This window comes from Tasmannia lanceolata, unplaced genomic scaffold, assembly GCF_043159265.1.
Source record: "Tasmannia lanceolata isolate RefF3 unplaced genomic scaffold, GAP_Taslan_0.1 ptg000012l, whole genome shotgun sequence".
Lineage (NCBI taxonomy): Eukaryota > Viridiplantae > Streptophyta > Magnoliopsida > Canellales > Winteraceae > Tasmannia > Tasmannia lanceolata.
Window position 1 is genome coordinate 24,599,131 of NW_027518689.1, and position 72,089 is coordinate 24,671,219.

At 38.7% G+C, this 72,089-nt stretch overlaps 4 protein-coding genes, 1 long non-coding RNA gene, 1 other non-coding gene and 1 pseudogene across 7 annotated transcripts; all 7 read right to left on the minus strand.

Moving 5' to 3' along the window:
- Positions 1-3,923: 3,923 nt before the first annotated feature.
- LOC143887747 (uncharacterized) lies at positions 3,924-22,800 on the minus strand. Its single transcript, XR_013254359.1, has 5 exons — positions 22,137-22,800; positions 16,025-16,074; positions 15,245-15,335; positions 5,962-6,033; positions 3,924-4,651 (listed from the first exon to the last, which is right to left on the minus strand). It is a non-coding gene; the product is annotated as an uncharacterized LOC143887747 (long non-coding RNA).
- Positions 6,259-7,497, minus strand: LOC143887132 (protein FAR1-RELATED SEQUENCE 5-like). Its single transcript, XM_077391236.1, has 2 exons — positions 6,449-7,497; positions 6,259-6,353 (listed from the first exon to the last, which is right to left on the minus strand). The coding sequence occupies exons 1-2, from the start codon at positions 7,454-7,456 to the stop codon at positions 6,288-6,290; spliced, it is 1,074 nt and encodes a 357-aa protein (XP_077247351.1). The 5' UTR covers positions 7,457-7,497; the 3' UTR covers positions 6,259-6,287.
- On the minus strand, positions 17,040-19,028 carry LOC143887891 (uncharacterized). Its single transcript, XM_077392132.1, has 3 exons — positions 18,666-19,028; positions 17,551-18,286; positions 17,040-17,430 (listed from the first exon to the last, which is right to left on the minus strand). The coding sequence occupies exons 1-3, from the start codon at positions 18,961-18,963 to the stop codon at positions 17,040-17,042; spliced, it is 1,425 nt and encodes a 474-aa protein (XP_077248247.1). The 5' UTR covers positions 18,964-19,028.
- Positions 22,801-25,436: 2,636 nt separating the features above from the next.
- On the minus strand, positions 25,437-32,034 carry LOC143888655 (uncharacterized). Its single transcript, XM_077393090.1, has 3 exons — positions 31,963-32,034; positions 29,517-29,594; positions 25,437-26,120 (listed from the first exon to the last, which is right to left on the minus strand). Exons 1-3 carry the CDS (start codon positions 32,032-32,034, stop codon positions 25,437-25,439), a joined length of 834 nt encoding a protein of 277 aa, XP_077249205.1.
- Positions 29,025-29,158, minus strand: LOC143889040 (small nucleolar RNA snoR80). Its single transcript, XR_013254665.1, has one exon. It is a non-coding gene; the product is annotated as a small nucleolar RNA snoR80 (small nucleolar RNA).
- LOC143888656 (uncharacterized) lies at positions 29,289-40,475 on the minus strand (annotated as a pseudogene). The gene is made up of 5 exons (XR_013254607.1): positions 40,376-40,475; positions 39,121-39,161; positions 37,482-37,664; positions 33,267-35,467; positions 29,289-29,594 (listed from the first exon to the last, which is right to left on the minus strand). The product of XR_013254607.1 is annotated as an uncharacterized LOC143888656 (transcript).
- A 5,485-nt stretch (positions 40,476-45,960) lies between these two features.
- Positions 45,961-51,823, minus strand: LOC143887746 (uncharacterized). The gene is made up of 2 exons (XM_077391915.1): positions 51,700-51,823; positions 45,961-51,175 (listed from the first exon to the last, which is right to left on the minus strand). Exon 2 carries the CDS (start codon positions 50,853-50,855, stop codon positions 46,356-46,358), a length of 4,500 nt encoding a protein of 1,499 aa, XP_077248030.1. The 5' UTR covers positions 50,856-51,175; positions 51,700-51,823; the 3' UTR covers positions 45,961-46,355.
- Between the last annotated feature and the right edge of the window lie 20,266 nt (positions 51,824-72,089).

A 72,089-nucleotide genomic window follows, 5' to 3' on the forward strand; every position in this document is an offset into this window, starting at 1 on the left:
CTACTGTATTTGGATTAGGGCACTCCTCACTTTATTCAAAGTACAGTATGGCCCACATAAGATGATCCAAACCGTCCATTAGATGGGCCACAGTCTAAATAGGTTGTGCCCCAAAAATTATTTCCATAGGTTGATCCTAACCCTTCGATCTGTAGAGGGTTATGATCAACCTTTGATGGTTAGGATCAACCTATGGAAATGATTTTTGGGGCACAACTTATTTAGGCTGTGGCTCATCTAAAGGATGGTTTGGATCATCCTTTGGTGCGAGCCGTATTGTACTTTTAATAAAGTGAGGAGTGTGTGTATGTGTGTGTGTGTCTATATATATATATATATCTATATATATATATATATATATATATATATATATATATATATATATATATATATATATATATGAGAGAATTGTAGGTGCGCTTAAGCGTTTCAAAAAATGGTGCGCTGAAGGCTGCTTTGAAGTGGGAACCAGTAAGTAACGCGTTTAAGAAAAACAAGGGTTTTGAAAAAATTCCAAAACACAGAACCCATAACGCACTCTCTTTCTCTCTCTCTCTCTGTATCTCTTCTCTGAGTTTTTTGAAAAAAAAACCCAAAACCTTCAGCGCACTCTCTCTCTCTCTCTCTCTCTATATATATATATATATATCTCTTTCTTCTCTCTGGGTTTTGAAAAAAACCCAAAACCTTCAGCGCAGACTCTCTCTCTCTCTCTGTATCTCTTCTCTGGGTTTTGAAAAAAACCCAAAACCCGCAGAGTCTCTCTCTCTCTCTCTCTCTCTCTCTCTCTCTCTCTCTCTCTCTCTCTCTCTTCTCTGGTTTGTTGGGTTTGAAAAAAACCCAAAACGCAGAACCCAAAACGCAGACTCTCTCTCTCTCTCTCTCTCTCTAACAGTATCTCTTGTCTGGTTTGTAGGGTTTGAAAACGAAAGTTGGGTTTGAAGAGAAAGCGAGGTTCGAGGTGAGTTTTGTGATTCTTTCTTATTCTCTACCAATCACAGCAAGAAGAAAAATCCGAGGAGATGTTTTGAAAAAAACCCAAAACGCAGACTCTCTCTCTCTCTCTCTCTAACAGTATCTCCTCGGATTTTCCACAGAAATCTCTCGTTCGAGGTGGGTTTCTACTATTTTTGGTTTTTTTTTTCAATCCTCTGATTTGGGTGCTTCTGTACAAATTTCATACTTTTTTTGAACAAATATGTCTTGGTCCATTTTTAACTAAATAAAGAGTGGCATAAAAGGAGTTCTTCTAATCATACTTTTTCCTCTGAAACATCTCCAACCGAGGGTTTCTCTACCCTTCTTGGTTAATTCTTTTTGTTTACATTTTCGTTTTCTGATCTGTGAAAAAAATGGGATTTTCTGATCTGTGAAAAAAATGGGATTTTCTATGGGTGAAAAAAATAGCTCAATCATGATTTCTGAAATGCCCACAATCTGTTTGATGAAATGCCTAGAAGAAGAGGGAAAAAATCACGGTTTCCTGTCTTTTTTCAGGTTAATTTATTTTGTGTTTTTTGTGTTTTTTTCTTGTTTCGGGAAATTTATTTGTGGAATGCCCACAATCTGTTTGATGAAATGCCTAGAAGAAGAGGGAAAATATATGAGTTTACTGATTTATATGTAGGGAAAAGTATGGGTTTTGTGTGTAAAAAATAATAGGAGGTTACTGTTTTTTTGTGGAAAAATCAGAGGTTTACTGATTCTGTGTATGAGGTTTACTTAGTTTTATGTTGTTTTATGTTGTTTGGGACTATGTGAATTTTTGTAATGCCAATTATCTTGCAGTATGTATTGAAACATAATGGCATCTTCAACCAATAATAGTGGTACGTTATGCGATGGATTGGACTCGAACTTATGTTATTGTAAAAACCCACTAGTTCGAAGAATCACTCGGACCAACAAAAACAATAATCAAGGCCGTCCGTTTTTGGCATGTGCTGATTATCCTGTGAGTAAACTTGCAATACTTGTTATCTATTTTGTTTTTTGAAAAAGTTGTTGGAAAACTTATGGGAATGTAATGTTTAAATAACATGCAGGGCCACAATTGCAAATATTTTCGATGGGATGATGAGGCCGGGTCAGGTAGGGAGGAAAGGGTCAACACCGGACCGGATGCGCAGATGATGGCGAGAAGGGGATAAACGAAGAACATATCAAAGCAGTTGAGAAGGAGATTGCCTTCCTCAAGAATGAGATCGCCTTCGTAACGCATGAGATCGCCTTCCTCAGGAATGAAATTGTCTTCCTGAAGAATGAAAATAGCTTGCTTAAAGTCTTAGCAGCTATAGGGATTTTGTTCTTCTTGTACCTTGTTCATGTTAAAGCATGAAATTGCGATGCTTTAAGTATTAGTCTTGGTAGGTTTTTTTTTCATCTTTTTCTGGAAATGACAGTTGTAAATTGCGATGCTCATGTATGCATAGGCCACTATCATCTCAAATCATGTTGATCACAGCAAGATTTTCACAGTACAAGTTAAAATGCAAAAATAGCCAAGTTTTTAGTAGGGATGCAACTCGGGTTGGGCTCAACCCGAACCCGACAGGTTCAACCTGATTTCGGCTCAGGTTGGGTTGGGAAAAGCCAACCTGATTTAATTTCGGGTTGGGTTAGGGTTAGGGCTGAGTTTTCCATCAATTTCAAAATGGAAAACTCAAGGGTTGAGTTACTTTTTATGGAGATTTAACATAGTATAAGGATTTTTGTAACTAGCCTTCTAAGTGGAGGTGTTCACAATTTTTTGGGTCACCAGAGTAGGTTCGTATTTATATTTCTGTTCCTATCATTCTCCAGATGTTAGTGGAACCTCTCAAGTGTGTTTTTTGTGATCTAATGTGAGGGTGCTTCTCTTTGGTTTTTGTTCTAATTTTTTGGAGTTTCTTTATGATTGTGGGGCTGATTATATCATTTTTGGGGTAAATCAGACAATTTAGAGTTATGGAAAACCCGACCTGCCCGACCCGAGTTGCAACCATAACTGCTATACCAAAAATTTGATTGATTGAAATACAGTGGAAAGTTTATTGAAAATTTGGTTCCATTCCGACGTTGGTCAAATGCTACCAGGTGCCACAAGCGGAATCACGACTAATCCCCTTACTGAATTCCAATGCTTACCCAAACACTAGAATTAGAATAGCCATTTTTTGGTTTGTTTTTATTTGTGTCGGGGGGGGGGGGGTTTGTAAATTTTCACTTGCTTGCTTTCCTCTTCGTACGGATCCGGGAGAAAAAAAGGCTTGCGTTTGGAAAATTTGTCACTCACAATTACTGTGAATATTAAATGACAACCAAACAGCGCTGGAAAAGGAAAATGTGGACATTTTCTACTTCGATTCTCTCAATTTTTTATGCAGTCAAATGTACCCCGAGTGGCCTTATATGAAAGGGGCATCATGGTCTCACCCTTATCATGATAAAATAAACGTCCTTCAAGATGTCTTTAAGCTGCTGATTTTTTTTTCGAGCCTCAATCTGGCGTACGAGATCTCTATTCGGCACCAGACTTTGAACCATTAGGTCGCCCAAGATAGCTCATCTTGGGGACACATTGAGACCATGATGCCCGGATTTTATAATTCAATTGGATTGGCTTTCAATTGAGCCTTGGGAAAGAGACTGCTCATTTTAGGCTGAGATTGCCAAACAGCAAAACCCCAAAAGGGAATTGATCTCATTCACATATATTTCATAAACCCAAAAACCCACATGACCTGTATACTCTGAAACTAAACCCTGTTGTATATATGTGGAAAAAAGTGTACTCCAACAATACATAATCCAAAAAAGTGTACTCTCAAGTTGATGCAAATAAATGGAAGTAGAGATGTTCGGTGCAGAACTAGAATGATGTTCATGTATTATGCAACACTTCAAATCATGATTTTAGTATCCATGCTCAATAAGCACAAGCCACGATTTCAACATGCATGATCTTACAAGTTCCTTTCCAGCCAAAAAATCATATGCAAAAAGTCTTGAGATCCATTAATCCATAAATGCCGTAAGGCCCAAACCTCACGTTCATTTTATATTCTCTACCAAACCGAGATGTCCTAATGGCAGCTTGAATTTGTTCAATTAATTGGCAAAAGCTTTGCACGAACTCTTCTTAGAATAATACTTGGAGGTCTAGAAGCTTTAATAACTTAGAGACATTTACACAAACAGTGTATGTGAAACACTAAACAAATCCCTTTGATTACACAAATTCAAGGTATGCTAACACATTTTCTATAACTGAGTTTGAAATGAAGCATCACCACCCAAGGTTCCATGAAGGTTGATTCCATTCACCAATGCCAATGACTTGTGTTAATGATGACCGAGTGGTTTACTCCTAAAACCCACTCCCATCCATAAGAGTCAAATTCAGTTTCTGATTTCCTTGATCGAATATATGTAATCAATCTCCCTATGAAATGGCATTAAAAGCCCACAAAATCCTCAATGGATGAATATGTTTCTTTACAGGGGTGTAGGCATCTCTGTCCGGGGTCTCTTTGGCAGAGAATTATGCTACTAGAAGTAGAAAAAAAAATCCAGAAACGTTTTTTTTCTCCAATTCTAATTCTCAGTTCTATTACAGACACCCCCAAGCAGAATTCGAGATGATCCATCACAATACATTATTACCCACAACCTGCATGGAGGGAAAAAAAATCACTGATTGATTCATGGCTGAAAAAATAATAATCAAGAACTAGTTGAAAAATCCAGTGATTGATTCAAAGCTGCAAAACAGAGAAAGGAAGGCCCTATAGCTCACACACACGTGCGATGCACGGGCTGAGCAAAAAATAAAATAAAATGAATCATAAAAGTAAGTGTTATAACTTCTTTTGAAAATAGAAATGCATTCTTACAAAAAAAAAAGATAGAGATTAGAAATACAGATAGTGCCAAAGAAAAAAGGATACCTCTTCAACATGTAAACATTTGAAATTTCAATCCTATTTTATTGAATTTCCAATCTTCATATACTACTTTTGGCCCAAGGACATAACACATAATTTCATGTTATAATTTGATGTCAAAAAGTGTTAAAAGTCTATTCACATTACCCTCCCTGTTTACACTAAATCATGTTAAAAGGGTGCGGATAATCCTACAGAGGGTGCGAATTTATCATCTCCCAAAATAAAACAGGATATTACACTTTGTAATGTGTAAGGGATAGAACCCGTACTACTCTGTTATCAGCATCTTCAAATCATGAAGCTGCGGAAGGTCCATCATTTTAGGAGCGAACCAACAAAGGTCAATCCTTTTGCCAAGACAGTACCAGTGAATAGCGTTGGAAAATGCATCTTGAATAGTCTAAAAGGAGGAATCAAAGAGTAAATGAAGAGTATATTTTGTAGTTTAAATGATAGAATGTTTTTAATTATTCTTGCAAAGGGCAATGTTATCCACACTCTCTATCTTTGGTTTAATGATCTGAATGTTATTCAGCTCCAATCTAGTAAAATAATCAGAAATGTTATAAATTGAAATCCCATCTCATTTCACAAACATGGCCCACATAGATTGGGACCCACAGTTCAAACTGACACTCCACCAATATAAAAAAATCAACAATAGCCAACGAAGAATTGACAATCACTCGAAAATTAGCCATGGCCACCAATATTGATCCTTATTTGCAAGTTAAAAAAAAAGAAAAAAAGATTACTTTGATTTAAATCTTATTCGCAAATCAGTGATTAAAAAACTGACACTCCACCCTGAATCATTGATTTTGAGGCCTCTGATCATATGATCGGGTTTTCAACTTTCCTCATATAACACATGCTGAGATATAGATAAAGTCATGATAGATAACTACAAAAATGCATAGATAAAGTCATCACAAGCATAGAGTTTCATAATTATAACTACAAAAATGCAACACAAAATAATTTAAGTTGACAATATGATAGAAATAAATATTCATAAATAGAAAATGCTTACACTAGCATGATATCCTCAACTGTGGCTGCAATGGGTGCAATGACCTCAACAGTTCGACAGTCACATAATGACCTGCAACAGAAGAGTTTGAAGAGTTACAAACTTGTCATCTACGTACAAATCCCTTGAAGTAAAAATACATATATTACTGCCTCAATAAAAACTTGTGGAACATGCAAATCCTCCTAAAGATAAAAAGACATGGAATAGTAACAGACCACAAAACTAGTGCAGAAGTTCATGATACTAATTACACTAACATATTCTCCTTCCTCTGTATGAAAGTAACAAACTAAAAGTGGTTCAAATATATAAACGTACTCCTCCTATGCCTCTTCCTCTTCCTCTTCCTCTACGTCACCTTCCTCTTGCCGCTTTCTTTTAGGCAACTTCTATTAGCATTAACCATAACAGAATCAATATATAAACATTAACAAATATCATTCCATATACACATACAAATGAATAAATACGGAAGAAAACAAACCTCGCCTTTCTTTTTACATGTGGACTTATAATGTCCTTTTTCGCCACATAATTTGCACGTTCGTTTCTTTGGTTGGGATACAGATGTCTCTATGCCAGATTTCAAGCGTGTTGGATTCTTTGGACGGCCCTTGGTCTTCGCAACGGGTGGGTCTCGAATTGTGATTTCAGTTATTTGACTCACGGCAATGTTTGAATATACTTCGCTACCAACGATTGGTAACTCACTACCCTCCAATGTAACTTGCTTTTCTTTCTGCTTTTGTTCTTCTTCAGCGAAAAGACGATCACAAAATTCAGTCATCCTGTTGAAAATGTTGTCATCTCTTCCGGGTCCATCAACCAGTCGTTGCCATCTTGAGATTAGGCACCACCTCTGAAACGGATTCACGCTACTACCTACTTGTGGCCTTGTAGATATCGTACCCTCTACTTGATACATTGCCTGAATAGACCATCTCCTCAACATGTAATGGTCGGGGACCTTCGTCAATTGTTTCGTATCCATAATACGAAGGATATGTTTGCAGAAGATCCCCTCCCTTTCAAACTTAGCACAATCACATTTGACAGTCACACCATCGGAATCATCATAAAATACCCTAACCCATCTACTCTTCACATCATTTATGGGACCTACCAAATATTTTTCCACGGCCCCATCCTTGCTCAAGTGGTCGTACCAACAACCAGTACTGTCCCTCAACTCATCCTGAAAAATGTTAAACATATTCCTTGTATAGAATATCCCCATCTCTTCTTCCAATGGGCTATTCGTTTTCATACTTGCTTTCGAATATTTCGACTTGAAATCTTCTTCGGCTTCCGTTTTACGATGTTGAACCAGTGCCCTATCAGATGCATCTAAGAACTCATGCAAGCTAGTTTTGCTATTCACATATCCATCAAAGAATGCATTCATGCTTTCGCTACGTTGACTTGAAGTCATTCCTGCAGTAAATGTGTTTCGCCAATATGCCGGAACCCAATGCTCTCGGTGCTCCCACATCCTAGATAACCAATCACTGTCCCCGATTTCATATTTACAAACCAAATCTTCCCACAACTGCTCACAATCCTCCATGTTTTTTGAAAAATACCACCGATTATAATTGAGGCAGAAATTACTAGTCGAATCCCTCATCTCTGCAACATGCTCAAGCAAATGCCTGTGTATGTGCCACGAACAAAATCTATGATGGGTGTCTGGAAAAACTCTTCCAATTGCATTTTTCATGGCTGGATCCATATCAGTTATTATTGCATCAGGTGCTTTGCCATGCATGCACGTCAACCACTGTTCAAATAACCAACTGAAGGTTTTCTCTGTCTCATCAGCTAACAGGGCACATCCGAATAGGGTCGACTGTCTATGATGGTTCACTCCCGTAAACGGTGCAAATGGCTGAGATAACCTATTGGTTTTGTAAGTGACATCAAATACAATGACATCGCTGAATGTCATATAAGCATCTCTAGCCCTAGCGTCAGCCCAGAACATAGATCGGAAGGTCCCATCCGTATCTAACTCCATCGAGAAAAAGAAATTCGGGTCTTCTGATCTCTTGTTTTGGAGATGATTGGCCACTAAGACAGCTTCTTGGCCTATATTGTTCACCCTCTTTTTTCTCAAATGGGAAGCAACTTGATCAGGTGTTACCACACCTGATATTCCATCGTTTGTTGAATTAATGGCCTTTGCAATCCTTGCAGCCGGCATCTGAGTCTCATCGAGACAGTCAATCAACGTCTTAACACTTTCACTCTTACTGAATCTATTATGGGAACGGTGCATTTGCCTCTTAAGTGGGGAGGTCAGAATGTGAGAATGAATGTCGTCAAAGGTGGTCACTACCCACTTCCCATCTCTTAGTTTTATGATCATCTTAGCTTTGCAATTCAATCTGACAGCTCGTCGTTCCCTCTTTTCCTTACCATCATCCACTTTCTTTGCCTTATACTTTTTCACCCCCTCTCTATCACACACAAATTTCCTTGAGTTCACATTATTTGTTTTTTTAGAACTATTTGTACTGGATTTCCGTAATCCAAAACCAGTAGCCAGGGCATAAGAATTGTAGAATTCAAACGCAGACATCCAATCATCAAACACTTGGTTCAGAAACGGCTTATTCACACTACTATTCTCACTAGTAGCCTTATTGGGTGTACTACCACCCTCATCTTCGTCATTCATATCAGTATTTGCCCATTCTATATTATCTTCAATCAGATTAACCACATCATCAACCACAATAAGACCATGGGCGTCAACTTCTTCAATACCTAACCTGGAGGCTTGCGAGAAAGCATCATCAACAACAGCAGACTGTGCACGGTCATTATCCTCGATACGTAACCCACACGTTTGCGAAGAGGTTGGTTCCATTTTCCTAGTAATTGAAAGAAGAGAAAAATAAGAATGCACCCACATTATAAATAACCATAAGAAAATCATTTGTATGGTTCCAATATATAGAGGGAGTAAGGATGAGGTCCACCTGCCCGGGTGCATAGTTACTTGTACACTGTGACTATCGTCCAGTGTACGAACTATGCCCGTTTTACACATGAAGTGTCCAGGTGTTGAGTATACTACTGGTGCGGTGGCTCTAGAAGGCGGGTATAGCCCTCAGGGCTCCTACTCATAGTATCTCGAATAGGTCATCTTATATCACATCCACAACAAACCATAGCAAAAGTAACCACAACAAACCATCTTATATGAGTCACCAAGACAAAAAAAATGAGTCACCAAGACAATTGTGATCATTTAACAGATTGTGGTCATTTAACAAATGAGTCACCAAGACAAAAAAAACACAAAATAAACTCACATGAAAGAAAAAATAAAGGCAGTGATATTTTCATGTTGAAAGAGAGTTAAAGCTATGTTCTTTCTCATAGTAAACCCCAATTTTTCCACACATGAACACACCATAAACAATCAAACTGAAACCCTCCATTTTTTTTCTCTGAAAGTTAAAAAATTTCTTCTTATAGGGGGGTTAGATCAATCAATCACCAAGACAAGAAAAAAAGTAAACAAATCAGTCAGAGAGAAACTATTCCTGAAACAAAAAAAAATTTGTAATTTGCAGAGAAATGGATTGAAAAATCAGAGATTATTTTTTTCTATAAGTTATGTGAAGAAGATCAGAAGAAAAAAAAAGGGGGTTTCCCTCTTCGGATTTTACCCTTTTAGAACCAATCGGATTTTCCCCTACACAGAAATCAGTAAACCTCTATTTTTTCCACAAAGAAAAATTTAATTTTTTTCACACAGAAAAACACCATCAACAATCACAGTCAAGGAAGAAAATGAAAAAAGACATAAAACCGTGATTTTTTCCCTCTTCTTCTAGGCATTTCATCAAACAGATTGTGGGCATTTCAGAAATCATGATTGAGCTATTTTTTTCACCCATAGAAAATCCCACACAGATCAGAAAACCCCAATTTTTTCACAAAGAAAAGCCCAAGTTTTTCACACAGGAAAACACCATAAACAATTAAACTGCCCACATAATAAACCAGAAACTATATTTAGAACCCCTTATCTAGGGGTTTTCTGTGGGTAACGAACCCCAAATCAGTAAACCTCTGAGTTTCCCACACAAAACAGAAACCTCCTATTTTTCAAACACAGAAAACCCCTATTTTTTTCCCCTACAAATAAATCAGAAAATCCCACTTTTTTCACAGACCAGAAAACGAAAATGTAAACAAAAAAAATTAACCAAGAAGGGTAGAGAAACCCTCGGTTGGAGATGTTTCAGAGGAAAAAGTATGATTAGAAGAACTTATTTTATGCCACTCTTTATTTAGTTAAAAATGGACCAAGACATTTGTTCAAAAAAAGTATGAAATTTGTACAGAAGCACCCAAATCAGAGGATTGAAAAAAAAAAACCGAAAATAGTAGAAACCCACCTCGAACGAGAGATTTCTGTGGAAAATCCGAGGAGATACTGTTAGAGAGAGAGAGTCTGCGTTTTGGGTTTTTTTCAAAACATCTCCTCGGATTTTTCTTCTTGCTGTGATTGGTAGAGAATAAGAAAGAATCACAAAACTCACCTCGAACCTCGAACCTCGCTTTCTCTTCAAACCCAACTTTCGTTTTCAAACCCTACAAACCAGACAAGAGATACTGTTAGAGAGAGAGAGTCTGCGTTTTGGGTTTTTTTCAAACCCAACAAACCAGAGAAGAGATAGAGAGAGAGAGAGACTCTGCGCGTTTTGGGTTTTTTTCAAAACCCAGAGAAGAGATACAGAGAGAGAGAGTCTGCGCTGAAGGTTTTGGGTTTTTTTCAAAACCCAGAGAGAAGAAAGAGATACAGAGAGAGAGAGAGAGAGTGCGCTGAAGGTTTTGGGTTTTTTTCAAAAAACTCAGAGAAGAGATACAGAGAGAGAGAGAAAGAGAGTGCGTTATGGGTTCTGCGTTTTGGAATATTTTCAAAACCCTCGTTTTTCTTAAACGCGTTACTTACTGGGTCCCACTTCAAAGCAGCCATCAGCGCACCATTTTTTGAAACGCTTAAGCGCACCTACAGTTCTCTCTCTCTCTCTCTCTCTCTCTATATATATATATATATATATATATATATATATGAGGAAAGTGAAGCTACACCGCCGGTGTAGCTAACTTAGCTACACCGCCGGCTTAAAATACAAAGGACCCACATTGTTTTGGTGATCCAAACCATTCATTTGATTGGCCCTCACATAGATAGGGTGTCCACCAAAAATCAGCTCCATAGGATCATCCCAACCCTTCAAACTGTGGAGGCAAAAATGGACAAATTTGTGAAGGTTTTTACACGTTCATTTTTACCTCCACGAATCGTAGGGTTGGGATGATCCTATGGAGCTGATTTTTGGTGGACACCCTATCTATGTGAGGGCCAATCAAATGAATTCTTTGGATCACCAAAACAATGTGGGCCCATTGTATTTTAAGCCGGCGGTGTAGCTTCACTTTCCTCTATATATATATATATGAGAAAAGGGTTGCTGCTAACGTTAGCATAAAACAAGGGTGGGGCCACATTGTTGGGGTGATCCTAAGCATTCATTTGAAAGGCCCCATCATTGATGGGGTGTGTACCAAAAATCAGCTTTATTGGATCATCATAGGATGTCTATTTGTGGTGGTGAAAATGGGCAGATATTGTTTGTCCACTAATCTGCCCATTTTTTACCCTACAAATGGACACCCTAAGATGATCCAATGGAGCTGATTTTTGCTGGACACCCTATCCATGAAAGGGCCTTCCAAATGAATGCTTTGGATTCCCCCAACAATGTGGGCTCACCTTGTTTTATGCTAACGTTAGCTGCTAATGTTAGCAGCAACCCTTTCCTCTTTTTATATATATCTATATACTATATAGCAGAAGAAAAAAGGAGAGAATTATTTGAATTTCTCCCAAAATTCTAATAGAATTACACATCACTTTTTTTGACTTTTTTTAACAAAGGCACCCATTCAACCCACATATTTTCAATCCTACCCCCTCCTTTATGCTTTTTAACAAAGGCACCCATTAAAGCCACATAATTTCAATCCTGCCCCCCTCCTCCGCAGGTTCTCGACCCCGTTAGGATCTACCAGCGTCGATCCCGTCCTCAGCCGTCTCCAGCTCTGCCTGCGCCAATCTCGTCCCAACCAGAGATCACAGCACCTACTTCACAGGTATTGCCGCCTTCTGGCCCTCCACTAGATTCTCCCATTGCATCTCGTACACGCTCACGTACTACTGCTCACCCTCTATCGTCTTATGTCTCTTCTGACCGTTTCTCACCTGCATTTCGTGGCTTTGTAGCTTCGTTGTCTTCTGTCTCCTTGTCTAAGTCTTTGCAGGAAGCACTGGCACACCCTGGCTGGCGGGCTGCTATGGACGATGAGATGAGCGCCCTTCAGGCGAATCAGACTTGGGCTCTTGTTCCCCCTCCTCCTGGAGTTCACCCAGTTGGATGCAGATGGATCTATGCCATCAAATACCTTCCTGACGGCACAGTTGAGCGCCTCAAAGCGCGCTTGGTTGCTAAAGGATACACTCAGACTTATGGGATTGATTACACTAACACCTTTTCCCCTGTTGCCAAAATACCCTCTGTGCGTGTCCTTATCTCATAGGCCGTCAACTATGGGTGGCCTCTTCACCAACTTGATGTCAAAAATGCTTTTCTCCATGGCACTTTGGTTGAGGAGGTGTATATGGAGCAACCTCCAGGGTATGTTGCTCAGGGGGAGTTGACTACCTTTGTCTGCCGTCTTCACAAGTCCCTATATGGCCTCAAACAATCCCCTCGTTCTTGGTTTGGCAAGTTCAGTGATTCTCTCATAGGATATGGTATGAAGCAACGTGAGGTGGACCGGGATCAAACCTGCTAGTACTCCCATGGAACCAAATAAAAAGCTCCTTCCAGAAGAGGGAGACTTATTAGAGGATCTTGGCAGATATAGGAGACTTGTTGGAAAGCTCATATATCTTACTGTCACTCGTCCTGATATTTCCTATGTTGTAGGAGTGGTTAGCCAATTCATGAGTGACCCTCGTACCTCTCACTGGGCAGCTGTAGTGCATATCCTTCCTTACTTGAAAAGTGCTCCAGGGAAAGGGCTACTTTTCAAGAAACATAGTCACATGAAGATAGAGGCCTTTTGTGATGCTGATTGGGCTGGCTCTCTGGCTGACAGACGATCCACTACTGGATATTGCACCTTTGTTGGGGGAAACATTGTGTCATGGCATAGCAAGAAACAAAATGTTGTATCTAAGTCAAGTGTTGAAGCAGAATACAGGGCTATGTCTCACACTTGTAGTGAGCTCATTTGACTACGTTCTCTACTATCTGAGATTGGGTTTCCTCCATCTTCTCCTGCAGAGTTGTATTGTGACAACAAAGCGGCTATCTATATTGCGAACAATCCTGTGTTTCATGAGCGCACCAAGCATATTGAGGTGGATTGCCACTTCATTAGACACAGGATCCAGCAGGGAGTGTTACGTACTATTTTCACTCGATCGGCCGACCAACTAGCGGACACCTTCACCAAATCATTGAGCAAAGCTAAATTTATTGATATTTGTAACAAGCTAGGAATGTGTAATGTATACATTCCAGCTTGAGGGGGAGTGTTGGATATCTATGTGTGTTTCTATGTATGTATGCCATAAGGGCATAGTAGTCTTTTCCTCTTTCCCATCTTATATATACTTGAGTGAAGGGGACAGACCCTACCTCATTCCATTCTCTCATTTTGGTTCTTCTCCAACACACCGGATGACATTAAGTGAATCCCCTTCTACCTCTAAGGCATCAAGAAGGGAGGGATCAACAAAACATATCCCATTAGCGAGAGCTAGCACGAGCACGAACTTTTTCCTCATTGGAGTCAGTCGTAATAGGCTCAAAGAAAGCCCAAAGTCCTGTCATTGCTCCATGAGATCAGGCCTTTCTGCCTGCACCAATTCAGAGAGGGAAACACTGTCGCAGATGCACTAGCCAATTTTGGCTGCTAATCCAAAAGGAACATCATTTACCGAGAGTGGTACGGTATGCCACGTCAAGCTAGAGGAGCCGCAAGGTGTGATGCTCTTGGCTTCCCTAGGCTTCGGAGTAAACAGGCTTTAGGCCGCTTCGCCACTCGCTAATCAATTATGTTTATGCCAACTCATCGCAAGAACTTCTACGGTGGGTGTGTCATCTAGTAATTTTGGCAGATCATCATTAGCAGCAGGGGTGTTGCTTGGTAGCAAAATGCAGAAATGCAGTCCTGGGTTTTGTTTGCTTCTATAATGCAGCAATGGGTGTCCCAGGGAGTTTACCCCTCATGGTTCAGTTTAGGCAATGCTATCTTCTTGTATTAGGCGTTTATTCAGGGATGCTACAGGGGACCTTCTTTCTTAAAGTTATTTTCTAGAGCTTCCTTCATTTCAGCATGGGGTGCTTCAAGGAGTTCTAATGTATGACTAGAACGTAGTAGCTACATCACTGTGTAGTGAGATTAACCACAACACTCAGGAAGGCAGTTAATACTACTGCGTTCACACTAAAAATCTTTTTAGAAATTCTAAGAGTCGATAAGAATTGTAACCAAAAACATTGAAATGGATGACATGTGATCCTTCTCAGTCATAGAAATTAAACTTCAGCAGACCCATAACAATTCTTGGTCTTGAAGCAGAAATCTAACCAAGTTCACCAATAAAAATTCGCAAACTTAAACATAAATATCCATGTAAAAATATCTATAATTGATGCACAATTTTCAAAGAAAATGTGAATAGTGCTTTGCTGTCTAAATTTTTACAACCAACAGAAGCTATTTGAATACTTAAATTGGATTAAAACCTTAACCATGCCAGAGGTGCTGCATGAATAGTGGAAAATGAATAAATAACATCCCAATCAAAATCAACAATCACAAATTGACTAAAAAATTAAAACAAAGATTTTGAAGAAACATTTAAGGCCGAGACTTCAGAGAAGAAAATGAAAAGAAAAGCTGCATATCAGAAACTTATCGGCATCATGCAATCTCACAAAGAACATATGCAACCCATCGGGCAAAATGAAAAAATAAAAATAAAAGGGTGTTAATCTAAAGAAAACAATTATTTTCCCAAAAGGGAAAAAATGCAATAAATCTCCTTCTTCTACATTCAATTAGGAACAGACTTGACTTTGAAACTAAGAATCAATCAACATTATCAAGTACCGTACCCGATTAGTTTTAATATTGATTGTTTCTCTTCAGCTGCTAACAGAAAAAATTTCCCATGTCTTACCCTGAACTTTCACCAAGTAGTAGACAAATCCATCACCCTCATTTCCAAGATCAAACAATTGAATAGCTTCTTGAAGCTTCCAACTTGCAGCCTGCATGCCGATATTGCATACAATTCCATCAATGTCTCCGAAGCTCAAAACATTTCACATATTTGTTTTTTTTTTTTTTTTAATGATATTGTTACTTTTTTCTCTTTTTGAATAATAAGTTAGTATATTATACTGAGATAAGCACTGAACAACTCATAAATCCACTTCAATGTGTTCAAACAGGTGACAAAAAACTAATGTGAAAAACCCCCATAAAGCGTGAAACAAGATTATTGACATAAAAAGGACGAAAATTCTATACAAAATATTATGTCCAGCAAATTTCAGCAAATTAAAAATACAACAGAAAGGAACTTGAGAGAGAAAAGATATGAAATCTTCAAGATGTTACGCCTTTGAGGTAAATGGTATTGTAATCATCAATCCCTTCTTGTAGACTCACCAGACATAAACATAAAAATGCATTACTGATGAGAAGCCAAGTTTATTGAACATTAGAGTTCCAAAGCTATTCCTAATTATTTGCAGTCAAGAAAATAGACATAAAGTCAAACTCCCAACTAGGAAAAGTTAGGGATAGCATACACAATGGCTAACATTATACTCTCCTCGAGCAAGTCAAAAACATTGGCACGCACAAACAAAATAAGTCAATGCATTTCATTTATGAGAGATGGGGAATGGTGTACGGAACCTATATTGACTTATGATAGTGTGCAGGCACGTACCTGGCATATGATGCAGGTTTCGTTCACCAGTGCCATGCCTTCCAATTTGTCTGGAGGGGAAGAAGTAAAAACAACCTTGTAACTAGGGAGTTATGGGATGAGTACAAAAAACCATATATCAGTGACATAACAACATTCAGAGAAAGTACAGAACATTATCACCAATGAAAGAACGACTCTCATGGAAAAGAAATCACATAGATTTCTTTTTCTTTTTTTGCAGTGTTGATTTCTTGAATCACGTAATGCATGCAATGTACATTGTGGTAAATGGTAATTTATTTGCCATGTAAATAGTTTTTTTGGAAACCCAGTCAGATAAATCTGAAATTGTATGATTTGAAGGGAATGGACACTGGGTGGATTGTATGGGTCGTTGATGAATTTAAATTTTCAGTGGGACTTCAAATTTGAAGTTCAATTTATGGAAATAAGCTTTCTCAACTCAACTCAACTCAACTAAGCCTTTGTCCTGAACTAGTTGGGGTCGGGTCGGCTAATGAATCCTTTAGAAAATTTTCATGAAGAAGGTGAAAAGATCTAAACAGCTCAAATTGACTAAGTCTAATCCTGACACTAGTTGGGTTCATCTACGTGGATCATTTTCTTCCATTCTCTCCTATCCAAGGTCATATTCTCTGTTATGCTCCTAGCCATCAAGTCTTTCCCCACTGTTTCTACATGAAATCTAGGAAATTTAGAATAGTAAATCAGGCATATATCATTGACAATAGACTATGTGATGAAAGCATGGCATGGATGTAGCAGAAGTTTGTCTAAGAGATGGATTCTACAGTTAGAAAATGAAGACGACTTTGATGCAGCAACAACATCCATCTTCAAGTGCCAAGATAATATGCATGGGATTTTACACAACTAGTTTTGTACCTCAAAATTTATGGAAAATGGTAATTCTCACTTCGAAAACTTGAGCCTGAGTAGTTTAGGAAAGAGTTGAATTGCATACAAGCACATTGATGCCAAATATCAGGTAACTTCTAGTTTGTTGTGTGCTTTAGAGAATGCCTTTCTCTTTGCCATCTGGTAAGAACTTACAAATCATTTCTAGAATTTGATGGTCTTGTCCATTTGACTTGACCAAGTCCAATAAAATAGATATAGTGTAGTCATGTGCTGCAAAGCCTCTCTCAACCGTTTCACCGAGAAGCTGAAATGCCTTACAGGTTTCATTTTTACGAAGAAGGCCACATGCTATGATATTAAATGTGAAGTCATTTGGAGAGCAACCCGTTTCTTCCATTTGCAAAAACATTTCATTAGCTTCCTGCAACATCCCCTCTTCACAAAGACCATTAATTATATTATTATACGTCCTAACATCAAGCAACAAACCTTTGACCGGAATGCTATAAAAAAGATCCGTTGCATCTTTAAGTTTACCAGATCTACACAACCCATCAGTAAGGATGTTGAAAATTTGGGTATCAGGTTCAAACCCACTTCATTGCATGCTGTGAAAAAGATTCATCGCCTCATCAAGACATTGATTTTTGCATAGTCCAAACAAAAAAATTTTGTATGTGACAATATCTAGGCTCTGACCATAACTTTGCATTTCATTGAAGAGATTTTGTGCAGCCACAACCCTCCCTACCTTGCACAATCCATCTATAAGAGTGTTATAAATAGATATTGTAGGTTTCAATCCCTTCAGATGCATTACTCCAAAGAGCCGCATCGCCTCATCTACCCTAAACCTCTTGCAATAGCCTTTAACCAACAATAAGAAGGTAACAACAGAAGGCTCATAACCATTATTCACCACTAAAACAAAGAGATCCATTGCCTCATTCATTTGGCCCATCAAGCAATACCCATCCATCAATGTCTTGTATGTTATAATGTCAGGGTTCTCACCTCTTTGAATCATCACTTCCAACAGTCTATGTGCCCTTGTGACCATTCCTTGTTTGCAAAGGGCATTCAATAGTATGTTGAAGGTTATCACATCTAGAGAAATATCTTGACCCACCATTTCATTGAACAACACTAAGGCTTCTTTCCACTTGTCCGAATTGCAGAGGCCACTAATCAAGGAACTATAAGAGATAACATCTGGTGAAATGCCCTTCCTAATCATTTCTGAAAAGAGGCTCATTGCCTCATCCAGTTGGCCCACCAAGCAGTATCCATCCACCAATGTACTGTAAGTAATGATGTCGGGCTTCTCACCTCTTTGAATCATCAGTTCCAATAGTCCATGTGCTTTTGCGACCATTCCTTGTTTGCAAAGAGCATTCACTAGTATATCGAAGGTTATCACATTGGGAGAAATATCTCAACCCACCATTTCATTGAAGAACCTCAGGGCATCTTCCCACATGTTCGAATTGCAGAGGCCACGAATCAAGGAACTATAAGAGATAACATTTGGAGAAATTCCCATAATAATCATTTCTCAAAAGAAGCTCATTGCCTCGTCCATTTGGCCTACCAAGCAATATCCATCCACCAATGCACTGTAAGTGATAATATCCGGGTTCTCGCCTCTTTGAATCATCACTTCCAATAGTCCATGTGCTTTTGTGACCATTCCTTGTTTGCAAAGAGCATTCACTAGTATGTTGAAGGTTATCACATTCAGAGAAATATCTCGATCCTCCATTTCATTGAACAACGCCAGGGCACTTCCCACATGTCCGAATTACAAAGGCCATGATCAAGGAACTATAAGTGATAACATTTGGTGAAATGCCCTTCCTAATCATTTCTGAAAAGAGGCTCATTCCCTCGTCCAGTTGGCCCACCAAGTAGTATCCATCCATCAATGTATTGTATGTGATAATATTAGGGTTCTCGCCTCTTTGAATCATCACTTCCAATAGTCCATGTGCTTGTGAGACCATTCCTTGTTTGCAAAGAGCTTTAATTATTACGCTGAAAGTTATCACATTTGGAGAAATTTCTCGACCCACCATTTCATTGAACAGCCCTATGTAGCAAAAGTAGCGAAACCCAAGTCTAGTCTATTCAAACAGCAATAAGAATTAACCAAAATGCTCAGCGTACATATATCGGGAACCGTTCCTACCGAATTCATCTTTCTGTACATAGAAACCACAGTCGAATAATGTTTCATTCTCGCAAGAGCAGCCAACAGGCAATTAAAAGTTAAAATTGATGGGAACAAAAAAAGAGGACAAAAGAAGAAGACATTCAGCTAGAAGAAAAGGCAAAAAAACCTCGACGCCGTTCATCTCACACTATCGAATGCCATCGAAAAGATCTTCACTCCCCGCCATTCGTGCGTCAACGTTCCAATCATTCCAAAAAGACACAACGAAGGAGCTTTGATGAACAATACATGCGAAATGATGACGAATCGCAAGACAAAGAGAAGAAGAAAATGAGGGACAGAAAAAAGACTTTAGAAAAATGAGCAAGATCTGATTTTTCACCAATTGATCCGCGCTTATTCCCCAAACTTGGGGACAAGGTTGATTCCAAGAGGGGAGCAATGTTACGTGCCTCTATGGGTCCCACTTGGGCTGGAATAAATTAGTTTAGATTAATTAGTTGCTAGGATTTGCTTTGTAGTTGTTTGTGATGTGTTGGAGTCTTAAAGATAAGGATTATCTAGATTAGGGATTTTCTACAAATAACTTGCACATAGCCTTTCTTGAGAAATGAAGAAAACTTATTCAGAAATTGTGTTTTGTGCACAAAGGATGATTGATCCTTCCCTCTAAGTGGATCAAGAGGCCGATCTTCCCTCTGAGAAGATCAAATCAGTTGCGAACCGATCTAGGTTCGTAACAAGTGGTATCAAAGCCGTCGATCTTGCGTCATGGCTGCGCTTTCAAAGTTTTGGGAATCCATTTGTAGAGATCTTGAGAAGATCAAAGCACTCGTTTTGGAAATGATGGAAGGACATCGACGGTTTGTGGAAGGCTTGAACAAAATTGGGACAACGATCGAAAAGGCGTGCACAACGAAAAGGAAACGACGAAACAGAAAAAGAGGACAAAAGAACAAGACATTCAGCTAGAAGAAAAGGCAAAAAAGCCTCGACGCCATTCATCTCACACTATCGAACGCCATCGAAAAGATCTTCACTCCCCGCCATTCGTGCGTTAACGTTCCAATCATTCCAAAAAGACCAAAAAGACACAACGAAGGAGCTTTGATGAACAATACATGCGAAATGATAACGAATCGCAAGACAAAGAGAAGAAGAAAAGGAGGGACAGAAAAAAGACTTTCGAAAAATGCGCAAGATCTGATTTTTCACCTATTGATCTGTGCTTATTCCCTAAACTTGGGGACAAGGTTGATTCCAAGAGGGGAGGAATGTTACGTGCCTCTATGGGTCCCACTTGGGCTAGAATAAATTAGTTTAGATTGATTAGTTGCTAGGATTTGCTTTGTAGTTGTTTGTGATGTGTAGGAGTCTTAAAGATAAGGATTATCTAGATTAGGGATTTTCTACAAATAACTTGTATATAGCCTTTCTTGAAAAATGAAGAAAACTTATTCAGAAATTGTGTTTTGTGCACAAAGGAGGATTGATCCTTCCCTCTAAGTGGATCAAGAGGCCGATCTTCCCTCCAAGAAGATCAAATTAGTTGCGAACCGATCTAGGTTCGTAACAGCAATCCAGACCATCCATTTGATAGGCTTCGCTTTGGATCTCTTATTACCCAAAAATCATGGGAATCTGCAATCCTAACCTTAGTTAGCAAAACATGATTAGGCAAAAAAGGGATTGGGAAATTTGAGTTTAATACGGTGTTGGTTAAAAAAAAAGCCATAATAAAAAAAAAATGGTATCACAAAAAAACGTGTATAAAATTTTGTCATTTACAAAACACGGTAATGGTAAAGCTGGAAAGTTGGCCAAAAAACACATTTAATACATCTAGAATGCTTTTTAAACGTGTTTAAAATGTTTTCCACAGAAAAACGGAGATTTTGAGATCAGATAATTGAAGCAGTGTCTTATAAATGATTAAATTATAGGGACGTTTACAGTCCAATAACTCCACAAGATAATTGTGTTTTTATCCTAATTTCCATAGCACACACTTCATTGAAACCAAATTGCTCAGTAGATGTTGTCATGAATTGGCTCAGTGCGGAAAATCTAATCAAATGATAATAACCGTCCAATCAAATTATACAAGCCGTCCGATCACCTCAGGCAAATTAGGAACACATTAACAAGTATATTTAAGCTATGCGAAACAACCAATTTCTCCAAAATCTTAAGCTGTTAAAGTTTGGATTGTTAGAGTTTTTATATGGTTAAGCCCTTATAGTCCCGTATTTTTTAAAAAGTACCATACGGACCACACTAAAGGATGATCCAAACTGTACATGTGATGGGCCACAACGTAAATAGGTTGTGCCCAGAAAATCATTTCCATAGGATGATCCTAGCCCTCCGATCTATAGAGGAAAAGTTTTTATATGGTGTAAGCCCTTATAGTCCCATATTTTTTTAAAAGTACAGTACGGACCACACTATAGGATGATCTAAACTGTACATGTGATGGGCCACAACGATTTTTTGGGCTAGGATCATCCTATGGAAACTATTTTTTGGGCACAACTTATTAGCGTTGTGGCCCATCACATGTACAGTTTGGATCATCCTATAGTGTGGTCCGTACGGTACATTTTAAAAAATACGGGGCTATAAGTGCTTACACCATATAAAATCTTTGGATTTTTAATATTAAAAAGTTGGGTTTTCAACCCAAGACCTGTCGTGAGGCAATAACTCTAGTACCAAGTGAAACAACCAAAGTTGAAGCCATTCTGGTTCATCCAAAGAAAAAAAAGTACATTTATGAAGGATTTTCACAGGAGAAAGCAAAGTTGGAGATGCGGCAAGAATCCCCCACTAGAAATCCAGTTACCGAAAACTACTCAAAACAAACAATAACAAATAGCCTCAGGTAAACCACGGAATTAGCCCAAAAGTGTGTGCGCGCTCATGCAACAATTACAGGGTGGTGAAATAAAGGAAACAAGAAATCGAGAGACAAAAGATATTTACATGGTTCAGGACTTGGCCTACATCCACGGGCAATTCAGCAAGTATAAAAGACTAACAAGGATGGGAAATTACAAGGGTGAAAACCCTTACCTCCCCAACAATGGTGAAAAACTCAGCAATACCCTCTTCTGGCAACCCAAGCAAAAAAGCAATACTCTCTTCACCATGTCTTCACAACCCAGAAAACACCATAAAAGTAACCCAATAACCTTGGATTCAATCTCTTGCAAGAGAAGAAGAAGAAAAACTCTTGCAGAAAGAAACCCCTTTTCTTACAGAGAAAAGCCCTAATTCATTCTTTTAAAACCAAGCTCCAACTAAAGATAAAAGCCCTCTTTAGTGTACTTCAAAAAACACCTTCCAATAATGCCCTTCATTAAGAAGTTAATCCCAAATATTTTATATCACTAATCCAACAGTTGGCACGGTGATTTAAAGTAGGCTTTTTCGTTCTGAAGATTCAATGAACAGCAAGGTCTTAATGTTTAGTTTCATGTAATTCTGCGTAATATAATTGTGTTTCCCTATGTACAGTCTGTTGGGTTTCATTCAATTTGAGAAGAATTCAACACGTCTGCTGCTCACAAATGTTATGTTTCTATAATTGCAAAACCTTTATCTAGATAGAGAAAAGAACCATCTACAGGACTTGATAGTTCTCCAACAGGTTATACAAAAGCTTCTTTCGTTGTGCAAAAATTGCAGACTATGTAAAAGCTTCTTCTGCTGGGCAAAACCTGCAGTTCGTACAACAATCATGGTCTGTCCTATAAGTTTGTGTGCAAGATGACAAAATTGGACACTAACAAGCAAAGAATTTTTTAAGAGTATTGGTGATTCAGAGAAGTTGGACAGAGATAATTATTGGTGGATCAAAAGTAGTGTATAGTTGCAGACAAAGATCCAATAAAAGGTGGCAGTAACATTTTTTGTATGGTGACGCAGGTCCAACAAGCATTGTCAATGAGTGCTTCCAATGGGCCTTTGAAATTTCTGTAAGCAATGTTGATGCCAAGTTTTTGGTGGAGGGAAGTTTGTCAAATACAACGGTCAGTCAACAAATAGTAGTGCAAGGTCTTTGTGGTTAGAACACATCATCGATGTGGTTATGGGTTGTAGAGTGGCATTGACCTTCCATTCTAGCATATTTCAAAGGAAGTTAACTTATTTTGCAGACTCTAGCTAGGGAGGCCGGAGGCTTTGTTAGATTGTTGAGTTCCTTTGCCCTTGGTGAAGTGGCTTCATTTTTCCTACCCCTTTCCCTTTTCAATATAAGTTATTTTTCTTACCACTTTTACTTTTCAATAAAGGCACCATCACTTGCTCAAGAAGGCTTGATTCATCTCCGGCAGCCCCAAGGTTTGTAAACCTCTAACCAATTGACCTACGAATATTTCCTATTATCCTCGTTATCATTCTATAAAATATCCCTTTTGAAGGCATTTAATGCTCTCATGAACACTTGAAAAGTGAGATGAGATAAACTGGAGAGTAGAAAGAGTGGCTTTAATCAACGTGATCCAAACGCCAAGTTTGGATATACACCAAGTTTGGATACCTTCTCTTCCACACCGCTAGCTTCCTTTCCACCACAGGGGCCCATAAAGCATTGCAGTTGTATTAACGGCATTGGTTTCACAAATTGGACAAAAATAACTTGAATCTATCTGATTTTAGAAGAACATTGGTAATTTTTAAGATATTTTCTTGAATAGCAAAGTTTTATTAGTGAAGAGAAGAAACCCCACAGCTAGCGAGATCAGGGCAAAAGACAGGTCGGGAGAAAAGTACAAGGATCCCCCAAGGCAGAAAGTGATAAAAACCCGTTGTAGCATCCCTTGAAACACCACTACGAGCCAGCAATCTGTTACTCCAAGGATTCCTCAAGGCAGAAGATGATAAAAAACCTCTGTAGCATCCCTTGCAACACCACTACAAGCCAGCAATCTGCTTCTCCATTAGTGGACCAAAATATATGGTGAAGTGAGGTAGAATAACAATCAACATCCCCAACGTCCAGACCCTCGCCATAGTAATCCTTTGCCATACTTCATCCACCGGATGCATTAAGCGAATCCCCTTCTACCTCTAAGGCATCAAGAAGGGAGGGATCAACAAAACATATCCCATTAGTGAGAGCTAGCGAGAGCACGAACTTTTTCCTCATTGGAGTCGGTCACCCTAATAGGCTCAAAGAAAGCCCAAGGGACATTGTGGTCTGAATTGCAAAGAATACCCCCAATGCCGAGTAGGCAGGGTTTCCCTAAGCTAGAACCATATGGTAATGATAAATTAGAGCCATAAAAAAGAAGACATAAAAAAATCACAATAAAGTTTAGGAAATACCTGGAAAAAAAACCTTTGGAAGGGAAATAAATCTGGAAAAGAGATGGTAAAATCTCAGTAAAAAAGATATAGAAAAGACTGTTGCTTTGCGTTCCCGGAGTCCTCTTCAATTGGTTTGTCATTACCACACCCCTGCTTGATGGAAACGAACTTGATAATTGGGTTTGTGGGCTGAGGAGGGATTTATAGAGAAGGGACTAGAAGAAGATTGAGTTGAATCCCTGAGACGTCACTTTTTTTATGGATAGAGTGAAGAACGTGAGGATGTTGGAGAGACGGTTGTCAGGAGGTTAGAGAGACGGGAAAACGTGAATTGCCGTCCTGCTAAATCGATCCTTATCTTTTGGAGCGATAAAACTTAGCTCCAAAAAATAATGCCCAAAGATTAGGGCAGTTTCTTTGGATAGGATGTTAAAGTTGCAAAGGAACGGCATTCTCTAAAAAACGTATTCCAACCGAGAGAAAAAATAGAAGAAGAGCTCCTGAAAAGCGTTAAAGAACGCACCCTAAGTGATCATACGGGGCTTCTCGCCTTTTGAATCATCACTTCCAATAGTCCACGTGCTTTTGTGACCATTCCTTGTTTGCTATGTTGAAGGTTATCACATCCGGAGAAATATCTCGACCCACCATTTCATTGAACAAACCTAGGGCATCTTCCCACATGCCCGAATTGCAGAGGCCATGAATCAAGGACCTATAAGTGATAACATCTGGAAAAATACCCTTAGTAATCATTTCTGAAAAGTGGCTCATTGCCAGGGGCGATGCCACATGAGAGGAAAGGGGGACAATTGCCCCCCTTAATTTTTTGGAAAAAAAAATATACCTTTATTTTTTTAATATTTTTTTATACTTACCCCTTTTTTAAAAAAATATGCCCCCCTTTCCAATCATCCCTAAGATAGAAAATAAGTTTAAAATTTTAATTTTACCATTTTTATCTCCCTTTTTTGTGCAAAATTTACTATAATTTTTGCCCCCTTGTGCAAACTTTCAGATAGAAATTTTTTCTATCTTAATTTTAAGATAGATAAAAAATTACTATAATTTTTGCCCCCCTTGTTCAAAATTTCTGGCATTGCCCCTGCTCATTGCCTCATCCATTTGGCCTTCCAAGCAGTATCCATCCACCAATGCATTGTAAGTGATAATATCCGGGTTCTCACCTCTTTGAATCAGCACTTCCAATAGCCCATGTGCTTTTGTGACCATTCCTTGTTTGCAAAGAGCATTCACTAGTATGTTGAAGGTTATCACATTAGGAGAAATATCTCGATCCTCCATTTCATTGAAGAACCCTATGGCTTCTTTCGACCTGCCCAAATTGCAGAAGCCATGAATCAAGGAATTATATGTAACAACATTTGGTTCATGACCGCGTTTCAGGATGCTACCCAAAGTAGCAAAACCCAAGTCTACTCTATTCAAACAGCAATAAGAATTAACCAAAATGCTCAGTGTACATATATTGGGATCCATTCTTACCGAACTCATCTTTCTGTACATAGAAACCACAGTGGAATAATGTTTCATTCTAGCAAGAGCCCCCAACAGGTGATTAAAAGTAAAAATCGATGGGAAGGGTTTGATGGCAACCAAGCGATCAAAGAAACCCAATGCATCCTTCAAACTAATACCAGACCTTGATTTAAGCTGCTTCCTCACGAAATTTTCGAACTGGGTTTGGCTCCAGATATCCGAATTTGATTTCTCATCTGGTATAATCTGAGAATGAGATAGTGTAGAAAGAGAAAATAAGGGTGGAGACAGTGTACCCATTTGATGAATTTGAGTAGCGAAACTTCTCCTTACATTTTTTGAAGGATGTTGCATGAGAGAGCTAAAAAGGGTGAATTAAATGAATAAGACAAAAGGTGAGCCTATGTGGCTGCTCGCACTTGCAACGGCTGGTCCGTGAAATGCCTTATGTGATGGTCCATAGCAAATCCCTACTTTTTATAATGGATGTTAGGAACGGTAAACTATATGACCTTTTAAAATCTAAACTAGATTAATATAAATTGGAGAGAAGAGTGTCGTTATCCAATATGTGTTTGTGAATAATTATTTCATTTATATTCTTCACTGGAAAAGATGGAGATTTACTCTAAAGTATCCAAATGCCAGCTCATCGGTGGATGTAAGCTTTTGTCTCCGTTCACGAGGTGGCTGGTCTGACATGCGATAGACCAGCCGCGAAATGCCTTTTGCGATGGACCATAGCAAATCCCAAGAAACATTATAAAATTTTACTTTTCATTTTACATCCTATTTTACAAAGTGCAAAGAAACAACAATAAATTTTCCAGAAGAAAATTTTACTATGAAAAATCTTACCTTTGCAAATTTTACCCCCTTATATTATAAGTACAAAGTAATGGAGCCTCGGATTAATAGGTGAAAATTGCCTTTTGTGATGCCTAAACCAACCCATTGCTACTCCTATTTTTGAGAGTGTGACTTCAAAACATCAACTTTCAACCACCATCAATTAAATGATGGCAACACTTTATCAAGTCTGTTAACCTGACTGTACATTTCTTTAATTGTTTTTCTTTTTAAGATTGTTGTAGAGTTGTACTTCTTTTATTTCATCCCAAGTCCTAGCTCCCAACCCTAATAAGCCCTATAAAGATCATATTTCGGAGCACCATTTTTATGATCCAAAACAAAAAAGGATCTGCAAATGGGATCATGCAATCCAGAACATCCATTTGGTAGGCTTTGCTTTGGTCTCTTATTACCCAAAAATCATGGGAATTTGCAATCCTAACCATAGTTAGCAAAACCTGATTAAGCAAAAAAGGGATTGGGAAATTTGAGTTTAATACGGTGTTAGTTAAAAAAAAAAAAAAGACCTAGTCAAAAAAATGTGTAAAATTTTTCCATTTACAAAACAGGGTAATGCTAAAGCTAGAAAGCTTGCAAAAAAAAAAACGCATTTAATACTTCTAAAATGCTTTTTAAAAGTGTTTAAAATGTTTTCCACAAAAAAACGGAGATTTTGAGATTAGATAATTGAAAAAGTGGCTTATAAATGTTTGCAGTCCAATAACTCCACAAGATAATTGTGTTTTTATCCTAATTTCAATAGCACACACTTCATTGAAACCAAATTGCTCAGTAGATGCTGTCATGAATTGGCCCAATGCGGAAAATCTAATCAAATGATAATAACCGTCCAATCAAATGATACAAGCCGTCCGATCACCTCAGGCAAATTAGGAACACATTAACAATTATATTTAAGCTATGTGAAACAACCAACTCAACTCAACTCAACTCAACAAAGCCTTTGTCTCAAACTAGTTGGGGTCGGCTGAATGAATCCGTTATAAAAAAAATTCATGAAGAAGGTAAAAGGAATCTACCCAGCTCTAATTCTAGTTCGAGTTGGGTTTTGCTACGTGGATCATTGTCTTCCATTCTATCATATCCAAGATCATGTTCTCTGTTATGTTCCAAGCTATCAAGTCTTTCCTCACTGTTTCTACTCAAGTTGTTTTCGGTTTGCCCCTTCCTCTTTTTACTCCATCAATTTGGCACGAGTCGCCTCTTCTCATCGGAGTATCCAAAGGCCTACGTTGGATATGTTCAAACCATCTTAAGCGGTGCTCTCTCATCTTCTCCTGAATTGGAGCCACTCCCACCTTTTTACGAATGTCTTCATTTTTAATTCTATCTAGCCTTGTGTGGCCGCACATCCATCTAAGCATTCGCATCTCCGCTACACTCATCTTATGCACATGCTGCTTCTTGGTGGCCCAACATTCTGAGCCGTACAACATGGCTAGCCTCACGTCTGTTTTATAAAACTTTCCCTTTAACTTGGTAGGGTTTTACAGTCGCACAGAACTCCTGAGGCAAGCTTCCACTTCTACCAACCTGGTCTTATTCTATGGTTAACATCCTCTTCAATCTCTTCTTATGTAGAATTGAACTAAGATAGCAAAAGATATCCCTCTTAGGTACCTCTTGTCCAGTCATATTTACTACATCCTTGTCTCGCCTCCTTACATTACTAAAGTTGCATTCCATATATTCTATCTTAGTCCTATTCAGCCTAAAACCTTTAGATTCCAAAGTAATTCTCCATAACTCTAATTTAGCATTTACTCCTGCTTTGGTTTCGTCGATTAATACTATGTCATCTGCAAATAACATACACCACAGCACCTCATCCTGTTACCATGTGAAACAACCAATTACTCCAAAATCTTAAGCTGTTAGAGTTTGGATTTTTAGAGTTTTTATATGGTGTAAGCCCTTATAGTCCCATATTTTTCAAAAAGTATTGTACAGACCACACTACAGGATGATCCAAATGGCACATGTGATGGGCCACAACTTAAATAGGTTGTGCCAAAAAAATACTTTTTAAAGTATGATCCCAACCCTCCGATCAATGAGGAACTGCATATTATGGAAACCTCTATAGATCGGAGGGCTAGGATCATCCTATGGAAATGATTTTTAGGGAACGACCTATTTATGTTGTGGCCCATCACATGGACAGTTTGGATCATCCTATAGTGTGGTCCATACAACTCCTTTTAAAAAATACGGGACTATAAGGGCTTACACCATATAATTTTTTTTTTTTTTTTGAAAGATGACTTACCTAGGCAAGAATGTCTGTGGTGTTTCCCGGATATCGATAACATGAGAAAAAAAAAGCCATGAATCAAGATAGCCACATAAAGGATTTGGTATAGCGCCTTAGCCATTATACCAAGAGGAACAGAAAGTCCCCCAGGATTGGTAATGGGCGCAGCTTACACCATATAAAATCTCTGGATTTTTAATATTAAGGAGTTGGGTTTTCAACCCAAGACCTGTCGTGAGGCAATAACTCTAGTACCACGTGAAACAACCAATTACTCTAGAGTTTATACTTCAACAAAATAGATTGATAATCTTAATTTATATTCAGTGTATTACATATTGATGTTGAAATCAGACATTCATCTAATGAAATCCTACTGTTACAACACGAAAACTCGAATGAAGGTACATTACAATCTAAAGGTCTGAACCCCACTGGAGAATTAGACCTCTTGCATCTCATAAGCTCTCTTTAGCCTTAGAGGCTTCCAGGTTTTGTTTTGTACCTTCACTAACGGTGGTGGGTTTCCCTGCAGGGGACTCAATTGCATCTTTAGAATCCCTTTTCAACTCCGTCTCGAACTCTTTGGCAGCCTGGAAAATGCAAGATAAAGAGATTGGTAATGTTGGCAAGAAACACAGTTTGAGTCAACCAATCGCTAAACTATCCACACACATACATGACACCATAAAAACATAGATATTAAAGGCAAGTCAAATATCAAAGCGTAGTTAGAATGAGATGCAATGGACAAGTTCCACAAACATACATGACACAATAGAAACATAGATACTAAGGGCAAGTTAAGTATCAAAGCGGAGTTAGAATGACATGCAATGGACAGGTTCCACAAACATATATGACGCCATAGATACATAGATACTAAGGGCAAGTTAAATATCAAAGCAGAGTTAGACTGACATGCAATGGAGAAGTTCAGGATTTTCCAATCAAAGTATGATACAGAAATCCCCATGTTCCGTAGGGTGAGGTCGTAGGGGACAGAACTTGCTTGCAGTTTTTACTTGAAGAATTCTCAATAGAAACAAGAAAAGGTTGAAAATTGAAAAAAATTTAGAGAAACTACGGGAGCAAGACAAGAATATTTGGTTCATCCAAAGAAAAAAAGTACATTTATGAAGGATTTTCACGGGAGAAAGCAAAGTTGGTGTTGCGGCAAGAATCCCCCACTAGAAATCCGGTTACCAAAAACTACTCAAATCAAACAATAACAAATAGCCTCCGGTGACCCACGGGATTAGCCCAAATGTGTGTGTGTGCAACAATTCAAGGGTGATGAAATAAAGGAAACAAGAAATCGAGAGATGAAAGATATTTACGTGGTTCAGTACTTGGCCTACATCCACTGGCAATTCAGCAACTATATAACACTAACAAGGATGGGAAATTAAAAACAAGGGTGAAAACCCTTACCTCCCCAACAATGGTAAAAAACTCACCAATACCCTCTTCTTGCAACCCAAGCAAAAAAGCAATACTCCCTTCACCATGTCTTCACAACCCAGAAAACACCAAAAAAGAAACCCAATAACCTTGGATTCAATCTCTTGCAAGAGAAGAAGAAGAAAAATTCTTGCAGAAAGAAACCCCTTTTCTTATAGAGAAAAGCCCTAATTCATTCTTTTAAAATCAAGCTCCAACTAAAGATAAAAGCCCTCTTTAGTGTACTTCAAAAAACACCTTCCAATAATGCCCTTCATAAAGAAGTTAATCCCAAATAATTTATATCACTAATCCAACAGTTGGCAAGCTGATTTAAAATAGGCTCTTTCGTTCTGAGGATTCACTGAACAACAAGGTCTTAATGTTTGGTTTCATGTAATTCTGTGTAATACAATTGTGTTTCCCTATGTGCAGTCTGTTGGGTTTCATTCAATTTGAGAAGAATTCAACACGTCTGCTGCTCACAAATGTTATGTTTCTATAATTGCAGAACCTTTATCTAGATAGAGAAAAGAACCATCTACAGGACTTGATATTTCTCCAAGAGGTTATACAAAAGCTTCTTTCGTTGTGCAAAATGTGCAGACTATATAAAAGCTTCTTTTGCTGTGCAAAAAGTGCAGTTCGTAGAACAATCATGGTCTGTCCGACAAGTTTGTGTTCCAAATGACAAAATTGGACACTAACAAGCAAAGAAGTTTTTAAGGGTATTGGTGATTCAGAGAAGTTGGACAGAGATAATTATTTGTGGATCAAAAGTAGCGTATAGTTGCAGACAAAGATCCAATAAAAGGTGGCAGTAACATTTTTTGTATGGCGACGAAGGTCCAACAAGCACTGTCAATGTCTGTAGGAATAAAAGGGAAGGGGGAAAAAAAAATTCTCTGGGTCCTACAATACTAAATTACTCAAACTAAGCAATCTGAGTGCTTCCAATGGGTTTTTGAAATTTCTGTAAGCAATGTTGATGCCAAGTTTTTGGTGGAGGGAAGTTTGTCAAATACAACGCTCAGTCAACAAATAGTAGCGCAAGGTCTTCGTGGTTAGAACACATCATCGATGTGGTTTTGGGTTGTAGAGTGGTGTTGACCTTCCATGCTAACAAATTTCAAAGGAAGTTAACTTATTTTGCAGACTCTAGCTAGGGAGGCCGGAGGCGTTGTTAGATTGTTGAGTTTTTCAACATTAAAGTGGCTTCATTTTTCCTACCGCTTTCCCTTTTCAATATAAGTTATTTTTCTTACCACTTTTACTTTTCGATAAATGCACCATCACTTGCCCAATAAGGCTTGATTCATCTCCAACAGCCCCAAGGTTTGCAAACCTCTTACCAATTGACCTAGGGATATTTCCTATTATCCTCGATATCATTCTATAAAATATCCCTTTTGAAGGCATTTAATGCCCCCATGAACACTTGAAAAGTGAGATGAAATAAATTAGAATAGTAGAAAGAATGGCTTTAATCAACATTATCCAAACGCCAAGTTTGGATACCTTCTCTTCCACACCGCTAGCTTCCTTTCCACCACAGGGCCCCATAAAGCATTGCAGTTGTATTAACGACATTGGTTTCACAAATTGGACAAAAATATCTTGAATCTATCTGATTTTAGAAGAACATTGGTAATTTTTAAGATATTTTCTTGAATAGCAAAGTTTTATTAGTGAAGAGAAGAACGCCCACGGCTAGCGAGATCAGGGCAAACGACAAGGCGGCAGAAAATTACAAGGATCCCCCAAGGCAGAAAGTGATAACAAAAACCGTTGTAGCATCCCTTGCAACACCACTACGAGCCAGCAATCTGCTACTCCAAGGATTCCTCAAGGCAGAAGATGATACGCTGTAGCATCCCTTACAACACCACTACAAGCCAGCAATCTGCTTCTCCATTAGTGGACCAAAATATATGTTGAAGTGAGGTAGAATAACAATCAACATCCACAACGTCCAGACCCTCGCCACAGTAATCCTTTGCCATACTTCATCCACCGGACGCATTAAGCGAATCCCCTTCTACCTCGAAGGCATCAAGAAGGGAGGGATCAACAAAACATATCCCATTAGTGAGAGCTAGCGAGAGCGCAAACTTTTTCCTCAGTCGGTCACCCTAATAGGCTCAAAGAAAGCCCAAGGGACATTGTGGTCTGAATTGCAAAGAATACCCCCAATGCCGTGTAGGCAGGGTTACCGTAAGCTAGAACAATCAAATTTAAGCTTAAATTGGATGGTAATGATAAATTAGAGCCATAACAAAGAAAACATAAAAAAATCACAATATCGTTTAGGAAATACCTGGAAAAAAAACCTCTGGAAGGGGAATAAATCTGGAAAAGAGATGGAAAAATCTCAGAAAAAAGATATAGGAAAGACTGTTGCTTTGCGTTCCCGGAGTCCTCTTCAATTGGTTTGTCATTACCACAGCCCTGCTTGATGGAAACGAACTTGATACTTGGGTTTGTGGGCTGAGGAGGGATTTATAGAGAAGGGTGTTGAAGAAGACAGAGTTGAATCCCTGAGACGTCGCTTTTTTGATGGATAGAGTGAAGAACGTGAGGATGTTGGAGAGACGGTTGTCAGCAGGTTAGAGAGACGGGAAAACGTGAATTGCCGTCCCGCTAAATCGATCCTTATCTTTTGGAGCGATAAAACTTAGCACCAAAAAATAATGCCCAAAGATTATGGCAGTTTCTTTGGATAGGATGTTAAAGTTGTAAAGGAACGGCATTCTCGAAAAAACGTATTCCAACAGAGAGAAAAAAATAGAAGAAGAGCTCCCGAAAAGCGTTAAAGAACGCACCCTAAGTGATCATATCGGGCTTCTCGCCTCTTTGAATCATCACTTCCCATAGTCCACGTGCTTTTGTGACCATTCCTTGTTTGCAAAGAGCATTCACTAGTACGTCGAAGGTTATCACATCCGGAGAAATATCTCGACCCACCATTTCATTGAACAAACCTAGGGCATCTTCCCACATGCCCGAATTGCAGAGGCCATGAATAAAGGATCTATAAGTGACAACATCTGGAGAAATGCCCTTAGTAATCATTTCTGAAAAGAGGCTCATTGCCTCATCCATTTGGCCTACCAAGCAGTATCCATCCACCAATGCATTGTAAGTGATAATATCTGGGTTCTCACCTCTTTGAATCATCACTTCCAATAGTCCACGTGCTTTTGTGACCATTCCTTGTTTGCAAAGAGCATTCACTAGTATGTTGAAGGTTATCACATTCGGAGAAATTTCTCGCCCTACCATTTCATTGAACATTCCTACGGCTTCTTCCAACCTGTCCGAATTGCAGAGGCCATGAATCAAGGAACTATAAGTGATAGCATTTGGTGAAATGCCCTTCCAAATCGTTTCTGAAAAGAGGGTCATTGCCTCATCCATTTGGCCCACCAAGCAGTATCCATCCATCAATGTACTGTATGTGATAATGTCAGGGTTCTCACCTCTTTGAATCATCACTTCCAATAGTCCAAGTGCTTTTGTGACCATTCCTTCTTTGCAAAGAGCATTCACTAGTATTGTGAAGGTTATCACATTCGGAGAAATTTCTCGACCCACCATTTCATTGAACAATCCTACAGCTTCTTCCCACCTGTCCGAATTGCAAAGGCCATGAATCAAGGAACTATAAGTGATAACATTTGGGGAAATGTCCTTCCTAAGCATTTCTGAAAAGATGCTCATTGCCTCGTCCATTTGGCCCACCAAGCAGTATCCATCCACCAATGTATTGTAAATGATAATCTCGGGCTCCTCGCCTCTTTGAATCATCACTTCCAATAGTCCACGTGCTTTTGTGACCATTCCTTGTTTGCAAAGAGCATTCACTAGGATGTTGAAGGTTATCACATTCGGAGAAATCTCTTGCCCTACCATTTCATTGAACAATCCTACGGCTTCTTCCCACCTGTCCGAATTGCAGAGGCCATGAATCAAGGAAGTATAAGTGATAACATTTGGTGAAATGCCCTTCCTAATTGTTTCTGAAAAGAGGGTCATTGCCTCATCAATTTGGCCCACCAAGCAGTATCCATCCATCAATGTATTGTATGTGATAATGTTAGGGTTCTCGCCTCTTTGAATCATCACTTCCAATAGTCCACGTGCTTTTGTGACCATTCCTTGTTTGCAAAGAGCATTCACTAGTATGGTGAAGGTTATCACATTCGGAGAAATCTCTCGCCCTACCATTTCATTGGACAAACCTAGGGCATCTTGAATTGCAGAGGCAATGAATCAAGGAACTATAAGTGATAACATCTGGAGAAATGCCCTTAATAATCATTTCTGAAAAGAGGCTCATTGCCTCATCCATTTGGCCCACCAAGCAGTATCCATACATCAATGTATTGTATGTGATAATGTTAGGGTTCTCGCCTCTTTGAATCATCACTTCCAATAGTCCACGTGCTTTTGTGACCATTCCTTGTTTGCAAAGAGCATTCACTAGTATGTTGAAGGTTATCACATTCGGAGAAATCTCTCGCCCCACCATTTCATTGAACGACCCTATGGCGTCATTCCACCTGCCCGAATTACAGAGGCCATCAATCAAGGAACTATATGTAACAACATTTGGTTCATGACCGCGTTTCAGGATGCCACCAATGGTAGCAAAACCCAAGTCCAGTCTATTCAAACAGCAATAAGAATTAACCAAAATGCTCAGCGTACATATATCGGGATCCATTCCTACCGAATTCATCTTTCTGTACATAGAAACCACAGGCGAATAATGTTTCATTCTAGCAAGAGCCCCCAAGAGGTGATTAAAAGTGAAAATCGATGGGAAGGGTTTGATGGCAACCAAACGATCAAAGAAACCCAAGGCATTCTTCAAACTAATACCAGACCTTGATCTACACTGCTTCTTCACGAAATTTTCGAACTGGGTTTGGCTCCAGTTATCCGAATTTGATTTCTCATAGTGTATAATCTGAGAATGAGATACTGTAGAAAGAGAAAATAAGGGTGGAGAAAGTGTACCCTTTTGATGAATTTGAGCAGCCAAACTTCACCTTACATATTTTGAAGCAGCTCCCATCCCCATTAGAAGTAATTTGAACTGGGAAGATGAAGGTAAATGTTTACATAGTAAACCCTCAGAGAGAGAGAGAGAGAGAGAGAGTTCATGAAAATTGCGTTGTTTCCCTAAAACGCTCTGTTTTTTGGTACTATGAGAACTGCAATTGCCAAAATGCTCCCGAAAGCCAGATTTGAGAAGTGCTGAGTCGTTCCATTATCAAATCCAAGTTCTAGTGATATCTGCACTCCCATATGTGGATAATGGCATTCTCCCCTTGGTAGCCACCCCTGTACTTATTAGGGATTTGCTAGGGACCTTTGCATTTTGAGAACCCGCTGATGCATGAGATCTAAAAAGGGTGAATTAAATGAATAAGACAAAACGTGAGCCTATGTGGCTGCTCCCACTTGCAACGGTTGGTCCACAAACGGCCTTATGTGATGGTCCATAGCAAATCCCTACTATTTATAATGGATGTTACTTATAGGGTGTGTCCAAAAACTCAGCTACATTGGATCATCTAACCCTTCAATCTATGGACGAACCGTCAACTGTGGGGGCGTACCTTTTGCATATTGAAACCATAGGGGGCCTACTTGTAACTTTTAAACATTAGGGGTTAAGTTGAATGTGTCAGAAACCACAGGGGGTCTAAGTGTCATTTTCCCTATATTTTTCACTGGAAAAGATGGAGATTTACTCTAAAGCATGGTTTTAAATTTTGGCCAATTTCGGATTTCGGTGAAGACCGAAACCGAAATTTGGTGAAATCCGGAATTTCGTGGTTTACAAAATTTCGGTCAGAAATTTCTGAATTTCGAGAATTTCGGCCGAAATTTCGAGAAAATGTATTTTTTTCCTTAAAAAAAGGAAATAATACGAAATTTCGGTCCAAAATTTCGGAATGAATTAAATAATATTTTTTAATTGTTACGGGATTTCGGCCTGAAATTTTGGATTTAGGCCTAGACCGAAATTCGGCCTGAAACCGAAATTTAAAACCTTGCTCTAAAGTGTATCCAAATGTCAGCTCATCAGGGGATGTAAGCTTTTGTCTCTATTCACGAGGTGGCTGGTCTGACATGCGACAGACCAGCCGCAAAATGCCTTTGCGATGAACCCTAGCAAATCCCAAGAAACATTATAAATTTTACTTTTCATTTTACATCCTATTTTACAGAGTGCAGAGAAATAACAATAAATTTTCTTGAATAAAAAATTTACTATGAAAAATCTTGCCTTTGCAAATTTTACCCTCTTAAATTTTGGGAAATGATTCAAGTGCTCCAGTGTTTTGATAAACATGCGCTCCACTTGTTTGTCGTGTAGCAGATATAACGGTAGATGATGTCATGAATTGGCTCAGTGCAGAAAATCTAATCAAATGATAATAGCCGTCCAATCAAATGATACAAGCTGTCCGATCACCTCAGGCAAATTAGGAACACATTAACAATTATATTTAAGCTATGTGAAACAACCAATTACTCCAAAATCTTAGCTGTTATAGTCTCTTATTTTTCAAAAAGTTCTGTACGGACCACACGATAGGATGATCCAACCGGTACATGTGATGGGCCACAACTTAAATAGGTTGTGCCCAAAAAATAATTCCTATAGTATGATCCCAACCCTCCGATCTATGAGGACGACATATTATGGATTCCTCTATAGATCGGAGGGCTAGGATCATCCTATGGAAATAATTTTTAGGGAACAACCTATTTATGTTGGGCCCATCACATGGACAGTTTGGATCATCCTATAATGTGGTGCATACAGTACTTTAAAAAAAATAGGGGACCACGTGAAACAACCAATTACTCTAGAGTTTGGTGTTATTTAATCATTTATACTTCAACAAAATAGATTGATAACCTTAACTTATATTCAGTGTATTACATATCGATGTTGAAATCAGACATTCATTTGATGAAATCCTACTATTACAACACCAAAACTCGAATGAAGATACATTACAATCTAAAGGTCTGAACCTCACTGGAGAATTAGCCTCTTGCATCTCATAAGCTCTCTTTAGCCTTAGATGCTTCCAGTCTTGTTTTGTACCTTCACTAATGGCGGTGGGTTTCCCTGCAGGGGGCTCAATTGCTTCTTTAGAATACCTTTTCAACTCTGTCTCGAACTCTTTGGCGGCCTGTAAAATGCAAGATAAAGAGATTGGTAATGTTGGCAAGAAACTCAGTTTGAGTCAACCAATCGCTAAACTATCCAACACATACATGACTCCATAAAGACATAGATATTAAGGGCAAGTCAAATATCAAAGTGTAGTTAGAATGAGATGCAATGGACAAGTTCCACAAACATACATGGCACAATAGAAACATAGATACTAAGGGCAAGTTAAATATTGAAGCGGAGTTAGAATTACATGCAATGGAAAAGTTCAAGATTTTCCAATCAAAGTATGTTTCGCTTCAGCTTTGAAATTGGGGTTAGACTTTTATTGCTAATCCTCAAGCAAATTTAAAAGAGGGGGTAATATTTGATGAGAGCCAGGATAAGACATCCGTTATTTGCTTGATCTAGTTGAGGAGTTAGAATCATTTACCTTTAAAATTTGAGATAAAATGCAATTGGAATTGTTGAGAAGATCTGTGTGTTTCATTTTCTTCATTAATGCGAACTTGCCAGAAAAATAATTTGATAATATCAGTTAAAAACCCATAGTTAAATGAAAAGTTGCATTTTCTTTTGCTCATCACATTACATCACATGTTACACCCTTTTTTCTTTTATGGAAAATTTGATTTCAAAGTAAACGTTTGTTTAAGATGTTGTCACTTACGATAAAATGCTTTAATATGTGTGTGATTCTTTCATGCTTTGAAGGAGGCAACCAGAGTCTATTGTTTGTGAAGATTATGTTTGTGGGTCTCCCAGCAAGATCTTTTCCTTAATACTTATATAGAGATTCTTAGCAGTACAATCATGCTTGATTATTCACAGACGTTGTCGAATCATTATCCTTTGTGAATTCCATTGTTTCAACATGACATCTCTTGGATGCAATTAGGGTGCCCGAGATCGTATAGGCTCTTAATTCTTAGAATTCCAGGTTTGAATACATTTGAAGGGTTGCTGTCATTTTGAACTCCAATTTGAGCATGAATATAATCCGATTCTTGACTGCATTTGCCTAGCGAATGAGTATGTTTGAATGTGCCCTTACCATCGAGTCAGGGCTATGATGAGGCTAGTCGGAGCCCTACCTTGTTTTCCTCCCCTTTGTTCTCTTTAGGGTTTTAGTCTAGGTTTAGACTTTCTCTCCAAGTGCTAGGATTAGCTACTATTTGCAGGATTCTCTTCAATCCTAGGAGGCTGTCTAGGGTTTTGCCCATTAGTCTAGGATTCTGTCCATGAGTCTAGGATTTTGACCACTGATTCTGAGATCATCATCGAGGGCGATGATGAGGATACTTGGAGCCTACGACCACTGTCTCTCCCCTTCTTTAGATACTTAGTCTTATTAGAATTCTGTTATATTCACTTCTTGGGATCATTCTTTAGAATTACTCTGGGACTTAGTCATTTGTTTTCAGGATTTTCCTTAGCTTTCGGGATTCTGTCATTCAGTATCGACATTTCACCAGACTGTGGAGTACGGATGTCTCTTGTATGTTCCCTTTAGCTGAAAGGGTGAAAACACATAAAAATTACAAAAACACTTAAAAAATGCTAAAAATCACAAAACCTAACAAAAACTAAAAACGTTTTTTCCAAAATACTGTTTCCGAACTAAGTTGGCTTGATCTCTTTCCACAGGGTACGTAGTCAGCTTGGGTCCTCCCAAGTCCAGTCAAACCTTTTCAAAAATAATAAAATGGTTTTTCAAAAATTAAAGAAAAAACAGTTTTAGGAGTTGATTTCATTGGACCTGAGCGATAGGTCATGATGATTGCCCTCTCTAGCCTATCATGCCTTTACCCCTTTTCTTTTGCTTACTATTTCTTTATTGATTCTTTGATTCTTTGATTGCTTGCATGTCTATTGCTAGCATTTATAGATGTTTATCTCAAGCACGTGGTAGATTATTGTTCTTTGCATAGCCTTGCTAAGATCGCATGCTTATCCATGCTTAGTTGTAGCATATGATTGTTTACTGCTTTCTTTATTATTGATTTGCTTAGCTGTAGCATATGAATATTCTCTTACATAGCTACACTTAGATCACATGCCTATTCTCGATTATCTGCTAGCATATGATATTTGTTATTGTTTACTTAGCATTATCTCTTGATATTTGTTCATTATCTGCTTAGCCGTAGCACATGATTGTTAATGCTTTCCTTATTATACTCTAGTGTTCCTTCCAAGGTTGGGTGAAATTGATATCAACCCCCCTTAGGTTGTGGATGCGTTTTTCCTTTCTTTGTAGTTGGGATTACTCATCCCCGAGTTATGTATGCTGTGGATAGGTCGTCTATTTGGGGATGATACTGATTTCACTTTCATATTTTCGTCCAAAATTCTTTAAAATTAATAAAAATGGCATTAGACCGAGTTTCTCGGGCGAGTATAGTGCCTAACACCTTCCCCATTCGTAATCAGGCACGAACCTATCCTTCTGGGACATGCTTTATTCGTACACAGAGTTCATATATGGGTTCGAGGCCTTAATCCTGGATGAAGACTCTAGTCTTTATTTCCCATTGGATTTTGATCTATGTGGGGACATTATTTATGTACGACTTGATTTTGGATCTTTTGATCCCAAATCCAGTGGTATCGCACGCCATTACTCATACTGTGAGGGGGACATCGAGAGCCACACGGAGCTCTCCATGGTGTGGAGATCGAGGAGGGGGGTTTACCCCCCATCCGCCTTGAGGGTCCCACACTCACTTGTACAGGTTGAAGGAATCTTACAACGTCGGACATTGTTTTCATCCACAATAATCACATCTTTATTGCTGAACGTTGTTAATTCTTTATCCATCTGCATTTAACTTCGTATGAAGTTGTGAAGCGTATATGCTGTGAGCACTATAAGTCGTTGTGTTGAAAACGTAAAGGGAGGCATGGGCTTGAGGGTTGGAATTACGACTTTAGTTCACATAATGCTCGCTCGATAACATTAAGTAAAGATGAATGTCAATAATTAAACAACTCTGTTGCAGATGTGCGATTTCGATTTGTATGCCTATACTCTTGAAAGTGGTATGTTTCGCCACGATATGTTGTAAAAAAACTGGGCATGTTTGTATGACCCAAGTCGACGACATAGTACTTACCTAATATGATGGTAAATAAGAAGTATAAGTAAGAATGTAAGATTATTATAATACACATGTAAACTTTTAATCATAATCAATGATTGAGGAATTATACCTTTAGGGGGATGTGGGAACTTCAATCTTTCGTTTGTTATTGCCTCTAATAATATCCTGCTATCGTTGGCACTGCCTTCCCACCCAGCATAAACATACGTGAATTTCATATCAAATGAGCATGCACACATTATATTTTGGGTTGTACTTCATTTTCTTCCACGGTATGGAATCTGTTTCTTAACAAGTACGTGGGACTAACGTGAGTGCTGTCAATAGTGTCGATGCAAACCTTGTAAATATAAAGAAGAAATCCCAAATAAGAAGGTACAATCTAATCTTTATAATTAAACATATTTGTTAATTGAATACAAAGGAAAGATTGAATACCTTAATCTGTGGATAATATTTGGGGTTTTTGTGAATTTCCTCTGGGATTGTATCAAAAGTAGGAGGTACAATTATTTCTTTTTCTAACTTTAAAATTGCCGTCAAAATCCTCTTAAAATGACGAGTAACTGTTGAGCCTGAATGTTGGAACCTTTTAGCTACAATACGATTACTGTAGCGATGACCCATAATCGTCATAAACATGGTCACTTGCTCACCTACTGTCACATATCGTGAATAAATAAGAACCCTTTACTCACTAAAATATTACATAAGTTATGAAATACGTGCTTCTCCATTCGCCACATATCATAATCCTTATCTGGATGACCACTGAGCACCTCTCTTACCCAGTCCGGACCAGTTAATTTTCTGTCTCTATATGTCAGTCTTCTAATGTAAGAGTGAATGTATTCATCAGCAATAGCGAGAAAACAAATTTCATCTTCTTCATCGTCATCTACTTTTGCAAGATATGTTTTATCCGTTTGATCTGTGCAACATATGAGAAATAAAGTCGCCCATAAAAAATTAACATCTAAAAAAGGTATGATATCATCCAAATCCAAAATAATTTAATTAATTAAAGAAAAAAATTGTTTAACCACAAACTACCACACTTCAAATCATTAACTAAAATCTAATAAATGATCAAAGGCCTACAGAATAAAGCAAACAAAACAACTACTGAAGTCAATCTGAACATAAGCAAAAAACCCAATAACACTAATCCGTTAAAAAAACATCACGCTAGGCGCAACAACGCCATCCTCCTCTCAAGTGTTGCTGTCATGAAAAAATCATCCACCCTGGATCTTGTAGCATCTTTGAGACCTTCACCCAGTGTTCTTCACTTAATTCCATAGCATTTAAAATATCCATGCATTTGACAAGAGAATGAGGATCTGCATCTGAATTTGGCACTACGAATGAACTTTCAGTGGAGTAGAAGACTGTCTTAGCTTTTAAGGCTTCTGTGACAGCCCTTTCTTCTCATAAAACTTCATTTGAATATCCTTGCGTGTCCTCTTATGAGTCGTAGTAGTGCACCTGCTCCCCTTCTTCACTTGCTCTGCTATTATATCTAAATAAATGTTTTGTATCCTTTTGAGTCCACTTTGCTGCCTCGGGCTCATGATTGTCTTCTCTGACATCTCTATTATTACCACTTTCATATCCTGCCATCCAAATGAAGTTATAAAAAATTCATAGATTGTGTTTTTATCCGAATATCTAGTGATGAGCATATGAACGTTATAAGTAATAACAGTTGTGTGTTGTATGTGTACACTTTCTTATGTGTTGTAAGAATATTAAGTGACAGAAGGTCGGGCACCATATAAAAACTCTGTTAAGCTTACTAGAGATATAGGCTTAAAGTTTTTTTTTTTTTTTTTTTTTTCACATCTTATTACTTTAGTGCAGATGGTCTTGAAGCCCAAAACCATACTGCCTTCAACCCTCACAATACCACTTGCTGAACTAAAGTTAGCCTCGGTTAGTCTTTCCAATGGCCTATAAGAATGCTACTCAATTCGGTCACATTAAAATCCATGTTTGTGTTATTTGAGGCATTATTCCCAAAAAAAAACAAAAACTTTAATCAGGCATCTTGTCAAGTTTCAACCCATATTTTGGTTGGGAAATTCCACCCAAATTTCGGTTGTTATGTCTTGAACAGTAATCAGGAAATCCATATAGAAAAAACCAAGTGCACAGAAAATCACAAACATTGAGTACAAGCATAAAATAATGGTAAGAAAAAATAAAGATTAAAAGAATTTGAATATCAGATGAGGGCAACATTAATGCCGGTTTCATATTCCGCCATCTAAATAAGGTTATAAAAAATTCATTAGAATGGTATTTTATCCGAATATCTAAATGTGGACATTGGGCAATGGCACTAAAAATTTCTAGATAATGTATGTGATTATTGAAATGGAAAAATAAAATGGATAAACAAAATGTTTGGGTAACGCAACGGCATTGTAGGCTGTAATTTGTTGTTTAGAGTAAATTATAAAGCGGATGGATATGTATAGAGGCTTCCTTTAGGCTCTGTTCACTCGCGTTCCCGGGAGACCAAATCCCTGGAAAACACCCATTTCTTTCCCGAGAAAGCTAAAATTCGCATGTTCACTTGTCTTCACGGGATTTAGAAGGAGCCTAGGTGGAAAATGTCACATCTGACATGAAAATTGAGAAAAATGATGTGGAAATGAGTCTTTTCTCACAAGTGTGAGATTCCTTTTCCCTTTATTTTAGTCGGATTTGCTTTCCCATGAAAACTAGTGTAAAAAAGTGGGCAAGTAGTTTCTCGGGAAACCATTTCCTGCACAGTTCATGCGCAAGTGAACAGGCGCGGGAAACCTTTTCCTTCACAGTTCCTTGGATTTCTTTTCCTAATGCCACGTCAGATTCCCGGGAAACCTTTTCTTTTACTTTTCCGGGAAAACAAGTGAACAACGCCTTAGCTAAATACGCATAAATCTATTAGGAAGAAGAGGAAAAAATACAACAGGGGGAGCACACAAGAGAGATGGACCATAAGAAAAGAAAAGATAGCATAAAAGTATAACGTCATCCTTGAGATCAGACATAGAAGAGTCATAAGTTTTTAGGGTTGTGGGAATTTCGCAAAGTTGAGAGTTTAGCTACAAGACTCTAATGGGTACACAGGTGTACATCCTCTTATATTTTTGTTTTCTTTCAAATTTAGAAGATAAACTAATGTTGGAACTGCCTGAATTCTGCACCTATTTGTGCCCCCGATTTCTCTTGGTGTCAACTCTTTATTTAGTTAAATGGGGGTCACAGTCTTTTGGTGGTTCTTTTGTAGGTGGGATTCAACTTGCCATAGCTTGTTGAAAATTCATGTCTACTAGTTCCAGGTGAAAAAAACAAGAATTTCTACTGGGCGATATCTGAGTTATTTCTTCTCTCTGTATAAAACTCTATATAGTGTTTATATACAGTTGGTACTTTGCCGAAGCACTGATAAGCAACGCATCTAGTTTTAGCTACAAATCAAGCCCTTTAGTAGTTGTCAAACCACCAACATTTTAATGGGTTGCTTATCTTCTGATTCACATAGGCCAAAACCACTAAGATTATAAAATAATTGTTGTACTAGTAGTAGTGAATACATTGAGTTACAGCTGCATGGACAATTCATTAGTGGAGGCAAGCGTCAAGGATTGCTTTTGAGGCCATGGATTTGAAGAAGATATGAACAGAGCCAGAGGGCTCCAAGTAGCAGCTGCATCATGCTAATGACAATAGTGAATCAAACGAACAAGCAACATACAGAAGACAACTCGAGGGAAAAATGTTGGATATTATTCTAATGTAGTTACTTTATGATCCACCTTGTCAGAATCAACTGAGATTAACAAATAATTGCTCATAGAAGTAAATACATTGTGCAACAGAACAAACACTGAGGACATATAACTATTTGTAAACGCCTATGAAGAGTGAAAACCTATGCACAGAACATACACTTCGAACAGACACTTAGGACATCTAATGGGTGGGGAGCACTTTGCTAATATATTAGTAGAGGAGTGAAAGCCTAAGGAGACATATAACTATTTGTAACATAAGACACAAGGACATTTCCCAGTATTATATAGTCTATAGACTCTTGTTGGCTGTGATGTTAAAGATATTGTAAAGAGAGTTCAGCTACAAGACTCTAATTGGTACATAACTGTACAAGACTCAAATGGGGACATAGGCATCTAGGAATACCAACACATTTTGTAGTTTTTGGTTTTCAATTTGACAATTTTAAGGTGAACTAAACAATGTGACGATAAGGAAAGAAACATCATACAAACAGTTGGTGGGCTGAGCAAAAAACAAAGGAGTGCTTTTGACGTTTTACATAACAAACACACTCATCATCCAAGAGTATTTCTCCATCCAACTCCTAAGGCATCACATAAAACTGATCTGCACTTCCTCAAAGCATGGGATTTCTATGGAATTATATGATAAATAATATGACAATCTAAAAGTAATGAAAGAGAAACTACTATTGATCATCTCTTCTGCAAATAAACTATGAGAATTATGTCGTGTGTATATTGAATGATGAAGTAATAAGAGATCACCATAACAATCACCATCACCATTGCCACCATCATAATTAATGTGATCATAAGAAAAAATTTGCAGCAACAAGATTGCAGAAAACAAAGGATAAACAAAGGCAAAACCCATAACTTTTATGATTTAACAGGCACCAGGCAGACACTTGAATAGAAAATTCAAGAAGATAAAATCTGCCAAAGGCATTCAGCCCAAAAAAATAAAAATTAGAGCCATAACAAAGAAAACATAAAAAAACCACAATAAAGTTTTGGAAATACCCGGGAATAAAACCTTTGGATGGGGAATAAATCTGGAAAAGAGATGGTAAAATCTCAGAAAAAAGATATAGAAAAGACTGCACTGTTGCTTTGCATTCCCGGAGTCCTCTTCAATTGGTTTGTCACTAGTCTCACTACTACTGCCCTGCTTGATGGAAACGAACTTGATATTTGGGTTGTAGGCTGAGGAGGGATTTATAGAGAAGGGAGTTGAAGAAGATTGATTTGAATTCCTGAGACGTCGCTTTTTTTATGGATAGAGCGAAGAACGTGAGGATGTTGAAGAGACGTTCGTGAGGCAGTTAGAGAGACGGGAAAATGTGAATTGCCATCCTGCTAAATCGATCCTTATCTTTTGGAGCTATAAAACATAGCCCCAAAAAATAATGCCTAAAGATTAGGGCAGTTTTTTTTTTTTTTTTGATGGGTAAGCTGAGGTTAGGCGAGATCCCCACCAGAATATATTAGATAAAGGGAATTACAAGGAACAACGGGGCTTAGAGCCAAACAAAGGGAACATACTCCCAAAGAACCAGCAACATGCCAGAAAAGAAACTAACATAATGAACACACCTCCCAAATTATAAGAGTGAGAAAAGGAAGAACAGACAAAGACAATAAGCAGGCCAAACCATCCATTGGGAACAAACCAAGAGAGGGACGAATCAACCCACACATGGCCAAGATTAGTGCAGTTTCTTTGGATAGGATGGTAAAGTTGTAAAGGAATGGCATTCTCGAAAAACCGTATTCCAACAGAGAAAAATAGAAGAGCTCCAACAAGCGTTAAAGAACACACCCTAAAGTGATCATATCGGGCTTCTCGCCTCTTTGAATCATCACTGCCAATAGTCCACGTGCTTTTGTGACCATTCCTTGTTTGCAAAGAGCATTCACTAGTATGTTGAAGGTTATCACATCCGGAGAAATATCTCGATCCACCATTTCGTTGAACAAACCTAGGGCATCTTCCCACATGCCCAAATTGCAGAGGCCATGAATCAAGGATGTATAAGTGACAACATCTGGAGAAATGCCCTTAATAATCATTTCTGAAAAGAGGCTCATTGCCTCATCCATTTGGCCTACCAAGCAGTATCCATCCAGCAATGCACTGTAAGTGATAATATCCGGGTTCTCACCTCTTTGAATCATAACTTCCAATAGTCCACGTGCTTTTGTGACCATTCCTTGTTTGCAAAGAGCATTCACTAGTATGCTGAAGGTTATCACATTCGGAGAAATCTCTCGCCCTACCATTTCATTGAACATTCCTACGGCTTCTTCCCACCTGCCCGAATTGCAGAGGCCATGAATCAAGGAACTATAAGTGATAGCATTTGGTGAAATGCCCTTCCTAATCGTTTCTGAAAAGAGGGTCATTGCCTCATCCATTAGGCCAACCAAGCAATATCCATCCATCAATGTATTGTATGTGATAATGTTAGGGTTCTCGCCTCTTTGAATCATCACTTCCAATAGTCCACGTGCTTTTGTGACCATTCCTTGTTTGCAAAGAGCATTCACTAGTATGTTGAAGGTTATCACATTCGGAGAAATCTCTCGCCCTACCATTTCATTGAACAATCCTACGGCTTCTTCCCACCTGTCCGAATTGCAGAGGCCATGAATCAAGGAATTATAAGTGATAACATCTGCTGAAATGCCCTTCCTAATCGTTTCTGAAAAGAGGGTCATTGCCTCATCCATTTGGCCCACCAAGCAGTATCCATCCATCAATGTATTGTATGTGATAATGTTAGGGTTCTCGCCTCTTTGAATCATCACTTCCAATAGTCCACGTGCTTTTGTGACCATTCCTTGTTTGCAAAGAGCATTCACTAGTATGTTGAAGGTTATCACATTCGGAGAAATCTCTCGCCCTACCATTTCATTGAACAATCCTACGGCTTCTTCCCACCTATCCGAATTGCAGAGGCCATGAATCAAGGAACTATAAGTGATAACATTTGGTGAAATGCCCTTCCTAATCGTTTCTGAAAAGAGGGTCATTGCCCCATCCATTTGGCCCACCAAGCAGTATCCATCCATCAATGTACTGTATGTGATAATGTTAGGGTTCTCGCCTCTTTGAATCATCACTTCCAATAGTCCACGTGCTTTTGTGACCATTCCTTGTTTGCAAAGAGCATTCACTAGTATGGTGAAGGTTATCACATTAGGAGAAATCTCTCGCCCTACCATTTCATTGGACAAACCTAGGGCATCTTCCCACATGCCCGAATTACAGAGGCCATGAATCAAGGAACTATAAGTGATAACATTTGGAGAAATGCCCTTAATAATCATTTCTGAAAAGAGGCTCATTGCCCCATCCATTTGGCCTACCAAGCAGTATCCATCCACCAATGCACTGTAAGTGATAATATCCGGGTTCTCACCTCTTTGAATCATCACTTCCAATAGTCCACGTGCTTTTGTGACCATTCCTTGTTTGGAAAGAGCATTCACTAGTATTGTGAAGGTTATCACATTCGGAGAAATTTCTCGACCCACCATTTCATTGAACAATCCTACAGCTTCTTCCCACCTGTCCGAATTGCAAAGGCCATGAATCAAGGAACTATAAGTGATAACATTTGGGGAAATGTCCTTCCTAAGCATTTCTGAAAAGATGCTCATTGCCTCGTCCATTTGGCCCACCAAGCAGTATCCATCCAGCAATGCACTGTAAGTGATAATATCCGGGTTCTCACCTCTGTGAATCATAACTTCCAATAGTCCACGTGCTTTTGTGACCATTCCTTGTTTGCAAAGAGCATTCACTAGTATGCTGAAGGTTATCACATTCGGAGAAATCTCTCGCCCTACCATTTCATTGAACATTCCTACGGCTTCTTCCCACCTGTTCGAATTGCAGAGGCCATGAATCAAGGAACTATAAGTGATAGCATTTGGTGAAATGCCCTTCCTAATCGTTTCTGAAAAGAGGGTCATTGCCTCATCCATTAGGCCAACCAAGCAGTATCCATCCATCAATGTATTGTATGTGATAATGTTAGGGTTCTCGCCTCTTTGAATCATCACTTCCAATAGTCCACGTGCTTTTGTGACCATTCCTTGTTTGCAAAGAGCATTCACTAGTATGTTGAAGGTTATCACATTCGGAGAAATCTCTCGCCCTACCATTTCATTGAACAATCCTACGGCTTCTTCCCACCTGTCCGAATTGCAGAGGCCATGAATCAAGGAATTATAAGTGATAACATCTGCTGAAATGCCCTTCCTAATCGTTTCTGAAAAGAGGGTCATTGCCTCATCCATTTGGCCCACCAAGCAGTATCCATCCATCAATGTATTGTATGTGATAATGTTAGGGTTCTCGCCTCTTTGAATCATCACTTCCAATAGTCCACGTGCTTTTGTGACCATTCCTTGTTTGCAAAGAGCATTCACTAGTATGTTGAAGGTTATCACATTCGGAGAAATCTCTCGCCCTACCATTTCATTGAACAATCCTACGGCTTCTTCCCACCTATCCGAATTGCAGAGGCCATGAATCAAGGAACTATAAGTGATAACATTTGGTGAAATGCCCTTCCTAATCGTTTCTGAAAAGAGGGTCATTGCCGCATCCATTTGGCCCACCAAGCAGTATCCATCCATCAATGTACTGTATGTGATAATGTTAGGGTTCTCGCCTCTTTGAATCATCACTTCCAATAGTTCACGTGCTTTTGTGACCATTCCTTGTTTGCAAAGAGCATTCACTAGTATGGTGAAGGTTATCACATTAGGAGAAATCTCTCGCCCTACCATTTCATTGGACAAACCTAGGGCATCTTCCCACATGCCCGAATTACAGAGGCCATGAATCAAGGAACTATAAGTGATAACATTTGGAGAAATGCCCTTAATAATCATTTCTGAAAAGAGGCTCATTGCCCCATCCATTTGGCCTACCAAGCAGTATCCATCCACCAATGCACTGTAAGTGATAATATCCGGGTTCTCACCTCTTTGAATCATCACTTCCAATAGTCCACGTGCTTTTGTGACCATTCCTTGTTTGGAAAGAGCATTCACTAGTATGTTGAAGGTTATCACATTAGGAGAAATCTCTCGCCCTACCATTTCATTGAACATTCCTACGGCTTCTTCCCACCTGTCCGAATTGCAGAGGCCATGAATCAAGGAACTATAAGTGATAACATTTGGTGAAATGCCCTTCCTAATCGTTTCTGAAAAGAGGGTCATTGCCTCATCCATTTGGCCCACCAAGCAGTATCCATCCATCAATGTATTGTATGTGATAATGTTAGGGTTCTCGCCTCTTTGAATCATCACTTCCAATAGTCCATGTGCTTTTGTGACCATTCCTTGTTTGCAAAGAGCATTCACTAGTATTGTGAAGGTTATCAAATTCGGAGAAATTTCTCGACCCACCATTTCATTGAACAATCCTACAGCTTCTTCCCACCTGTCCGAATTGCAAAGGCCATGAATCAAGGAATTATAAGTGATAACATTTGGTGAAATGCCCTTCCTAATCGTTTCTGAAAAGAGGGTCATTGCCTTATCCATTTGGCCCACCAAGCAGTATCCATCCATCAATGCATTGTATGTGATAATGTTAGGGTTCTCGCCTCTTTGAATCATCACTTCCAATAGTCCATGTGCTTTTGTGACCATTCCTTGTTTGCAAAGAGCATTCACTAGTATTGTGAAGGTTATTACATTCGGAGAAATTTCTCGACCCACCATTTCATTGAACAATCCTACAACTTCTTCCCACCTGTCCGAATTGCAAAGGCCATGAATCAAGGAATTATAAGTGACAACATTTGGCGAAATGCCCTTCCTAATCGTTTCTGAAAAGAGGGTCATTGCCTCATCCATTTGGCCCACCAAGCAGTATCCATCCATCAATGTACTGTATGTGATAATGTTAGGGTTCTCGCCTCTTTGAATCATCACTTCCAATAGTCCATGTGCTTGTGAGACCATTCCTTGTTTGCAAAGAGCTTTAATTATTATGCTGAAAGTTATCACATTTGGAGAAATTTCTCGACCCACCATTTCATTGAACAACCCTATGGCGTCATTCCACCTGCCCGAATTACAGAGGCCATGAATCAAGGAACTATATGTAACATCTGGTTCATGACCGCGTTTCAGGATGCCACCAATGGTAGCAAAACCCAAGTCCAGTCTATTCAAACAGCAGTAAGAATTAACCAAAATGCTCAGCGTACATATATCGGGATCCATTCCTACCGAATTCATCTTTCTGTACATAGAAACCACAGGCGAATAATTTTTCATTCTAGCAAGAGCCCCCAAGAGGTGATTAAAAGTGAAAATCGATGGGAAGGGTTTGATGGCAACCAAACGATCAAAGAAACCGAAGGCATTCTTCAAACTAATACAGACCTTGATCTACACTGCTTCTTCACGAGATTTTCGAACTGGGTTTGGCTCCAGTTATCCGAATTTGATTTCTCATAGTGTATAATCTGAGAATGAGATACTGTAGAAAGAGAAAATAAGGGTGGAGAAAGTGTACCCTTTTGATGAATTTGAGCAGCCAAACTTCTCCTTACATTTTTTGAAGCAGCTCCCATCCCCATTAGAAGTAATTTGAACTGGGAAGATGAAGGTAATTTGTTCACATAGTAAACCCTAAGAGATGCTCTGTTTGGTTGCCGGGTTTTTTTTGTTCTTGGGAGTTTTGTGGGAGAGTAAGTTAAATTTTGGTCCCATCCCATGTTTGGTTGCCTTTTAGCACTAGGTTTATTTTAATCCCACTCTTGTAATGATTACTTGTGGGGTGAATTTTTTAATCCCACTTTTGTAATAATTGCCTTTTCATCCCATCCAAAGATAACCCCAGGAACAAAAATAAACTCAGGAACCAAAAAATAAGCTTGAGAAGAATTTTTTTCTACCCAACAGTTCAAGCAACCAAACCAAGGTTTTTTTTTTCCCACCATATCTCCCAGGGTATTTTTTTCTCCCACATAACCAAACATGGGATTTTTATTTTACCAGGATACTTCTAGGACTTTTTTTTCCCACCTATCTCCCAGGGTATTTTTTTCTCCCACATAACTCCCAGGAACAAAAACAAACCCGGCAACCATACAAGAAGAGAGTGAATGACAATTACGTTGTCATCGCTTGAGGATAAATTCACCCGCTTTAACGTTATTCTATGCCTTTAAAATCTAACGGATAACGTTGCCCGGGGGGGGGGGGGGGGGGGGGGCGTTTCTCTCTGTTTTTTGGTACTATGAAAACTTCAATCGCCAAAATACTCCCTAAAGCCCGATTGGAGAAGTGGTGAGTCGTCCCGTTATCAAATCCTAGTTTTGGGTGATATCTGCACTCCTATATGTTTATAATGGCACTCCTATACTTCTTAGGGATTTACTAGGGACCATCGCATTTTGGGGGCCGGCTGTTGCATGAGAGAGCTAAAAAGGATGAATTAAATGAATAAGACAAAAGGTGAGCCTATGTGGCTCCTCCCACTTGTAACGGCCAGTTTGTTAAATGCCTTATGTGATGGTCCATAGCGAATACCTACTTTTTATAATGGATGTTAGGAACGGTAAACTATATGACCTTTTAAAATCTAAACTAGATTAAAATAAATTGGAGAGAAGAGTGTCGTTATCAAATATATGTTTGTGAATAATTATTTCATTTATATTTTTCACTGGAAAAGATGGAGATTTACTCTAAAGTATCCAAATGTCAGCTCATCGGTGGATGTAAGCTTTTGTCTCCATTCACGAGGTGGCAGGTCTGACATGCGACAGACCAGCCGTGAAATGCCTTTTGCGATGGACCCAGCAAATCCCAAGAAACATTATAAAATTTTACTTTTCATTTTGCATCCTATTTTACAGAGTGCAAAGAAACGACAATAAATTTTTCAGAGTAAAAATTTACTATGAAAAATCTTATCTTTGCAAATTTTACCCCCTTAAATTTTAAGTAGAAAGTAATGGAGCCTCAGGGATTAATAGGCGAAAATTGCCTTTTGTGATGCCTAAACCAACCCATTCCTACTCCTATTCTTGAGAGTGGGACTTCAAAACATCACCTTTCAACTATCAATTAAATGTGGGTAATTGAATCTTATCATACGAACAATCACCAATTTCTCCTTTTTGCCATTCATCATTTTATCATTTGTGAAAGACACAAAACTGGAGTTGCAACTCGGGTCGGGTAGGTCGGGTTTTCTAAAATCCCACCGTACCCTACATGCAATCTTGGGTCAGGTCAGGTTTGGGATTTTTTTTTATAAAAAAACTAGAGATTCTTAAATCCGGGCCATGATTTTTTCTGGTTAGTTTGATGCAGGTTAATTGGGTTTTAACCCGACCCAAGTTGCAACACTATTTAAAATGAAGTTTTGCTAACTATGGTTGCAGCCAATGAGATTTGGACTCGCATCACTGATAGAAAAGTAAGGTGGAATGCTATTCTTGTGAATGATATGCATGGATTTTTTTATGGATTTTGTTTCTTATACTGGACTACAAAAGCTCCGCGAGCTACAATATCATAGGTTTTTTTCACGAATAAAGGAATGCTCCACTGTGTTAGGCTCGATATCACATAACGGGCTTATTTTTAATTGATTCAAATTGTCCATCTGGTGGGTTCTATGTTAGTTCTCTAGTGGCCTAGAAATCATGACAATTGGACAATCCTAACCTAATAACATAATTTGTGCAAAAATTTGAAAGTTAAAAAACAAATTTTCTTTAAAATAGTTCTTACCCAAAACCAAAACTACCCAATTAAATAGAACCCACCTGTTAGAAGCTCTTGACAGTTTTTCCAATACTTTTGCAGATTTCAGGCAATTTCTCGGGGCCAAAAACCAGCGATGTATCTCCGGCAATGACCACGAGCTCTGGCATGCCCAGCCCAAACAAGCACTGGCAATTGAGGGCCCTTGGAGCTTTGTTTGTGCTCAAAACCATGCAATTGTTCTTCTTCATAAAGAAATATTTGCTGCCATTTTTGAAGAAAATGGAGTTAGAAGAAGCAAGAGAAAGAGGTGGTGTTCTTGGAACTGTACAAGGTAGCAAAAGAGACGTTCTTGAGCTAATCTCCATTTTTCTTCTCTCTTCTGCTTGGGCTCATTTTATAGCTTATCCCTATAGGATCGGATAAATTCCAAATTTTGGACAGATCATACATAACTTTATGTTTGTTAAATATGTGACGTGTTTGAACTGTATGGTTTATCTGTTTATTCATTGTCATGTATGCTAAATTTTATCGTAAAAAACTAGAGCACGATTTTATTGAAAGAAAAATGGAGAGGAAAAATGGTAGAAAGACTACACATTATTAGATGTTAAGATATCATGATCATGGTGATTTTTTGGCTACTATAGATGAATCGTAAGAGCTTTCAGAAAGATGGTCTGGATAAATTAAAGGGAGGGCCTGCTATGGGATACTAGGTGTGTCACGCCCAACTGAAGGTTTGATCGAGGCCAGAATCTCATTGAAATACAAACCAATACATTTTTACTTGTCTTTAGCCATACTCAAAGCTATTGGAATTCTTAGATAACATCTAATGATGATTTCAACTCGATCAGTGAAATATCGAGTTCTTATGCCTGTCAGAGTGGCATATTTTTAACATTAGGGTTTGTAGATCCAGAATCTTAAAACATTAAGGGGCCATTTGGATATCAATATTTTAAAATCATGGATTTCCCCAAGATCATGGATGGGAGATGCGAGAAAAAGGAGACCGTTTGTCGTTTAAGATTTCTCCCCCCTTTTTTCATCAAGTGAGAGAGTAGGGGATCGTCCCGTGTCTCCAGGTTTTAGAAATCTCAGGATGGGGTAGAGATTTCCAAAACCGAGATTTCTTACTTAAAATCTAGGATAATGCATTGTAAAATATAGAATTTTGTACCCCTTTCAAGCTAAAACCAGGATTCTAAAATTCACCTATCCAATTAATATCTAGAATTTTGTAAATGCATTTTTGAAGTAATATATTTACCCCCGGGCCACCGCCTCTAGTGTGTTTCCCCCTATCTCTATATTGGTAATGACACCCTCTACCCACTATTCTATGTTGTAACTATTATATAACTCCAAGGCTTGTTTTGTCCTTGTTGACTCTTTCTGCCACTACTCTACGAGGTAACTACTTACAACCAAATTAACCCATTGGGATGGTCTGCTTTGAATGTATTGAGGATGGAGGAATATTTTTGAGAATTGGTTAGAGGAAGGAGATGGATCTCCAATTAAGCTCCATTATTTATGGAAAATTTGACAACCATGAAAAAAATATTCAATGGAGAGTTTGAGGGTGGGAGTGTGAGGAGCACGAAAAAGCCTCTGAAAAACAAGAAAAAAATAAAAGATTTGAATTAGAGCATTCTTTTTCATTATTTTGGATGATTTCTCATGCTCTCTTCATGTTGTCTCCACTCATGCCCTGTTCCTCAGCTCCAATTTCACAATTGGAACCACGAATATTCCGTTAAATAATTTTTCGTGGTTGCCAAACATGCCCTTAGGGTATTCTCAATTACAAAATGGTATAGCACCGCGACGAACCAAAAATCTCAACAGAGAGAGAGAGAGAGAGAGAGAGAGAGAGAGAGAGAGAGAGAGAGAGAGAGAGAGACGTGGATCAAATCTTTTATATTTAATTTCTTATTTTCGTCATTTTATTTGTGGTATTTTTTTGGGACGTCAAATCTGGTTCTTTTAGCATGATTTTGGTGTTTTTAGAAATATTTTTCAATTACCTATCTAAAGAGCCCAAGATTACGCTATTTGGAGTTGATTTGGCTATATGCAGTTTTAGGATATGGTATAGTTATATTACGGGATTACTATTTTAGAAAAGTTTTAGTCATGTTTCTTCTTTTTATTTATCTTGCTTTCGTTAAAAGATTGAGAATAATAGTTAGGCAAGAATTTAAGGTTGTTATTCTTAGGTTTTGGCTTTTTATATAATGTAATGGCACGAGGAAAAAAAGATAGATTTGAATAAAGTTTATTTTTGGGATATCACTTGTGAAAAGAGCATTGGCTCTGTCAAGTGGGTGAAGGAGCTTCGCTCCTTTCACGTGATATTGGAGTTTTCCTCCATACTGTGGCATGGGTTTTCATACCCCCACGAGATTATTTTAGTGCTGCTCGTGTCGATCTTTATCTTGGTGTTGCCGCTCTCACGCTCCCTGCGTTAGTTGGTATCAGAGCTCAAGGGATCTCCGACGAATGCATGACGGGATGAAGATGTCGTTGCGCCTATCGTCGGCCAGCCTGATCTAACCAGGGAGAACGAAGAACTCCAACAACGGGTGAAGACTTTCACACAGTTAGCACTACTTGAAGCCAGCATCCATGAGATGACGGCCATGGATCTGAGAGTGCCTTCGAGAGCCCTTTTCATGGCTATGTTTCATGTAAGGGATTGTAAAAAATAAAATAAAAATAAAGGGGGAATGAAGAATAGAAGATTGATGCGGCGCCGAAAATCAAATTTGGAGAACGATGACCTAAACTCGAGGTCGGGTTTTCTTCAAACGGGGGTCAATGATGCAGAACGTGCGGCGTGGATCAAATCTTTTATATTTAATTTCTTATTTTCGTCATTTTATTTGTGGTATATTTTTGGGACGTCAAATCTGGTTCTTTTAGCATGATTGGGGTGTTTTTAGAAATGTTTTTCGATTACCTATCTAAAGAGCCCAAGATTACGCTATTTGGAGTTGATTTGGCTAAGTTATAGGTAGTTTTAGGATATGGTATAGTTATATTACGGGATTACTATTTTAGGAAAGTTTTAGTCATGTTTCTTCTTTTTATTTATCTTGCTTTAGTTAAAAGATTGAGAATAATAGTTAGGCAAGAATTTAGGGTTGTTATTCTTAGGTTTTGGCTTTTTATATAATGTAATGGCATGAGGAAAAAAAGATAGATTTGAATAAAGTTTATTTTTGGGATATCACTTGTGAAGAGAGCATTGGCTCTTTCAAGTGGGTGAAGGAGCTTCGCTCCTTTCACGTGATATTGGAGTTTTCCTCCAAACCGTGGCATGGGTTTTCATACCCCCACGAGATTATCTTAGTTGCTGCTTGTGTTGATCTCTATCTCGGTGTTGTCGCTTTACGCTTCCTGCGTCAGAGAGAGAGAGAGAGAGAGAGAGAGAGAGAGAGAGAGAGAGAGAGAGAGAGAGAGAGAGAGAGAGAGAGAGAGTGGTGCCCAACCAAATTCGTCTTCAATGGTCATTGCAAATGGACATCAAGAAAAGAAAGAAATAATCAAATATTTAGGAAATTATCTCTCTAATTCATTGATGTTGTTTAAAACAAGAAACCCGTGTCAAGATTTTCTTACTCATTTTCCATTTTTCTGAATGGTAAATATTTATATTAAAATGAAATTAGAACCAGGGGGCCAGCCCGACGTCCGAGATGAACAAGATAATACAACCAAGAAATGGAAAATAAAAAACATAGAACACAAATCATAAACCCCGTCAAGGGGGAGGAGACAAACATTTCAGAGGCCGACCTAGAGACTCCCTCCCTAGCTTGACGATAAACCTCACTATTTGTTGATCTTCTTATGTGATGTAAGGAGACGGAGGATCCCACCGCTAGGTCAGAAATCTCACCAATCCATTATGCAAACCGCCAAGGATGGGAGAGACTCATCTTCAATCATTTTATAGCATAATCCTCTTCTTCTCCTTTCCCATGAAAGAGAATACTGATCTGAAAATAAAACTAAAAAATATTAATAATAAAATAAAGTTTCATACGAAAAGACAAAGGTAACAAAAGACCGCCCTCCCTGTCACCCCCACCCCATGACACTTCTTGAGGAATAAAAGGAAAAGGAGGAGCCCCATGAAATCAATGAAATGGGTGAGATAGGAAAATACATCTTCTTGTAACTACTATACAGTTATATGAGAAGAGGAGAGACGTTTCCTAGCTACCCATCTCCCCCAATTTCAAAGAGCTCTTTCACCCTTTCCAGACACCTCATGCACTCCTCCATGTCTCCTCCATGTCTTCTTCCATTCTACTTAGCGCCCCCCCTCCTTGTAATGAGTTCTCTCTGATTTTTTAAATAAAGAGAAATCAATATATTGAAACCGAATATCTTGTCATATATATGGTTGCAGCCATATTTAGCAAATTGTGATCTGGAAAAAAAGCAGGACAAAAAAAATCATTTTTGATACTGCTTTGGTTAAAAAGAATGTAGAAAAAATGGCCAAATACATGGAATCACGTGAAAAACTTTTAATACGTTTAAAATTTTGCCATTAAAAAAATATAAAGGAGGTAAATTTGGAAAGTCGGTCAAAAAAAGCATTGAATACGTTTAAGACGTGTTTTAAGCATTTTCCTAGAAGGATGAGGGTTTTTTTGGGTTAAAAGTTCTAAACGAAGTATTGGACGGAGAATCTACAAAAAGCGTATTTTTCAAAGAAACGATACCATTTAAAACTAGGGTTGCAAATCGGGTCAGGTGCGTCGGGTGCTGGGGCGGAGCCACATATAGCGTCGGGGTGGCCGCGCCCCCCCAAAAGACTTGCAAAATCCCTTTTATGAGTACAAAAAAAAAAAAGGTTTTACCTGCATTAAAAACGCCGCTAAGGGGAAAAATAAATTTATCGGCGTTCCTGAACGCCTGTAATGGTAAGCGCCCCCTCCCCCCCCCAAAAAAAAAATAAAAAATTATTCTGCACCCCCAAGTGTAAACTCCTAGCTCTACCCTTAGTAGGATGGTTTTTTTTTTTTTTAAATACCCGAGATTCCTAAACTCGACCTTACCTGCGATATTTTCTCAGGCCTGGTCGGGCCAGGTCAAGGTTTTCTTCAATCTTGATACATGCACCGCAAGCAAGGATTGCTTGACAATTGTTTTCTTTAATCTCTTTTATATCATATAGACATGTCAGGTGGCTACTCTTGTAAATTGTAATACTGACTACTAGGTCTCTTTAATCTCATTTTAGTTCCCGTACACTTCCACTCACTCGTAAATTGTAATTATGAATTCAGTTCGGGATAAAAACAGTATCTTGTAGCATTGGTACTGTCACGCCCCCAGCCCAAGGCTCCTGACCGGCGCCACACGCTTACTAGGCGAACCTGAAAAGCATGCATGGCTTTTGAAGGTGTAACCAATCAAGATAAGTATAGTAATGAACATAATATCCATAATCATCTAAAGACATATGTAAATAAAAGAAACACTCTCTTTTATACTTATATATTTATGTATAATAGTGTCTGTACATCTGTCAAAATAAAGTAAAAACATACAAACCAAACTCACTCTGTAGTAGGGTTTCTACTATTATAAAAAATCAGCTCATCAGGCTGACAAGTTACTCACTATCTAAAAAAGAAATCCACATATGTACGTAAGCAAAGCTTGTAAGCAATATAGTATACTAACAATGCATCTCTAGATACTACTGGCTTCAATAATAAATTTTAAGTTATTATTATTTCTTATTCTCATTCATTACCATGTCAATAGCAGAGTATAATCATGTCGAAGCAGAGCAAATGATAAGTCACAATCAGAATCAAAGTACATGTCAGGTCAAATGTGCATGCCCGGGGAGTGAACTACCATGGATTTGATAGATAGGATTACAAGAACCCTTATAAAATCAACAAAACACATCTCAATTTTTAAGATCTTTCTAACTAAAGTGCATCAGCTATTTTTTGTTAAATAAATACCTGTATCCATCATCATCGTCTACAGTTGTAGCACACATTCCTGAGATAAAATATAGTTCTAGCTAATTGAATCTAATCATACGAACAATCACCAATTTCTCCTTTTTCCCATTCATCATTTTATCATTTGTGAAATACACAAAACTGGAGTTGAAACTAGGATCGGGTAGGTTGGGTTTTCTAAAATCTGACCCTACCCTACATGGAATCTCGAGTTAGGTCAGGTTCGGGATTTTTTTATAAAAAAACCCGAGATTTTATAAAACTATCTCTCTAATTCGTTGATATTGTTTAAAACAAGAAACCCGTGTCAAGATTTTCTTACTTGTTTTCCATTTTCCTGAATGGTATTTATATTAAAATGAAAGGAGAACCATGGGGTTAGCCAGGCGTCTGAGAGGAACAAGATAATACAACCAAGAAGGAGAAAATAAAAAACAAAGAACACAAATCATAAACCCCATCAAGGGGGCGGAGACAAACATTTCTAAGGCCGACCTAGAGACGCCCTCCCTAGCTTGACGATAAACCTCACTATTTGTTGATCTTCTTACGTGATGTAAGGAGACGTAGGATCCCATCGCTAGGTCAGAAATCTCACCAATCCATTATGCAAACCGCCAAGGATGGGAGAGACTCATCTTCAATCATTTTATAACATAATCCTCTTCTTCCCCTTTCCCATGAAAGAGAATACTGATCTGAAAATAAAAATAAAGAATATTAATAATAAAATAAAGATTCATACGAAAAGACAAAGGTAACAAAAGATTGTCCTCCCTTTCACCACCACCCCATGACACTTCTTGAGGAATAAAAGGAAAGGGAGGAACCCCATGAAATCAATGAAATGGGTGAGATAGGAAAATACATCTTCTTCTTTTAACTGCTATACAGTTATATGAGAAGAGGAGAGACTTTTCCTAGCTATCCATCTCCCCCAATTTCGAAGAGCTCTGTCACCCTTTCCATACACCTCATGCACTCCTCCATGTCTTCTTCCATTCTGCTTAGCGTCCCCTTTTTATAATGAGTTCTCTCTGATTTTTTAAAGAAAGAGAAATCAATATAATGAAATGCAATATATTGTCATAGATATGGTTGCAGCCATATTTAGCAAATTATGATGTGGAAAAAAAGTAGGACAGAAAAAATCATTTTTGATATGGCTTTGGTTAAAAACAATGTAGAAAAAATAGCCAAATACATGGAATCACGTGTAAAACTTTTAATACGTTTAAAATTTTGCCATTTAAAAAATATAGAGGTGAATTTGGAAAGTCGGTCAAAAAATGCATTTAATACATTTAAGATGCGTTTTAAGCATTTTCCTAAAGGATGAGGGATTTTTTGCTTTAAAAGTTCGAAATGAAGTATTGGATGGAGAATCTACGAAAAACGTATTTTTCAAAGAAAAAATACCATTTAAAGCTAGGGTTGCATGCAAATCGGGTAGGGGGCAGGAGCGGAGCCACATATAGCGTGGGGGTGGTCACGGACCCCAAAAGACTTGCAAAGTCCCTTTTATGAGTACAACAAAAAAAAGGGGAAAAATAAATTTACCGGCGTTGCTGAACGCATGTAATGGTAAGCGCCCCCCCCCCAACCCCCCAAGTGTAAACTCCTACCTCGCCACTAATAGGGTGGCTGTTTTTTTTTTATAAAAAAAATACCCGAGATTCCTAAACTCGACCCTACCTGAGATATTTTCTTAGGTCTGGTCGGGCCGGGTCAAGGTTTTCTTCAATCTTGATACATGCACCGCAAGTAAGGATTGCTTGACAATTGTTTTCTTTAATCTCTTTTATATCATATAGGCATGTCAGGTGCCTACTCTTGTAAATTGTAATACTGACTACTAATTCTCTTTAATCTCATTTTATTTCCCCTACACTTCCACTCACTTGTAAATTGCAATTATGAATTGAGTTCGGGATAAAAACAGTATCTTGTAGCATTGGTACTATCATGCCCACTGCCAAAGCTCATGACCGGTGCCGCACGCTTACTAGGCGAACCTGACAAGCGTGCATGGCTTTTGAAGGTGTAACCAATCCATATAAGTATGGTAATGAACATTGTTGGGATATGTAACTTGCATAAGGGCATTTAGGACTTTGTACATTTCATTATGTTTTAGTATAAAGATATGAGTCAAGGGGAGATTACCCTAACTCATTCATTTTTCTCTCTAAGCTTTCTCCTAACATGGTATCAGAGCCTTATGGTTTTCTGATCCGTAGGGTCCTCCATTAACCTTCATCTTCTCCATCTCCCTCACCTAGCCCTAAACACTCACTTCCCCATCTCCACTCTACTCTCCTCTCCTTTTTCTTTTTACGAACTCAAAAACCTAATGCCACGTCCTCTCTCTTTCCTCAAGAAACCCTAACACTAATCAAAAACCCCGCCGCCCACCCCTTCTCTCTCCCTGCGCATCTCCCCTCCTGCTTCTCTCTCGATCGCCCCCCCCCCCCTAATTTTTCTCGTAAAATATTTTCTACCTAGGCCGGAATTTTTTTTCCTGGAACGGGGATTTGCACCCTCGCAAAATCTCCTATCCTATTTTTTATTCTTGTTTGTCTTCGCGGCTCCTGTTTGTGCCTCATGGCTTCAGTCTTGTCAAGCTTCGTCGATGACCATCATTCTTGGAGCCGCGTCTAGCTTTCTTGGCTTGCCTTAGTTTGTCCACCTATTCAATTATCTATTGTTATTCGTCTTTGTTTGGGTTGTCTGTTTTCTGTATTGGTTGTTATTATGGAGGAAGTGATTGAGAATCCCTGCCCGTGGAAAAGCCCACATCATTCACCGTGATCCTCCTCCTAAGACGGATCCCACCTTCGATCGATGGGAACAAGAGGATGCTCTTTTTTGTACCCTTCTGTGGCAGAGTATGGTCCCTCACGTCTATGGGCCATTGATGCTTCTGCCTACTGCAAAACATATCTGGGATCAAGTTACTCTTCTTTACTCTGGCGTGGTAAACATTAGTCGGATCTGCTCTACTTATTCTGAGTGGGTGCGTTTCCGCCGTGGTGATCTCCCTCTTGCCACCCATTATAGCTAGTTCGTTGGCCTATGTCAGCAGCTTGATGTTTACATGCCGCTTACCACGGATCTCACAGAGGCTACCCGTCAGAGGGATCAAATCCGTGTTGTGCAGTACCTTGAGAGTTTGGGTCCAGAGTACACGCACATTCGTCAGCAGATTATCGGTTCTGGCGATATTCCTTTCCTTACTGAGGTTTACTCCCGAGTCCAGCAGTGCTCTCCTGGTGATCCAGTGATATCTGTTCCTATTGATGGTTCTGCTCTAGCAACCTATGATGGCAGTACTAGTCCGCCTCGTGGTGGGGCCTCCTCTGGTCTTGGCGGTGGCGGTGGCCATGCAGGCCGTGGTGGTGGTCGATCTGGTGGTGGCCGTTCTTTTTGCACTCACTGTCAGTGAAAGGGACCTTATATCGACCATTGCTACTCCTTGCATCCCGAGCTTCGTCAGGCACGCTCGGATCACATGGGTGCTACTAATGCTTCTGCTTTAGATTTCGCTCCCTCTGGTTCTGTTACTGCACCAGCAGATTCCACCTATACATTATCCCGTGCCGATTATGAGGAGTTCCCGCGTCTGAGGCTATGTTCTCGTCCTCCCTCTGTAGGTTTCGCCCAGCTAGGTAGTTCACCCACTACCCTTCTATCTAGCTCAGGGTCATGGATCATTGACTCTGACGCATCCAACCACATGACTGGTAACTCTTCTCAGCTTCATTCTTTTGGCTCCTTCTCCTCTCCCTCTCAGTCTATCACCCTTGTTGATGGGTCCACTACACCTATCATCGGTGTTGGTCATATCTCCCCTCATCCTGCACTTACCTTATCTTCTGTTTTATGTGTCCCAAAATCACCATTTAGTTTACTTTCAGTTAGCCAAATTACTAAATCTCTTCACTGTTCTGTCTCATTTTTCCCATCTTATTGCTTGTTTCAAGATCTCTCGACTGGGAAGACGATTGAAACGGGTCGTGAGGTAGATGGACTCTATCTTCTTGACCGCCGGCCGCCTACTGTCTTACATAGCTCTGTGGATACATTTTAGTGGCATTGTCACCTGGGGCATCCTTCACTTCAGCCGCTGCAGCAGACTTCTCTGGTTCCCGGACCTTTTCTAGTTTTCAGTGCGAGTCATGTGAACTCGAAAAACACCGTCGTGTGTTGTTTACTTCCCGGGTCATTAGTAGAGTGTCTAGTCCATTTGAATTAGTCCATTCTGATGTATGGGGACCCTTTAGGGTCGCATCTACTACTGGCTTTTGGTATTTTATTGTGTTTATTGATGACTTCTCATGCATGACTTGGTTATATTTACTGAAAAGTAGATCTGACATGTTTTTCGTTTTTCGCACATTTCACTTTGAAATTAAGAATCAATATAATTGCAATATTAAATGTCTTCGTGCTGACAATGCTAGAGAATACTTTTCTGATACTAATGACTTTCAATCCTATCGCTCCCAACATGGGATTCTACATCAGTCTTCATGTGCGTACACCTCTCAATAGAATGGTGTTGCTGAGAGGAAACTTTGTTATTTGCTTGAAGTAGGTCGTACTCTTCTTTTTCAGATGAGTGTTCCTAAGGCATACTGGAGTGATGCCCTTCTCACAGCGTGTTTCTTAGCGAATAGCCTTCCTTTCTTCGTCTTATAGGGTACTTCTTCTTTCAAGATTTTATTTCCTGGTAAGGAACTGTTTCCTCCGACACCTCGTGTATTTGGATGCGTTTGTTTTGTTCATCACCTTAGCCTGGCCGTGACAAACTTGATCCCCGATCTGAGCGTTGTGTCTTTCTGGGGTATTCCCGTGTTCAGAAAGTAGGGCTGTGCATTATTCGGTTACAACCGAAATAACCGACCGAATCGAATGCGTTCGGTTATTTCGGTTCGGTTGGAATATAAATCGGTTCGGTTTCGGTTTTCATAGATGCCTAAGTTCGGTTTTTGGTTTCGGTTTCGGTTTTGAGTGGAAAAGCTTCGGTTTGACCGAAAAAACCGAATTATTTATAGTAAACTTGCATTTTGGTTTTCGGTTTCGGTTTAAGGTTAAAAACCGAATAAATGAATAATGAGAAAACAAAAGTAAAAATGATATATCACCTCTTTTTTTACTTGGGACAGCAAGCAGTGAAGTAGCAAATTAGCAATGGCCAATGGGGTGTGTCCCGAGTATAAAAAGGGGGTGAATATTATAATTAAAACTTAAAAGAAGAAAAAAAATCGTGACAGTAGAGAGTTAGAGTAATAGAGTTAGGGTTTCTAGTCTTCTACGCTTCTCTTTTCTTCTCATCTTACAAAGCCTCCGCCGGCCACCGCCTCCACGCCTCCACGCCTCCACCATGGCTCTACGGGTGACGGCTCCACGGCTCAAGTCCTCCACGCCTCCACCACGGCCCGGGTTTTCTTTTCTTGATTTTTTCTTCTTCGTTTCACTTTCAAGTTTCAACCCTAATCCGGCTCCACGGCTCCACGGCTCAACTCTTACCACGGCTCCACGGCTCCACCATCTGACGACCCTAACCTAGGGTTTTCTTCTTCGTTTCTTCCACCTCCACGGCTCAAGTCCTCAACCTCGAACAGGTACCTTTATTTATTTTAACTTTGGGGGAAATTTATGATATGGGTTTCTGATTTTCATGCTTGAAATGGGGAAAAATTTATGATATGGGTTTCCCATTTTCATGCTTGAAAGGGGGAAATTTATGATATGGGTTTGAGGGTTTCTGATTTTTCATGCTTGAAAGTTGAAAGGGGGAAAATGTTTGAAAGTAATATTTGTTTTTTCCCATTTTAGGCCCTGTTTGTTTTGGATTTTGAGAACATGATTGTTGTATGTTTTGGATTTTGAGAAATTGATTTTCTATGTTTTGCCGTTTTGGATATTGACAACATGATTGTGAGTCCAAATCTGATTACTTGATTAGGGCCCGTTTGCCCGTTTGGATGTTGAGAAGCTTTTGATTTGGATTTCTCACATTTGCAGCCCTTTTTGCATTGTAATTTGGATCGGATCAAAATCTTGGATCCCTAATTCAGCAGTTGACAGTGAAAAAATGAGATTTCTAAATATGCTGTCGAAATAAGAAATTGGAAATCCACAGATCTTGTAGTTTCTTTCACCCTCTTTGCTCCTCAACCTCTCCCTTAGTCCCTTTGCTGTCGAACCTATTCATTTTGTACTCAAAAGTCAAAACTCAATTCCAAATCCAAATACAAAATGGGAGGTATCCAAACGGGTCCTTATTTAATTTTGAGTCCAATAATCAGTTTTGGATTCTCAATTCGTTATCAAAATCCTAATCATACAGGGCCTTAAATTCTTAAATTCCTACAGTAGCTATTACATGCCTGTTCCAAAATTAATTCTCCTAGAAAATAACATATTTCCAAATTAGCTTGACTGTGGCATCTGTGTAATTTTTGTTATTGGATTGGATACAGTGGTGGGATTGGGTTCTCTCAACTTCACTCTGCAATTGTGGGGAAGTTATATAGGAACAACTGAACAAGAAAAAGAAGAAGGAGAAGAGATAAACAGTAAAAATATCAGGTAGTTTTTTTTATTTTCAGTCTTTATAGATAAAGGATTGCAGTCTCTTTCAAAATCTCCATATTCTTCTTATAAATTAGTTGCATGTACTAGTCATTGCTCTCATTTTGGAGCCATTTTTTTCTTCTTTAATCTATTCATAGAGATGTAGTTGCAATTTTTGAGTTTGAAGTGACCATTTACTTGCAATTTGAGTAGTGGTTTGATATTCTGATATGCATTTATGACGTACATTTCTTTTTCTCCTTAGATGTCGCACGAAGGAGAGGCTCCTAATGTTATTTTGAGCGAGGAATCTTCAAACCCATTGACTCAAACCAAACAATTTCAACCTCACGTAAGAGAAGGGGGATGAAGCCAAGGTCAGATGTGTGGGACCACTTTACCAAATTTGTTAATGAGAAGGGTGATCATAAGGCTAAGTGTAACTATTGTGAGAATGAGTTATTTTGTGATCCAAAAAGAAATGGAACTACCTCACTTAGGAATCACCTACCTTCATGTAAAAAGTTTCCCGCCAATATCAACACAAAACAAGCACAGTTGAATTACCAACAGATCAAGGGTCAAGAGGGGGATGGTATTGGTACCCTTACTACTTGGAGGTTTGATCAAGAGGCTATTAGAAATGCCTTGGCCTATATGATCATTGTAGATGAGCTTCCTTTCAAATTTGTAGAGAAGGAAGGGTTTAGACATTTGATGTCGGTTGCGTGTCCTCGGTTTCATATCCCATCACGTTCGACAATTACGAGGGATTGCTACCAATTGTTCTTAGATGAGAGGACGGAGTTGAAAAATTTCTTCAAACACTCGAGTCAAAGAGTTTGTCTCACCACAGACTCGTGTCCTCTTTGCAGAGAATCAACTATATGTGTCTCACAGCTCATTTTATAGATAATGATTGGAAATTGCACAAAAAGATAATAAACTTTTGTCCAATTTCTAGTCACAAAGGTGAGGCCATTGGAAAGGCGGTTGAGAAGTGTTTACTTGAGTGGGCGATTGATAAAGTGTTCACCATTACCGTAGATAATGCAAGTTCTAATGATGTTGCAGTTGCTTACCTGAGGAGAAGAATTGTTAATTGGGGGTCTAGTGTTCTACAAGGAAAATACCTCCATATGAGATGTATTGCACACATCATTAATCTAGTTGTGAGTGATGGCTTGAAAGAGGTGGAAATTTCAGTTGAACGGGTTCGAGCGGCGGTTAAATATGTGAGGAGTTCTCTAGCTAGGTTGAAAGTCTTCAAAGAGTGTGTTGAGACCGAAAGAATCCAAAGCAAGAGCTTCTTGTGTTTAGATGTTGCTACTAGATGGAATTCAACTTACTTGATGTTGAGTACAGCGGAAAAATTTGAAAAGGCATTTGATAAGTATGATGACCAAGATCCTTTCTTTAGTAGTGAACTTGATTCAGGGAATGAGAATGGGATTAGGAAGCCCGATTGTGAAGATTGGAAAAACGTGAGAAGAATGGCGACCTTACTTGAAAACTTTTATGAGCTCACCATACGGGTTTCAGGTTCCTTGTATGTTACATCTAATACTTTTTTTCATGAAATTAGCGAGGTTGAATGCCTTTTAAAACAATGGAGAGAGAGTGATGACTTTGAGTTGGTAATGATGCCCATAAGAATGAAAGAAAAGTATGATAAGTATTGGGGAGACGTTGATAAGATGAATAAGATAATTTATATAGCGGTTGTTCTTGACCCTCGACATAAATTGGAATTTGTGAAGTTTGCACTTATCGCAATGTATGGAGATGAAAAAGGAAAAGAGTTGGGGGGGAAAGTGTTTGATGCCATATATGAATTGTTTAATGACTTCAACAAGGGCAATATCAACACTGTCAATACACCTCAAGTTCACTTGGGGCAATCAAGTTCAAGTGAGAATTTTCAAAACTCACAATCTCAACAACCGAAACAATGTGTGAAGATGATGTTGCAAGAAATGTATAAGAAGCACAAGATCGAATCGGGTGTTGGAGATAACAAATCAGAGTTGGATAGATATTTAAGTGAAGACACCGAAGAACATAGTGATGATTTTGATATTTTAGGGTGGTGGAAGGTTCATAGTCCTAGATTTCCTATTTTATCACAAGTGGCTCGAAGTGTGTTGGCGGTTCCCATCTCTACTGTTGCCTCGGAGTCTGCATTTAGCACGGGAGGACGTGTTCTTGATACATTTAGGAGTTCTTTGACTCCTAAGATTGTACAAGCTCTTATATGTTGTTAAGATTGGCTCCGATCATCTTCGGTTAATGTTGAAGAAGCTTTAGAGGATCTTGAAACAATTGAAAATGGTAAATTTGTTTTCTTTATTTTAAAATTTTTCATTGTGTTCTATTTATTTTATTTTTTGACTTGGAACTTGTTTTTTTTTATATTTGTTTTCTTATTTGCAGAATTTTCAAACATTGGGGTCGTTGGGGTCCTTGGGGATGTTTCTTCAACTAAAGATCTTTGAAGCCTGAGGTTTCTGACTTTCAGGTTTGATCTTATATTCTGTTTGTTACTTTTTGCATCATATCCAATGTAACTCAGACTCTCAGAGGTTGGATCTGACTTAGAGGATTTAGTGGTGGAATGGCCACCTTCTAAATCTCTAATAGCATTGAGTGTGTTTCTTACTTTCTTAGACTTACTGGTTACTATCTAACAGTATATATCAGAATGTAAGCGTTTGAAAATCCGAGTTGAACTTCGGAACCCATGCCTTGATGTCTTTGCGTATTTTTTGGAGCATGTTCCCTTTTTTTGGCCTTTGAGCCCCCTTAGTTCTTGTAATCTTTTTACCTTTAATGCATCTGGTGGGGGTCTAGCGATTTATCTGCACCACTTAGATTTTAAAAGATAGCTTTACTCGGACCACACAAGCAGAGGTTGCATTTTCAGCCTTAAAACTTGAAATGTCAACCACTCCATTACTACGTTTACCTACCTGATTTTACTTAACTATTTATCATTGAATGTGATGCTCTTGAGTCTTGGCACAGGTATAGAAATGTTAGCCATTTGTGTATATGATGCACAAATTGTGTCACCATCTTTTGGGATGCTATTTCACATTTATCACATTGTCACATTTATCAGCACTACTGTCTTTGTGTAGAAAATTTATCTAGGGAAATGTTAATATGTTATCACTTATCAGCACTACTGTCTTTTGATGAGGCCATTACTAATGATGGAGTTGGATGATTGTCCATGGGATCATCCAAGCCGTCCATTAGATGGGTCACAACCTAAATAGGTTGTGCCCCAAAAATCATTCCCATAGGTTAATCCTAATCCTCCGATCTAAATGTAGAGGGTTGATCCTAACCCTCTATAGATCAGAGGGTTAGGATCAACCTATGGAAATAATTCTTGGGGCACAACCTATTTAGGTTCTGGCCCATCTAATGGACGGCTTGGATCATCCTATGGTATGGGCTGTACGATACTTTTTAATAAACTGAGGAAGTGCCTCAAGTTTAACTAGGTGACTGTTTTTGCAAATAAAGAAGGAGAGGACTTATTTTGCAAAACCCTCCAAAAAATATACTCTTGAGCTCTCGGTGTGACACAGGGCACTGTTTGTAAATTGTTATACTTTAAGAAATTGTTATTTGAGGAATATGGCTGCTCATGATTGTAAGATTGTTGTTCCCCCCTTTTAAGGATTCTGGAACAGTACATTTGGTACTACCTGGTTATGCTTGTCTCCATTCTTCTAGTTATTAGTGAAATTTTCCAAGATAGTGCAGGCATCATATTTCTATAATTCTATTGGTAGCTAATTATTCTTTTTTCAGGAGGCTAATATTTGAAGAAAATTTACTTTGATAAAGTGTTTTGGAATGTCTTGGAAGTTAACCCATCATATTTCTCTACAATGCCGTATTCTTATGTGCCATTGACAAAAATGGAAGAAAAGGAAAGGAGACTTTTCATTTCAGAAACCAGCTTCTTTTAAATCTCTGCTTTCTGATTTCTGGAGATAATAATACATTCTACTTTTATTTTCTTTAATGCTGAAGATAAATGCTTGTTTCTTGGCAAATTTAATCTAATAATTTCTGTTAATTGATCTCTTAGAAATTATGCACAATGAAGCATTTGATGAGTTGTGGGTCAATGCGTGATGATAGGAGAACAGCCAGCCATGTTCTCATGAAGATGTTATAATCTAGGGAACAGCCAGCCACTGCTAATCTGCTATAATTCTTGTGAAGATGTTACAATCTAGGGCATTTTGTGTTTTTTCTATTCCTTCATAATCGTGTTATATATACTACTATGGATGCATTGATCAGGTGGGAGCAACTCAAGGAGGATCGGATGTCCTTCTTTCCTTCAGCTCAACTAGTGAATGGATTCCAAATCCGCTTAACCAGGATTCCAGATGTGATTTCAACGAATTGAAATGATCATTTTTATAATAACCAATCTTGTATTTATCATGTATTTATATGAGAATTTATATGATGGGTGGCCGTGAAAACAAGTGAAGTCTTGGAAAACAGGTACGGCCCACTTTTTTTTATGATCCAAACCGTTCATCTGTTTGGGCACAACGTAGATAGGTTGTGCCCCAAAATTCATTTCCATAGGATGATCCTAACCCTCCGATCTGTAGAAGATTCCATAAATGGTTTTTGAAAATCTCCATATTCAGATCAGTTCAGATTGGAGGGTTAGGATTATCCAATGGAAATGATTTTTGGGGCACAACCTATCTACGTTGTGCCCAAACAGATGAACGGTTTGGATCATGAAAAAAAGTGGGCCGTACCCACTTTTTGAGACTTCACGTGTTTTTACGGCCACCCATGATATAAATTCTTGTATTTATATAGTATATACTACATTATGTATATCATGATTAATATAGGAATAAAATGAGATTAATTAGCAATTAATCTTTGTAATGTCTCAATTAATCTTTTATGAAGAAATTAGACTCGTACTGGCATAATGTCAAGAATAAATGCTAGTGGGATTCGCCATTCAAAAAAAAAATGCTAGTGGGATTAGTCAATATCCTTTATTGTTTCTGTCTCAAACTCTATACCATGTATATTCCTATGACCTCTTATGAGTTATGATTACGATGTGAGCACCATGAACGGCTAGCTTGGGTCGTGCACTTAAGCATGTAATTGTGATTCTTTTGTAAAATGAAAATTTAAAATTTTTTGTGTTCAAGTAAACCTTTTTCCACCACGATTAGGAATGAGACATTATATAAGGTATTGGTTTTAGATTGCATCGTGTACTTTGGAAGCTTTGCTTAGAGTAGAAGCTCTTAGATTGCATTCATCAGTGGTCTTTGTTTTCGTCTATTTTAAACCTAATTGAGGGTCCCACCTAATCTCATAACCCAAAGTCACTTTTCGGTTTTTACTGAACTAACCGGAAAAACCGAAATATTTATTCGGTTTCGGTTATTTCGGTTGGAAGCGATTCGGTTTCGGTTTCGGTTCCCATTTTTTACTAACCGAATTGGGTTCGGTTATTTCGGTTCGGTGTATTCGGTTCGGTTAAAACCGAATGGACACCCCTATCAGAAAGGCTATCATTGCTATAGCCCTCGTCTACGTCGCTGGTTTGTCTCAGCGATGTTACATTCTTTGAGTATGAGGCGTTCTTCAAACATGGCGTTGAATCTTTCACCCCTTCTCTCTAGTCCGAGGTATCGTTTCCCTTACCAGATCTACCTGCTTCTCTTCCGTCATCTCCTGTTTCTATGCAGCCAACTTCTACAGATACTTCTTCTTCTGCCACATTGGAGAAGCCAGCTCCTCCTAAAATTACAAAGCAGTATCAGCGGCGCCAAGTTACAGATATGTCTCTTCTACCTCCTCTCGCACAATCATCTTCTAGGCCGATGATCCCTCTCTCCAGCTCTCAAGTATCTTCTCTTCCGCATTCCACTGTTGTTTCTGATTCTCCTATTGCATCTCGTACGAGATCCCCTTCCACTACACATCCTATTTCGAATTTTGTTTCTTATGATAAGCTCACCAATACCTTCCAGAGCTTTGTTTCTTCTTTGTCTTCTATGTCTTTACCACAGTCAGTGGCTGAGGCTCTTGAGCATCCTGGCTTGTGTGATGCAATGAACCTAGAAATGGGCGCTCTTCATAGTAATGATATATGGGATCTGGTTCCCTAGGCCCC

Coding starts and splice junctions, on each gene's coding strand:
- LOC143887132 (XM_077391236.1), bottom strand. CDS start 7,456: ATGTGGGAGCACCGAGAGCATTGGGTTCCGGCATATTGGCGAAACACA. Junction 6,354..6,448: donor CATGTAAAAAGAAAGGCGAG/GTTTGTTTTCTT, acceptor TAATGCTAATAG/AAGTTGCCTAAAAGAAAGCG.
- LOC143887891 (XM_077392132.1), bottom strand. CDS start 18,963: ATGGTGGGTCGAGAAATTTCTCCAAATGTGATAACTTTCAGCGTAATA. Junction 18,287..18,665: donor GACATGTGGGAAGTGCCCTG/GCGTTGTTCAAT, acceptor TCGATATACTAG/TGAATGCTCTTTGCAAACAA. Junction 17,431..17,550: donor GTCACATACAAAATTTTTTT/GTTTGGACTATG, acceptor TGGGTTGTGTAG/ATCTGGTAAACTTAAAGATG.
- LOC143888655 (XM_077393090.1), bottom strand. CDS start 32,034: ATGTCGTTAATACAACTGCAATGCTTTATGGGGCCCTGTGGTGGAAAG. Junction 29,595..31,962: donor CTAGCGGTGTGGAAGAGAAG/GTATCCAAACTT, acceptor TGCATTTTCCAG/GCTGCCAAAGAGTTCGAGAC. Junction 26,121..29,516: donor CTGCAGGGAAACCCACCACC/GTTAGTGAAGGT, acceptor TCTCATTCTCAG/ATTATACCAGATGAGAAATC.
- LOC143887746 (XM_077391915.1), bottom strand. CDS start 50,855: ATGAAAAATTATTCGCCTGTGGTTTCTATGTACAGAAAGATGAATTCG.